The following is a 69,849-nucleotide window of genomic DNA, read 5'->3' on the forward strand; positions in this document are numbered from 1 at the left end:
ATACAAAGCACAGGAGGTAAAGAAGGGGGCTAAATAAACATGAAACATTAATTTATTTTCCCACTGTCCGAATGCGGTGGCTGACCCTCAGACCGTAGCCCCAGACAGACATCAATCAGCTCCATTCTCCTCCTGTTTCAGGAGGAAGCCAGAACTACCCATGCAGGAGTGACATCTGGGGAGCTACAGCAGCCCCCTGAACACAGAAGCCTGTTGGTTTCCCTGTGACAGACACAGCAGAGATGGCAGTCTCTGCCTGCAGCTCAATGCAGAGTACTGTTGCTCTGCTCCTCAAAAGTCATTTTGCCCAGCAGTTGGCTCTCCAGCTCCACATTGCCCACTGGCAGCTGGAAAAAGTTCATTTCAGCTGCCAAAGCTGCCATTGCAGAGGGGTCCTGGCCAAACTGCGCCCGCAGCATCATGTCCATTTTCTCCAGGCGCCGCTTCAACCTCTTGGCCTCACGCTCCCGGATGAGCCGGGCCTGTCGCTTCTCTGGAGTTTCGTTGGCACGTTTCAGTCGCATGGCTTCTCGGTCTCGCTGCAGCCGCCGCGCCCGCTGTTCATCCGTCTCCTGCATGCGCTGCAGGCGCTTTGCCTCTCGATCCCGCATACGTCTCACTTCCCGCTCCTCGGGGGTCTCGTTGTCCCGCCGGCTCTTCTTGGCGGTGCGCTCCCGCTCCAGGCGCTGCAGACGCACTTCCAAGGGCTCGTTCTGCCGACGAAGCGCCCACTTTCGCATGCCAGGTGTCTGTGCCTCCAGCAGCTTACGATAAGCAGCACAGTTGTTGCACACTAGGAGGATGCCTGCAGGATACACAGGGCTGTGAAAGGTAATGTCCTTCCCTCTGACACTGGAGGGGCCCTCGCTCTGTGGCACAGGCAGGCGATCTGCACTGAGCACCTCTGTCAGCTTCTCGCTGGAAAGCAGAAAGAGCGGTGTCAGACTTGGTACTGACAGAAGAGTCCTCATCTCAGACTACAGGGTGGCTCCTACCAGAGCCTATGACAGAGGCCTTTGCCCCAAAATGTGTCTGAATATCTAAAAATCAAGCAACATTGTATACAGGGGTAGGAATGGGATTTGCCCAGAGCAGTATTTGGATTAGAAGAATGCAAATGCAGGGATTAACCAGCAAACTGTTTCCCACTTTCATTTCTGTATTTCTTCTTCCAGCTCTATTTGCCTAGTCAGCGTCCTTCCACCAGGCAGGACGTAAATGAAGAACATTTTTGTTTCTGTATGTAGTCCTGCTTTGGAAAAGAGAAGCTGTCTGGGCAGCACAGACCCAGTGTGATGGATTGCTGGGCAAGGGAAATAATGACTGTTCTCTCCTGTGACTAGTGACCCCAGTGCTCTCTGAACAGTGTTACATTTCATACAGGTAAGAAACACCCTTCAAGCAGCAATGATCACAGAGGTTTTAGCAGGTGATGTGGAGCTGCAGGGATGAAGAGATCAAAGGAATCTCAGCCACTGGGGGTGATCACAAACTGTCGCAAGTCGGGCCGAGATATGATTCCTCTGTCATTTAAGGCAATGCACCTAAGCTTTTCTGTGGGTACCCTCACTCACTCACTCACCAGCCAGGATGACCCTGACCTGTTGAATGTGGCGTGGCTGGTGAAGCGTGCTCCACACACTGCACAGTTTGACAGCTGGTCCTCTGAGTGGATCAGGAGGTGTCGCCCAAGGGAACCTGGTGAGCTGAGGGCTCTTCCACATACAGGACACATGTAGCTCTTGGCGCTCACCACAGCTGCGGTGTGCTGCAAAACAACCACAGAGTTGTTAGTTACAAATTGCCCAGCTTCCTGCCCAGTCTGAGGTGTGCTCAACGAATATGGGAAACTAGCTAACTCAACCTCCTGGAACTGGATCATTTATCCAGTAAATCCTCCAGCTGATGGCTCCTAGACTAGCTCAAGACATTTGGGATGTCACAGATCAAACAGCAAGACCTTTCTACACCTCCACTGCAGTGCAAGAGAAACAAGTAGGGCCAAAAGAGATCATAAGATCTGACTCTTGTTTTCAGAAATGCATCTGAGGAGCTGCTGTTATTAGACAAAGCATGACTGCACTAACAGTAGGCAGCCTCCTGGTGAGGAAAAGTTCACTATGATGGTAGCTAGAAACGATCAGCTTGTACAGTTAAGTTGCCAATTCAGCTCTGCTTCATTCCTTCTTTCACAGACACAGACGTGCTGTGAAGACTACCAACAACAAAACCTGAGTTCCCACCACAGACTTACTGCAATACTGGAATCATTTCAGAAGAAGAACAGCTGTTCCCACAGGTAGGAACTATGATAAAGGGACATAATAAGGAGCTGAATGATCAGCTGATCACACTGAATGGTGTAAGAATTGCTTCCATGTTTAATCTGAAGGAACTGCCTGGTCTCAGTTTGCAATTGCTTGCGTAGATTGCCTTGGGATGGAGCTGTATTCTCCAGATCTGCAGACTGCTGCTTTGCTTATTTTTTTCCCCAGAACTTTCTCTGGACTATCTGCTATAAACTTCAATCACATCCTAGACAGAAGCTCAGTTCTGTGACTGCAAAGATCAGAACAAAGTCAAGCCATGCTCCTTGCCCAGGGTTGTTTCTGACTTTGGGACAGCTGAGGTGCTTAAGGCACAGACATCGCACTACTCAGAACCACCCCCTACCTGGTATACATGAGCAATGAGCTGCTCTCTGCTTTCATACTCCAGCTGGCAGAGGGGACACTTTGACAGTCCCAGAATGGAGTCAGCATTCAAGCTCTCAGGAACCTACAGGAAAGGAAAGCCATTTTGGTGTAAGGCACACTGATCTCCACACAGCCACCCACCCTCCCTTAGCATCTAGTGAGGGACTGCACAATGGCCCAGCCCAGATCGAGTGCAGTGCTCAGTCTTGTTGGGGCTGGTTTGCAGTTCTCACAGTCCAAAACTTCCTTTATTCAGCCTCTTAGCAAAGCTCTTGCTGCCTCAGGAGGAAGAAGCAGAAGCTTCATGCCCTCCACTTGAACCCATGATCTTGCCAGCATGGTGGCTCTAGTGGGCAAGGCCTGCTCTGTAGCAGAAAGGAAAGGTACAAGAACTGAAGGAGGCAAACAGACTTCACAGTCATTTTGTCCAGGCAGGGGAATAGCAGTTTATCCCTGCTATCTCCTGTTCCTGGCAGCCCATGAACATCAAAAACATCTCCCTTAAACAGGAGATGCTGTTTGGAGGAGATGATTATGGGAACAAGGTATGAAATTAAGGTTACAGACAGATGTCTAGACAGTGCCCACCCGTTCTCCCTTGGACACTGATGAGACTGCAGTGCCAGTACACACTTGCCTCATTTTCTCTCATCAGCAGGGTTCCAGCTGCAGGTTGGTCTCCATTCTCCAGTTCTTTCTTCACCTTTAGCATTGAGCCATCCTCCTCTGAAGTATGGGAAGAAACTTCATCATGGGTGGTTTCCTCATCATCACTGCCACCTTGAACATAGAAAGCAGTTACTCCAAGTGTCAGGACCCTGACAGCACTAACAGACCTTAATTGCCCTGACCAGCCTCACCTAGGGCCTCCACTCACACTCAAGATCGGGGCCCCATTTAAACTCAGGAGGTACTTCAATCCCCAAAGAACCACGTTAAGTCCCTGGATCTGGCCTGTTGCCTGGCTTTGCTCCACGATCACTAGATTGTCAACAGAGCCTGGTGCCGTAACCATTCTGCTCCAGTGCTGTGGGACTGCACTCTAGTGGTGAGGTTACTGTTCAACCTGCATTGTGGCCATTGGCTCTGGGCTTGTGTTCCCTTAGTGAGCAGTTCTGCTCTTACTGTTGGCTGATAAAGAGCCGTCAGCACAAGAATCAAGGGCTAACTCAGAAGAAAAGATGGGTAAAATGGTCCTCAGAGAATTCCCACCAGCTCTGTAGCACCTAGCCTCACCCTATCAGTTTCTCCAATCCACTACCTTGCAATTACTGGAAGGGGCAGAACTCACTGCTGCTGAAATCACGGTCTTGCAGTGGATGAATAGCTGGCCTTTGGTCCCCAAGAGCTCCAGGAAAGCTGTTTTTCATCATGGCTTGGCGGGCTTGCTCCTCCAGCCCTGCAAAGACTTGCTCCCCTGGCAGCCACAAGGACAAAAAGTCAGATTGGTGCTGTTCCATTATTTCACAAAAGCTTGCCAGAAATGCAACAAGTGTGGGGTTGCTCACCTGCAATGTGCAGACCCTCTGAAGTCACCTCTCTGAAAGCATTTAAATAACCTCTGTGCTTCCCTGCCCTGTAACTGTATCTGCTACTGTAACTGTAATCTGCTACTGTATCTGTAACTGTATCTGCCCTCCTGTATCTGCTAACACAAGTCTAGTCCCCACCTCTTGCTAGCGGATGTGTATGGTGTCAGGCTGCTCTCTGCACACCCTTTATACACCACTCCAGTTGCATGTAAAAAACCTGCAAGGCTCCACATCTGCCACGTGTGCTCATATGGCTTCCACTTTTACCAGAGGACCAATCTGCCAACAGTGATAGCACAGCTGTAGGTGAGGAAAAGCCACGCAGGGGTGATGACTGTATCCCAAATTGGACGTGTTGCTACATGGCTCTTGTAAATCATTCAGAAGCTATTACAAGCAGCACAACAGTACTGCGACAGGATATTCATACTAATTGCATCAGGGTCAACCAATCACATTAGGGTCTGGAAAGGCACAGACGTCAGTGCTTGCACGATTCCCACATTAGGTTAAAGTAAATTCTACATACAGTCTGTTTTTCTCTTTGTAACTATTTGTATCTCGACTCAACGTGGGAACAGACAACAAAAAACCTATTAGAAGGCAATTATCTGAGTTCCTCTGAAAGAAAACTTCCTACAACAGTCTCTGCAAGGCTTCCAGTTCCAGGGAATAACTACAGAAGTCAACCACCAATTTTCACATTAAAACAAACAAACGACTTTGTTCTACAGGTAGCGAAGACTTGCTTTTAGCAGTGGATGAGTTACGAGCACTTGGGGCAAGGTGCTAGTTCCCAAACAGCTATAGCTTGTGAATCAGCATTTCTAAGTTCACAGGAACTACTCAAAGCGTAAATGCAGAAATACAATTTAAGATGCAGTGCAAAGAAGGTCAGAGTGCAGCTTTCAAAGAAGCATTGCCCCTTCTAGGATAGGGCCACAACTGGCATCAATACAGGGAACTGCACTCATAACCCATGGAGACAGCACCAGTCCTGCCACAGGGACAGGTGCATCTCACATGCTGAACTGCTTCAGCCAGCTTTGCCCCATATTTATACACATACTGCCTTTCTTGTGCTCAGCTCAAAATTCCCAACATTGCTTTAATTTTTGGAAGACTGTAAAGCCCTTCAGAGGCTTCCAAAGTTGTCCAGAGGGGCTGTGGATGCCCCGTCCCTGGAGGAGCTCAAGGCCAGGCTGGATGGGGCCCTGGGCAACCTGATCTAGCGCTTATCTAGCAGCTGGCAGCCCAGCCTGCAGCAGGGGTTGGAACTTGATCATCACTGAGGTCCTTTCCAACCCAAATCATTCTGAGATTGAGTGATTCTACTTCTAACACCAATCACAACAACCAGCAGAGCAATCATGTCTGCCAGAAGCCTTTCATTATAACATACACACAACCACATGAGCACTGATTTAGAGCAGTGTGGAGAACCATCCATCAGCTTACAGCCAGAAATGCAAACCGTTAAGCAAACCACTAGCTTGTATCCAAAAGGAATCACGGGAGTGGAAAAAACTTTCAAAAGCTCTGTATTTTGCTTATACCAAATTTCTTATTCTACTAATAGCGTTTCTGGAAGAACTTGGAAAAGAGTGCTCAGTTCATCTACTGACAGACTAGGTCCTACATCAGTAAGGCTTTGGAATTTTAATGTTTGATAGGTACAGGGTTATGTTTTTATTGTCTACACACATGCTCATGTACAAACACACCCCCACCTCCACCCCATTTTGAATACATTTGCATTTCTGTGGAAAGGGAGTAAGACAGGCAACAGCTTTAGGATCACCACTGTCAGAAAGGACATTATGCTCAATATTGAATTCGCAGACTCTTCTCCAGAAGTTTCTTTATTAAATACAGAAAGGGCTGTAGGCTGACCACAACACCAAAACAAGTCACTGTATTTGTTTCACAAGCAGCTAGAGATGTAGAACAGCGAGAGTCAAACAACTGCCTCTGTTTTGCTTTCCAGTTCTCCTCTCCATAATCTTGCAAATGAGTGGGATGCCAGGAGAGCAGCTGTGGAGGTAGGGGCCAGCCCTGTGGTACTGTGCAACAGGGGCAGTTATGAGTGCTACGATCTGATGGTGTATCAGCTTGGCAGCCAGAAATGATTATTTTCCTTAGCCCTTCCCTTCTTGAACTGTATGAATGCAGGATAACTCTCAGGTGTTCTGGAAAATAAACACATAAACAAACAACCTCACTCCAAAATCCACAAAACAAAAATCAGAATAAACTGCATAATTCCCCTGTCTTCCTTCCTAAACAGAAAAGTCTCTCAGAGATGAGCCACTTTACTCCCTCCTTGTACATCAATTTAACATCCCTGTTCATGTAGGTCTTCTCTGTGCTCCTTTCCTGGACCTGAAATTTGCAAGTCTGTCCACCACTGTGGATCTAATCCACCTGCCCCATCGCTATTCTGGGTTGTCCACACTGCTGTAGCGGTTACTGAAATGAAAAACAACAATTGAAAGTGTTAATAACCGCAGCCCACGGAGCCCTTTAAGAATCGAGGATTTTGATGCAAATAACAATTGTTGCTCAGTTTGATTGCTGGCTGCTATTCTTGAAAGATACTTTCTTTTCAAACTGGAGTATTACAAGCAGCAGAATTCAAGAAATGCTGAAGAGCACAAAGAGAGAGAGAGAGAGAGAGAGAGAGAGAGAGAGAGAGAGAGAGAGAGAAAGTGTGTGTGTATGTGTATACATATACATATCAGAGGGAAAAGGAGAGAAACCAAGGATTAATGGGATACCAGGACAACACAGAATAGAGCTAGGAAGTGGTTATTAATTTGATTAACAAATACTGTTCTCAAGAGGTCTAAGCATCACTTGCAAAAGGTAGAAGCCGTAGAAAGAAAAGCAGCTCATGGGATAGCGGAGAGAGGAAACAAAAGCAAACTCTAATACCTGCAGCAGAATTCCTGGCAAGCTCAAGAACAGTGGAATGACCTATAGCTGATGAGTGACATTGCAGCAAAGGACAGGCTTGAAGCAAGATCAGAAGATTAACTGCTTAGAGAGAAGATACTTTTATACTTTAGAGTCTGGAAGAAAATAAAGACCAAATGAATGAAGATACTTCCACAGGAACAATACAACTGTGTGGCATTTTTCAATTCAGTGAGGAATGGGCAATGCAATAAGTATACTTCAGTATTACAAATATATTTCTTACCATATTGTCAGATGAAAGCATTTTTTATGCAGCACATGACAATACAAAAATCAGTTATTAAAAGCCAATTATGTGCTGCACTCTGCCACATGGAAATGACTACAGTGGAAACTATAAGTGGACTGGCAATCACACACAATGACATGCTTATGATAACAGTATTTTTTACTGTTGTTTCAGTAGAATTATGAGTTTCCTTACACATCAAATTCTGTTTGAAGTGGTCTGACTTGTAACTGCACAATTCTGCATGCCAAAGTACTACTGTGCTAAGTGGAGACAGCAACTGCTGTTGTGAGAGCAAGGTTAAACGGGGGCCATGCTGAGCCTGGAAAGTAACTCTGGAAAGAGGCAGCACTGAACAAGCCAGGGACAGGAGAATGCAGCTGTCGCTTGCAAAAGTGAATCTGAGAAGGAAGATAACATAGAGCAGCAAGCAAGGAAGAAGTAGGCATCATCCTCTCATGAATTTGTCCTGTTAGATATTCACAGTGGCATTTATGCAAATCCACAAAGCACTTCCCAAGCCCCACAGCCTGCAGATCTGATCCCAATTGCAGACGTACCTGCTGTCCCTTTTATTCCTCTCCTCCCAACAATTTCAGTCCCAAGAAGTTTCAGTAACGTGCCTGCTATGTCTCAGCCTGATTCCTCATTCTGCTGGCTCACCCAGATCTTGGAGATGATGCTCTCTCCGATTTTCCTCGTCATTCACCAGTGCACTGCATGGCAATTCTGGGCCCTCCAGATACACAGCAGGCTAGGTAGACAGAGAAGTCCCAACGATTTGGTGGTGTTCATCATAAGACAGACAAGATTTCCATCCCAAGGAGGAGACATCACCATTGCAATTTTTCATGTATCTGTCAGTCCCCCATTTTCTTCCAATCCTATTTTGCTGCTCTTCATGCCTCCTATCAAATAGTTTATCTGCAGCTAAATATTGTGTGTAAAGTGGTGAACAAGTCCCATGCTTCCTTTCTCTATGGCATACCAGATGCCATACCTCAGCCTTGTGCCAGCTGGTAGCATCTTTGTCGGGTACCTTCTCCAGGACCCAAACTGGTGATACAATCACTTGCATTGCAGATAAAAAAGCAATGATGCAAAAATACCTTGACGACCAAACTCCAAAGCATGTATAGTTCATGTATATAACAATACAAGCTTCTATAGAACACAACTGTTTGCAGTGGAGTGGAGAAGAGAAATTAGCCCACCTAAACACCACGAAAACTCGACATGAACTTTTAAAGCTGTTGTACTCTTTGGTGTCCATAGATGAGAGCCCGTAACCCTACACCAGGGCTGACAGAGTAAGTACATGCTTTATATACATCTAATCTAAATAGCAGAAGCAGTATCTGGGTGCTCTCAAAAGCAAATGTGTGTGGAAAGAAGACGTGTTACTGGCATTGCAGGAGAAAACACAGGATGCATCAAGTTTATCTAATAAAGACAATTCCAAGCAGACAAATCTGTACAAAGCTGTATTCCACCAACTGCTGAACTCAGCACACAGGAAGCAGGAGTGGGAAAGCACAAGTCAGAGCAGCTGCCAAAGTCAGCCCTCAATACTCTGACACTGGCCATCAAGGAAAGCTTTGTCTGCTCTCCCATGCCTAGCATTTGCAGGCTATAGGGCTTTCAAATCAGAAAGAGGTAATTCTCACCAGTACACTCACAAAGGGTGCAGAGCATTAGGTTATGTCAGGATGTATTTTCCTCTAACACAGAGAACAGCATGCATAGATTTCTGTTGCCGTATCCATACAAAAAGGCAGCACAGGGAAACACATAGAGACAGGCAAGCCAGCAGCATCAGCAAAGTGAGGCAGTTGCTACGGCCGCAGCAGTCAGCTCTCCATTCCACAGACCTGAAAGTTACCACAGCGGAGCATTTCTTAGGCCTCTCATCTCAATCAGCCTTGCTTTCACATGTCTACAGAAGTGGAGATTTGTTTTTTTTGTTCAAGCCCAGATTTCAAGCATCTATCCATCCACAAAGCTGGATATACATACAAGGGCATAGCTTCGGACTCCCAACTCCCCTCTGTAACCAGCCAAACAAAACCCATGCAGATGCCCCTCTGTAGCTGAACATCCACACAGCTGTCTCCCAGCTACACTAATACCTCACTACAGCCTACCCACAAGAAGCGCTGATGTACAGCACCTTCAGTCCTTTTGCTATCCAACAAATGTTAGGGTCTTGACAATGCTGGAGAAAGACACCTGTCTTCTCAGCTCAGCTCAGAAATGGCCTGACAAATCATATCTGTCCATTATTTGACATAGCCATTGTCCATTCCCTGCCAGGAAAAGGCAAATGGCTTTATTTACATTATCTGGTGGAAAACTGAGGTGCAGTGAGCTTAAGTGACGCATCCAAGCCAGTCTGTTGAGTCTGCTGCAAAGCAAAGATCAGAAGCCAGGGCTCCCAGACTTCAGTTGTACACTCAGACCACCCTACCTCGAACTTTCTTTGCTATCCAAGAACTGGCCAGAACCTAACTTATGCTTGTGACAGTGTGAACACAAAACAGAGCTGCAGGCCCTGTGCACACAAACCTACCTTTACAGAGTTTGTTCAAGCCTATCCCTGTCCTACCTTGTCAGGACACTGCCAGCTCCCCTGGCATACAGAGTTCTTATTACAAGCCCTAGGACAAAACATAGGTAACCATTCCCCCACAAATGGTACCTTTTCATCACTGCCCTCCTCCCCTTCCTCTCCACAACTATCCATCTATGACAAGGATCCCATGGTGCTATGTAACATAATACTCACAGTGAACTTTGTTAGGAGTGGTCTGTTTCCGACGGGACATGTTTCCCTGACCTGGGAGCACAGTGTTCGTTCCCTCAGCAGAGGGCTCACCTGAGAAGAGAAGAGCCTGTCACACACACCACTGGGACCTTCTCAGCCACCAGACAAACGCAGCTGAGCGTCTCAGGGTCACTCCCCATCCTCTTGGTTACAGGGCTAAAGCCAGAGCCACATTCAGAGCCAGCATCCAACGCAATCCGCAATCATTTTACCACGCACGGGCAGCCCCACCCAACTCAAACTAAGTAATAAGCAATTCTGCACCCGTAATACAAAAAGCTCAGAATGCCCCGCTTCACGAGCGGCTGGGCTCAGCCCAAGTACCCTCCTCCCTCCCATTTGCTTCTACGGCGAACAAGGCACCAGCCTAATGACCTCCACCACCGAGCCGACCCACAGAGGGGCAGAGGAGACGCCGGCCCGGGAGGCCGAGCACCGGGAACCGTCAGCCCCATGCCGGGCACACGAGGGAACTGCCGCCCCGGTGTGAGCGGGCCCGAGCAGCACAGGGACGGGGCACGGCCCTGCAGGCAGCGCGTGCGCGCCAGCGAGGCCGCCCGGACCCCCGCCAGCATCGTCCCTCCGGTGCAGCGCCCGGGCGCCGGGGCACACGCCGACACGCCGTCCGGACCCCCCTCGAGCACCACAAAGGGGAAACGTCGGCCCTCACCCTCCGACCGACAGAGGAGAGAATCGATCCCCACGGCTCCCTCGGACGCGGACAAAAAGAGGAACGGAACACATCGGCTGCGGCCGTACAAACGAACGCCGGACACCGCCGGCCTCCCTCGACAATCGGACGCCGGCCCGCGGGCACCCCGGCCGCACAGGGCGCAGGCCCGGCCCCAGGCGCACGGACCCCGCTCCCCGACGGAGAGACGAACGGCGGCGCGCGCCCGCCCGCCCCGCCTCACCCGGTGCCGCCGCCCGCGCCGGGAGCCGCGGACAGACAAAGGGCCGCCGGACAGACAGACGGCAAAATGGCGGCGCCGCCAGAGCGCGCGGCGCGGGCACGGCCCGGCTGAGCCCCCCTCGCCGCCGCCCGGAGCCGCTCACCTGCGTGCCATGGACGCGCGGCAGGTGCGGCCGGCAGAGCCTCGCTCCGCTCCCCGCGCCTCGGGCAGCGGCCGTCTGAGCCCGCCGGGCCTCGCTCCCCTGCAAGGGCAGGAACCGATGTCACGCCGGTCGGAGCGGCGCCGCCCGCGTTCCGAGCTCACGGGGGCGAAGCGCTCCGCAGCGGGGGATCTCAGCCCGCGTCCATTCGCGAAGGCCCCGGGGAACCCCGATCGGCGCGCGGCGGGGCGCGGCCGCGCCGCCCCGGGACGGAGGGATCCGCGGCTGCCAGGGCCTCCCCGATGGCAGTGCGCTGCGCTCCGCCGGGACCGATGTCGGCGGTGCTTCTGCCGAGGGCTCTCCTCTCTCGCGGACGCCCCGCGACTACGGCCGCCTAGCGCGCTGCAGTCGGCGTACGGGGCTCGCGGGGCGGGGCGGGGCGGGGAGGCGGAACGCGACGCTGCCGGAACCTCCGCGCCGGGGCCGGGCGGCGGCGGGAGTTCAGCGAGACGTGCGGCGGAGGGGGAGGGAGAGAGTTCCTCCGCCGTGTAACGTAGTCCCTCGGCGCCGCTCTCTCGCGGCCGCCGCCACGTCGTTTTTCCCGGACGCTGCCGCGTCGGTGCGTCGTTCAGCTCCGTTCGGTCTCGGTGGCGGCTGCCGCAGCCCGGCCGTGCCCCGAGCGGGCAGCGGGTAGCCGTCGGCCCGGCAGATCCCTCCGCGCGCAGTGAGACGGTGCTGCGCGCGCCGCCATTTTAGGTGTCTGCAGCCGGCGGGGCAGGGGTGAGTTGGGATGGGGGCGGCGGAGGGGGTGGTTGGCGGGTCTGGCTGTTCTGGTCCCACCGCCTCACAGCCGGGGGGTGCCGTGCGGGGCCTCCTGTGCTGCTCTGTGTTCCTTCCGGCGGAGCACTTCTCATGGGGCCGCCCCGGCGGTGCTCAGCCCTGCCCAAGGAAGGTTCACGTCGGCGGGGCGAGATGTTCCCTTAGACGGGGCAGGCGGTGGTGGGAACGGTGTTCTCGGGAGCGAGGACTGGTAGGGCAGCGTGCGGCTCGCGCTGAGGCTTTCTTGCAGCTCTGTAAAGTTATATATAGTATTATATATATATATGTATATATATATACTTTATACTATATATATATAGTATGTACTTTATATTATATATAAAGTTATATAAGCTGTATATTCAGGTTATGGAAGGGCAGAACTTTTCATGGTGTCAGGTGAATATATAGCAAATTTTTATGTACTGGTGTTTATTTGACTTTAGTGGGCACTGTACGTTGTTGATAATTGCACTGATGTTTGGACAGATTGGCTCAAAGATCTGTATGTACTCTAAATAGCAGTAAATTTATGCAAACTGCTGTCTGTGTGCTTAAAATTACCATGATCCAAAAGTCTGTTCCCAGTCCATTGGTACAAGCCAGATCTTTCAGTGTTAGTGCTGGGGAAGATTTTTCTTACAAATGTTTCTTGTCATTGTGAAGTACTGTAATTCTGCTTTTTTTTTCTAAGTAAAACAGGGACCAGTGTCTTTCTGGTTACTGGTGCCAATGATCTTCCTCTCTCTTCCCCTAGAAACTTCATCATGTTGGGCTCTGGATTCAAGGCTGAGCGCCTGCGTGTCAACCTACGCCTTGTCATCAATCGCCTCAAACTGCTGGAAAAAAAGAAGAGTGAGTATTTGAGGGGGTAGGTGTGACCCTGGATACTTTTGGGGCCCAGGAAACTTGAGGAGAAGATTTATTTTTTTATTTTTTTCCTCCTGGAGTCAGGGAAGTTTTTTTTGCTGGCCAAGTATGAAATAGCCTTTGCTATTTGTTGCTGGATCCAAGCCTTGCACTGTGCCTGATTATGTTGACCCCAGAGGCGTAGGCTGGCCCTAGTGTGGTCTCCATACAGCTTTCTGGCAGGTGTCAGAATATGGTTGACAAGGTGACTGGTGTCACAGCTATGTGCTATATGTGGAAGGACATCCAAGTTTGCCCAGAAGGTTGTTTCCTGGGCCTTCTGTGCCTACACAGTGAGGAAATTGTGCTGTGGGTGACTCACCTCACTTGGCTGTTCTGCCCTGATTAGACATGGGTAAGACTTACCCCGTGGTTCTGGTTGACTCTACAAGGAAATTGAAGGTGTGGGAGAGTTTCTAGCAGCTAAAAACCTGCTCTCCTTTCTCCTATGAGTTTCCGTGATAGGACTAAGACACAGTTGCTCCACTAAGGTGCTACTCAGCTTGATGGGGAGAGAGAAGTTGGTGATGGGTGTATGTGTGGTAGGGGCAGTAGCTCTTGCCAGCACAGTAACTGGCCTTGGGGATATGTGCTGCAGCTGAATTGGCCCAGAAGGCAAGGAAGGAGATTGCAGATTATCTGGCAGCTGGAAAAGATGAGCGTGCTAGGATTCGTGTGGAGCACATCATCCGTGAAGATTACCTTGTGGAGGCCATGGAGATCCTGGAGCTGTACTGCGATCTACTGCTAGCCCGCTTTGGCTTGATTCAGTCCATGAAGTAAGCGCTGTCCTCAGGGGTATTGTGTGGGAGAGGGTCCAGGCCCCCCTGGGTTGAGGGAGGGGTACTGCTGAGATCAGGCTGGGAATACAGAAGGGCACCTGTTTTTATTTTGGTGTCCTAGGACCTCCAGAGACCTCTCCTTTCCTGGCAGGGAGTAATCTGAAGCCTAACATGAAGGACTGGGGACATTAGGGCTAAATAGCTGGAGGGCTACAAAAGTGAAGTATGTGGTGTGGAGATAGGATTTCCTTCTATTATCCTTAGGGAGCTGGACTCTGGCCTGGCAGAAGCAGTGTCTACACTGATTTGGGCTGCACCACGACTCCAGTCTGAAGTGGCCGAGTTGAAGATTGTGAGTAGGGTTGTATGAGGGTTGTTATGTGTGGAGGGTGGGGGTAGCACTGCCAGCAACCATTGGAAGATTTAGCATTGGACTCTGTCACTGAGGCAGAGGACATTTTAGGGGCTCTGCAGATGGAGACCTCATACCAGGTTTCACTAGTGCAAGGAATCCTGAAGCCTTGGGAGTGGCTAAGGCTGCTCAGCTGAGTGCACTTGGTGGCAGAAATTTGGGCAAATGGAGGTGGAGAGGGCTGTGGGAACTGCAGATAATGTGGGATATGTGGTGGGGGGAAAGCAAGGATGTATATGATCACAGAGTTTTTCTCCTGCTGCAGGTTGCTGACCAGCTGTGCGCCAAATACAGCAAGGAGTATGGGAAGCTGTGCCGCACAAACCAGATTGGAACAGTTAATGACAGGGTAATGAACTGGTAGAATGGCTAAAGCTGGAAGAACAGATAATCTGCCATGGATTTCTGCCCCTTGTTCATGTGGCCGGTGGCTGATGTTCGTGGCTGACTGTGGAGTTGGGTGGGACAGTTGTGGGGACTGGCTTGCCTCTAAATACAGAAATACGGTGTTGATGTCCCTGTCAGGTGGGACCAAGCTGTCTTGCCTGTGGGTGTAGAGGAGCAGAGCACTTAGAACCCTGCCTTGTGGCTGCCAAAAGCCTCTACCGTTGCAGTGCTGTGCTGGGTGGAAAGGGCTCCTGAAGACTGTGCTGTGCTCCCCACAGCAGGTGACCCTGGCTGTGACTGAGCCCTGCCATTCTGCACTACTCTTGATGAGCGTCTCTGCACCCTTGTGTTTCAGCTGATGCACAAGCTGAGTGTGGAGGCACCTCCCAAGATTCTGGTGGAGAGATACCTCATTGAAATTGCCAAGAACTACAATGTTCCCTATGAACCTGACTCGGTGGTGATGGTGAGTGAGATGCACGCAAGTCTGTGGTCCCCTTCTGTGTTACAGTGAAATTTCCTGTTAGTGCTGTGGAGCACAAGATCATGGTGTAGCACCAGAGTTTATGGTAATTTCACTTGGATGTCTTCTAGACAGCCTTAGCATAGCAGGATCCCTTCTACTTCCCAAAGTCCTACAGTTGCTATTGTCTGGTCTCCTTTCTGACTCTCATTAATAAGGTTATTATCTGTTCTGTCCTTCTGTTCCTGTCCCATCTTTTCCAGTGACAAATGTTGCAGCTAATGCTGTTCAGAAGGTTGTGATCTGAAAAGTTTCCTCTTTCCTTCCCAGGCTGAAGCCCCTGCAGGCATTGAGGCAGATCTGATTGATGTGGGGTTCACAGATGATGTGAAGAAAGGTGGCCATGGAGGGGGAGGAGGTGGTGGATTTACAGCCCCGCTGGTTGGTCTTGATGGTTTACTGCCTGTGCCGATGCCTATGCCCATGCCGTCAACAAATCCTCCTTTCTCCTATCCACCTCCAAAGGGACTGGTAAGCGCCTTTGTTTTCAGCAGGCCCTTTTTCTCTGGAGAGCTTTGACTGCGATGCCCCACACCTGCTGATAGGAATGTGTCTGTGCCTCGTAGCTTTATGTGACAGAAGGCCATCTTGTTACTGTGAGACTAAATGGGATAGAAGTTCTTGGCAGCTGAATGTTAAGCTTCTGGCCTGTCACTTATAATGCTGGGAGACGTGAAGTGTTAGTTTTGCTGTTCTTTAGAATAACTAATAGTCCTGTTAGCTGGTTGCAAGTGACTGTGTCTGACTAATGCCTGAGAATCTTCTCTTAGCGAGCATAAACCATACCAAGTTGGATACTTGTCTGCATGTATATCAGACTTCTACTTTCTCTGACTCCTAGCAGCTGTAGGTGTATTGTGTCCTGTGGAGCCTCTCCCAGACGAATTGGCTGGTATTTGACTATTTAATTTCTCTGTGTACAGGACAACTTCAACGGCCTGCCAGTGGGAACCTACCAGCCTTTTACTAACATTCATCCACCACCAATTCCAGCAAACCCACCAACATATGAATCTGTAAGTGCCTGAGGTGAATCACCGCTGTAGGCAGCAGAGGGAAACTCTAGAACAGGGCAGTGGTAGCTACAGAAAATACAAGGGTTAAGCACACTGTTCAACTTCTTTGGAGCTTTTGGGGTGGTGCTTGGTATTGATTTTGGCTGAATAGCTGAGTACATGTGATGAGAGAAACTTATGAAAAGTTCTTTCCTCTGCAATCAAAACTTGTGAAAGCCAAGACTATTTTTTTTAACCGCATTATTAAAATGATAAGCATTTGACAAGCAGAGTCCACACATCCCATTTTTTGTAACGTGATGGGATTATCACCTTCAGTCTTTTTAGGCAGACTTTTCTCAGTCCTTGGGGATAAGAATGGAGATTCTGGAGTGTTGATTATTTTCTGTATTTTTGTTTCCTGCAGTTTGTGATCATGCCTCTCGTTTTGCTGTTGGTGATGCACTTGTTTCTGCAAACCTTGAATAGGAATGAGCATAGCTCAGTATCTGTGTGCACTAGCTGTACAGAAGCCTTTGAGTCCAGAGGATGCAGGCACAGGAGCTGTTAGCTAGGTAGAGATAGGTGGCACTGACAGTCCACCAGGAAGGGAGAGTTCTCCCAGCAAAACCGACCGTGCTTTGGGCCTTTTTCCCACCAATCCAAGACCCAAGATGCCTTTATTTCATCACTGCTGGTCACAAGGGCTTATCTATAGCTTGTGAAAGTAAGCAGTAGCTGTATTATTGTGGGGGAAGAGAACATTCTTCTCTCGCTCTTGTCCTTGAGAAATATTTAAAAATCTGCTATTGGATATAGTCCATTCATCTGGTTCTGGAATATTGCCAGTGAAGCTGCTTTGATTGACAAAGAGGGAGGGAAATGAAAGCACTGCCTCCTTGGAAGGAGAGTCAGATTTTTCTGAGTGTCCTGGAAATCAGGGTTTGTTTTTTTTTTCCTTGGGGGGAGGCTCTCCCAGACGAATATCATTCGTCTCGGGGAGACGAATATATCATCGGGGGGAATATCATATGCATCGCTGTGCATGACTGTAGCTGCTGTTGCCTATGAGCTTTGCTTGTATGATTCTGGCATTCTGTGCCTCTGGATGGGAGAGCTATAGTAACAGAGAGCCTTTTTCAGATTGATGAGCCTAATGCTGACAAGGATGCTGCTTCTGCATCGGTGGCAGGTGAGTATGGCGAGGTGTGGGAAACTGGAGGTGGTTTGGAGCTGTGGTTAGCTTGGGGTCTTAGTGTCCTTGTGAGTAGGCTTTCCCTACTCGTGGAACAATGTGTACAACTTGACATATCTTGAGAGCAGGATTTGAGTTTGGAGAGGGTGCTGGAGGGTGCTGAAGAGTATTTTCTCACACAGGGAGGATCTGAGGAACTTAAGAATTAGAGTTCGACTTTGAAGTTAAACTAGGTTTCTAGCTTAAGCTAACTTGTCAGACCAAATTCAGAAGTCTGCAGAAGAAAATGGGAAAGCAACAGATTTAAATAATACATTTTTGTAGAACATAAGCAATATATTCTTCAGGAGCAGAAAGAAAAAAGCAGGCACTAAGAGGTAGATAAGTTCGTATTAATGCAGTGGAGCATAGCTGGTGAGAGAGTTGTTCTCTCTCTATCCATCTACCTGAATGTTTGTGATGTGCTTCAGGCACTGTAATTGGATCACAGTTAATCTCTCCAGTCTTGCACAGTGCACTTCTTCTCTGTAAGTTTTGAAAGCATCTGTTACCTCTAGCATTTGATCAGGTCAGAGCAGGTTTTGAACTAAGTTGCCACTTGCTATCTCCAGCAAGGACTCCTGACAATCCTTTGGGAAGTGGTGATGGTGTGTGATGGAGATATGGTTGCAGTGGAATTGCTACATCTCTGTTTAACATCTGGGTGATAGGAGCATAAGATACCTTGGTACCTATGTGTCTGTAGGAGGTGGAATTGGAATGGAGTAAATTGGGATGTGCAGTCCAGCTGATACAGGTGTGCAGGAGCTGCAGCTGCGCTGCCCCGCAGCTCACTTGGGGCAGCAGAGTGGAAGTCTGCAGTACGTTGTACGATGGGGTGACCGGCCCCTGGCTGCAGCTCCTTGCAGCCATGTGAACTTTTTCCCCCACTGAGTCTTTAACAGAGATGGAGCTGTGTTAATGCTGATCACTGGTACTGCCTTATTGTAGAGCAGTGTTCTGTGTGCCTCTGTCTTTTGGCCTGATTAATGTGATGGTGAGTGGGGTAAAATTGTTTTTGTTTTTTTTTTCTTTCTTTCTTTCTTATTCTAAACAGGGCCTGGACCTAAGCCTGAAGCTTCTCCAAAACCAAGAGTTGGACCTCCTAATACCATTGATAATTTTGTGTTGCCTGAATTACCTTCTGTGCCAGATACACTACCAACAGCATCTGCTGGTGCCAATTCTTCTGCCTCTGAAGACATTGACTTTGATGATCTTTCTCGGAGATTTGAGGAGCTAAAGAAGAAAACATAAGACTGATTGGGCTATAACTCCAATGAACAGGGCAGGAGCTGTGACTTCTCTCTGAAACACTCTCCCTTCAAATGGTTTCCTGTATTAACCTCAAATGAACACTTCTTTTTGAGCTCTCTTCCTGCTGTACTTAAACCAAATGCTGATGCTTTCCCAGTCCTTTTGCTCCAGGAGTTGAACTGTGGAGACTCTTAAGAGATGAAAGCAGGGAACAGCTCCAACCAATCTAGGTAGCTATAGAGAAAGGCCTTGCTTGATTGACATTCCTGGCTGTTTCTGTGGCAGCTCTGTGCTCTCTTCCACAGAGAAGTGTGATAAAGGTTGAAAGGGCTTTCTCTCATGTTTCTCGTTTCAAAGGGAGTGTTATCTACCAGCTGCCCTGCTCTGCTTTATGGTATGTATGGTCAGGGTGATATATATATATTTCTCTCTGTGGTAAGATTTTTTTAACTAATTGGGGCAGAGGCAGGAATTACTGTTGTGAGTGGACGCAGTATTGCCCTTTAGGCTTTGTGCTACCCTAGTGCCATCCTTCGGCTCCAGCTGGACCTGGTTGCAGTTTGTGTTGGAAACCCCTCCTTCAGACTGGGTGAACACTCAGGGAGCCCACTGCGGCTGTTGCTGCGTTGTGTGCGAGGGGCTGCTCCCCTTTCACACAGGAGCAGCACGGTACTGTCTGCTGCTCCAGCAGTGCGTTCACACAACCTGCTGGAAGTGTATGTGGAGAGAGCAGAGGGTGGACCTGCGGGGTGCTGCAGCGTGGGCTGTATCTGCTCCATTGTTGCAGGGTCTCCCAAAGCTGTGGAGAGCTGGTCTTCGGGCATCCGGCGGTGGCAGAGGAGGGTGGTAGGAAGCCTCTGGCAGGGTACAGGCAGAGCTGTTTGTAGAGCGGTGGTTGGTTTCTGTCAGGCGGTGCTCTTCAGGGGCGGGTGCTGCTGAATGCGGTGTACTCTCTTCTGTACGTATCTGTACATAACACACTACTTTTCTTTGAAGTTTTTTTGGTTGATTTGTATCTTAAGATTAGTTCCTAATAAAGATGGGCTGTGAGCAGCTGTAGCTGCGGGCTCCGGCTGCCTTTGGTTGCTGCGGTGCGGCCCTTCTGAGCGTGTGCGCGTCGGAGGGCCCCGGGGGGGAGGCGGGGGCAGGGATGAGTACGTGCGTGTGCGCGAGAGAAGGGTCGGTACCGGCGCGTTACGTCCCGTGGCCGAAGATCCGCCGTCGGGTTCGTGCCTTCCCGTTCTTTCACCCGCCCGGTCTCACCGCCGCTAAGCCACGCGAGCCGTTCCCGCGGGCCCCGCCCCTCGCTGGCGCCGCTTCCGGTCGCTTTCCGGCCGCCCGCCCGGCGTCCTGCTGTGTTTCCATTGGCCGCACGGGCCGTCCTCCGCCAACCGCACGCTCTGACTGCAGGAAGCGGCTCTGCCGGAGCGGGGTGGCGCCGCGCGCGAGGGGACGCGTGGCGGAGGGCGCGGGTCGGGTGCGGGGCCGTCGAGCTCATGCGGCGGCGCCTGCGGCTGTTGACGGCGGCGCTGGGAGGCTGCGGGCTGCTGCTGCTGGGCTCGGCGCTGGCGGCGGGCGACGAACGGCTCTACGCCGCGGCGGTGATGCCCGCGCTCCGTGCCGTCCCCCCGGAGGCCGCCCACGGCTTGGCCCTGCGCGCCGCCGCTCTCGGGCTTCTGCCGCCCGCCCGTCCCGACAGCCCCACGCTGGTACGGCTCCGCGGCAGGGAGGGCGAGGCGGGGGGGGGAGCGGGCGGCCGGGGGAGGCGGCCGAGTCGTGCCCGACGGCGGAGGGTCCTGGCGGGGCTCGTGGGGTGGCCCCGGGTGGGAGGCAGTGAGGGTATCGCGGGGCCGCTACGTGCGGGAGAAACGTCCGGGGCTGCTGCTGCTGCCGCCGCCGTACCGGCGCTTCCCCGCAGGAGGTGCGCGTCCTCGGGCTCCGGTTCCGCAACCCGCTGGGACTGGCGGCTGGCTTTGACAAACACGGCGAGGCTGTGGACGGGCTGTACAGGATGGGCTTCGGCTTTGTGGAGGTGGGAACGGTCACGCCCGAGCCTCAGGAGGGCAACCCCAAGCCCAGAGTCTTTCGGTTGGTGGAAGATGAGGCAGTCATTAACAGGTGGGTTTTTACAAATCGCTGAGAGGGGCTGCTGGTGGTGCGGGAGGCTGATGGTACCATGGGTGCTCCCGACTGTCACCTGAATGCTGGACTGAGTGTGCTGAGCTCTCCTTGTTGCTCTCTTTTCCTGCCCAGGCCTGCTAAGCGCTGGCCTGGCCCTGAGCCTCATTTTTTCTGGTGCAGATATGGATTCAACAGCCATGGCCATGCTGTGGTGGAGCGTAGGCTGCGGGCCCGCCAGGAGGCACAGCTCAAGCTCACAACTGGTGAGACAAGTTTGTAAGGGTTTGCTCTAGGGATTGGCGGAATGGATTTGGGGGACACCAAGCTAGCTGCAGGCCAAAGGAGGTATGCAAAGCCAATAGGGCTCCAGCTGGGCGGTTTCCAAGGGCAGTCTCTCTGAGTGGTCTGTATGGAGACAGTGGTGCTGGGAAATGCTGACTGGGCCAGCTGCTGCAGCAACGCTCCTGTGGCTGGAGGATGGTCTGAGCTCTAGCTCTAGGAAACTCATCCTCACATGTCGGTTTTTAGCTGGTCTAGGACCTTTCTTTGTCCAGTGCTCTGGCCCCTTGGGTGGTGGTTGGTCCCTCTGTACTGGCTCAGGCATGTCTGCATTCCAGTGGGAATGCCTCTTGGAGTCAACCTGGGCAAGAACAAGAGCTCTACAGACGCTGCAGCTGACTACGTGGCTGGAGTCCAGAAGCTGGGCCCCTTGGCTGACTACTTGGTTGTGAATGTGTCAAGCCCAAATACTCCGGGGCTGCGGGACCTTCAGGGCAAGGCTGAGCTGCGGGACCTGCTGACCAAGGTGGGTGAGGAGCACCTGCAGTGCAGGGAGGAGAGAGGCTTCCTGGGTTGGTGTGCAAAGCCACCAAGATGTCCTCTGGTCAACTACTGAATCTGTGAGCCAGTGTTGTGTGCTAGAGTGCTCTTCTCCAGGAAGAGGCAGGTGAACAGTGACGCACTGCTCTATGTCCTGCTCCTGCAAGCCACCTACATCATGGCATCACAAGTAACCACAGTTCTGCCTGGGTCCTCAACTCGTGTGTGTTGTACACCCCAGGCCCTGTGCTTTTGGGACAAAAGGGCCTGACACTGTGCTGCCTGTGGCCGTGGGTACAGGTGGTGCCCAAAAAACACTGTTCCTTTGTGTCCTGCTGCAGGTGCTGGCAGAGAGGGACATGCTGTCATGTGAGCGTAAGCCAGCCGTGCTGGTGAAGATTGCCCCGGATCTCACAGAGCAGGACAAGCAGGACATAGCTGGTGTTGTGTGTGAGGTGAGGGGATGGGGGCCCAGCACAGTGGTGGTAAGAAGGGGAGGCTGCTGAGAAGCTGGGTGTGTGCACCTCCTGCTCTGCGTGAGCATGGTGCTAGACAGCAGTGGTCCTGGTCGCTCTGAAGGGACAGCAGACCTGCAGTTCTGGCTGGCTGGAGGGACAACATTCTGTTTAGCTGTAAGGCTGAGGGTCTGTGTGCATCCCACCAGACTTCTGGGACTGCAGGTAGTTGAGAGACAACTGCTGGGTATGTTGCTGGGGAACATCCAGCCTGGCTTGTTTGTTGGCCCAGCTGTTCACAGCAGCTGGGACCTTACACTGCTGCCTCCTCCAGGTTGGTGTGGATGGACTGATTGTCAGCAACACCACCATCAGTCGCCCCAGTGGTCTCCAGAGCACACAGCGCCTGGAGTCTGGGGGTCTCAGTGGGAAGCCCCTGCGGGAGCTCTCCACACAGACAGTGCGGGAGATGTATGCCCTCACCCACGGTAGGGGCAGGGCAGGGCTCGGGGTGCATCCTGTCCTCACCCCTACTGTCCTGATTCTGTACTTGCCCACAGGCCAGGTGCCCATCATTGGGGTGGGTGGGGTGAGCAGTGGCCGTGATGCTTTGGAGAAGATCCGTGCTGGAGCTTCGCTTGTACAGATGTACACAGCATTAGTGTACCTTGGACCCCCAGTGGTGGGGGCCGTGAAACAGGAGCTGGAGGAGCTGCTGAGGTGAGCAAGGGGCCCAGGAAAGGCTGTGGCAGCTGGGTGCCTGCACATGAGCACTGGCACTTTGGGGCTGAGCAGCAGTGCTGGGGCTGCTAGGCTGTTATGCACTGTTTCTGACTAGGGAACAGGGGTTCAAGAGCGTCATGGAAGCAGTTGGAGCAGATCACCGGCGCTGACAGATTGCAGGATCGAGGTCTAGCTAAGAGGAGCCATGGCAAACCAGGATTGGCTGTGATGTTTCCAGAGTAGTTAGGTTGGGACCGAGCCAATGCCCTGGTCCTGGCTCTTGAGAAGGGTCAGTAAGAGGAACTGGGGCTGTACTGGTGGGGAGCTGGGGAAGGGGTCTCTGTACTAATGCGACTGCCCAGGGCTGTGCTTTTGGCTTTCCTGTGGGCAGTGTTCCCCAGCAGAAGCAAGTGGTGGTCAGGTTCCACTGGGGCCAAAAAAGGCCCTGGAGGAAGGCCAGCTGTGGAGTGATAGAACAGTCTTGTGCCCGCCTTCCCTACAGTACTGACCAGAGCCCAAGCAATGTGTTGGGTATCCCTTCTGCCCTTCAGTTCTGGAACCTCTTCAGCTCACTCTGGCTAGTGCTGGGTCATGCACTACAGCCTTTGGAGTGGCATCTCTCCTCGCTTGTCCTCATCTGCTGTCTGTACAGTGCTTTAATAAACCTGTGGGTCCTGATCCTGACCTAGAGTTAATAAACATTTCTCTTACCTTGTCTTGTGTGTTGCTCTGCTGTCACCCCTTCAGCTGCCCAGACTCGAGGGAAATGGTTAGCTGTCAGCCAAGGGATCTGTGTGCTGTATTGTATTGTATCCTGGTCAGTGTCTGGCTTCATTGTGATGTTCCCAGCTGTACCTGTACCTGGGGCCCTCACCTCCAGGAGATATCAGGAGCCATTTTTTCCCCTTGCTTAGACAGCTGTGGTTTTGCTCTATCATTTGTTACGGAAAGGCCCCATTTTCTCACTCCTTTGGAAGCTGCTAGTTATGTCTCTGGGGCTTTTTGGCAGCAACTGCTGATTCACCCTGGACCTCCAGCAGTCTCTTGCCTGTCTTTTAGTGAGGCTGTGTGACTTGGATGTAGTGTTCCCTCTGCAGCAGTTCCCCACCATCCTGTGCCATGGGATAGTATGACAGTGCTGAGCTCCACCAAACCTGTTCATGGTCCTGAGAAACAGCCTTTCACAAGAGTGGGTATGAGTGCTGACCCATGGCTGTCTGTAACCTTTGCTCTCTTTGGTGCTGTGTACCCTGAACCATTCCCTTTATTTCTCAGATGCCTTGGTTCTGACACAGTGCTGTCTGCAGTTCTAGCAGGGATATCTTACCATTGGCTTTCATATGCTGGCTCTGGACACAATCCTGGGATGTGCTTGTTCGCCTGAAGTTGGTTCTCTTGACTGTGGGGAAGTTGTGTGTCCTACAGTGCTTTTGCCTGTGCTCTGCTGCTGATCTGTGAGAAATGTTCTATGGCCGTGGAGATGTTCTATGCCTTCCAGCTGTGCATTTACCCTGAGCATGGTGGTGCTTGACTATACCAGGGTGTGGGCTGTGATCTGTGCACCCGCGAGCAGACCAGGGCTGCAGCCCATCCTCCGGCCTGTGCTTTCGGCCAAGCCAGCCTCGAAGCAGCCAGACTGGCTCCAGAGCACGGTCAGAAGTCGCTTTGCACCCAGCCGGGATGGCTGCAGAGGGAAGGTGGGACAGCGCTGTCTATTGCTATAATGAAGTTGCACGGCACCTCTCGAAGTACTGTTGAGGCTCACGGCTCCGAGCCATTAGGCCGCGCCGTGCCCTGCACTGCGCTTGGACCCAGTCAGAAGGTTCTCCTGGAGGCGGCCGTGCCGCCCGTCCCACCTGCCCCGGAAGGACTACGCGAGCCGGGGGCAGCTGGGCGGTGTCCTGGGCTGGGGCCGCGGCGCCGCCTTTACCTCTCCGAGACGCCGAGGGACAAAGCGCTGCCGGCGGCACGACGAACGGCCGCCGCCCGGGGCCCTTTCCGCCCCTTCCGCTCCGGCCCCGCGTTCTTCCGGTCGCGCCCTCGTGGTGTCGTAGGGTTACCGTGCCGGAAGTCCGCCGAGGGAGCCGCGGGCCGCCCCGTGTAGTGGCGGTTGGACTCTATGGTCTCTGGGACGCCTGCAAGTTCTGCCCGTTCTGTCTATGGTGCACGAGGCCTAGAGCGGTTCTCGCGGAGCGCTGTGGGGCGGCCGTGGCGGCGCTCTCGGGGTTGGGTTGCGGTCGCTGAGGCGACTGCTGGCAGGAGGGGGTCGGGTCGGCCCTGCGTGGCGCGCAGCGGCTCCCCGTAGGCCTTATGCGTCCCCGCCGCGGCCCGGCAGCCCGTTCTTCCGCAGCGTGGTAGCGACCGGCGGCGATGGCCGAGGCCGGCGAGGCGTCGCTGCACCGGCTGGCTGGGACCGTCCCCGAAGCCGAGGCGGGCGGGCTGGTCCCGCGGGCGCGCAGCGCCGCCGCCGAGCAGCACATCTTCAAGGCGCCGGCGCCGCGGGCCTCGCTGCTGGGCCTGGACGTATTGGCAGCCCAGAAGCGGCGCGAGCGTGAGGAGGAGGGGACGAGCGGAAAACGGTCCCGGGTGTCCTCCTACAGGGACTGGGAGGAGGGCCGCGACGAGGCGGGCAGCCCCGACGAGGAGGAGGACGAGGAGGATGATCGGAGACGTCGCGGCGCCCGCAAGGACAGGTGGGCTCTCTGCGGGCCGCCGCGTCCTGCTGGTGCCCGGCCGTGAGCGTGGCAGCAGCTGCGTGCCGTGTGCTGTGGGGATCTCTACCCCCGGCCCCGGAGAGGGGCTGTGGGATTCAAGTCTCTGGATTTGAGGATGTCTGGGAACTATCTGATTGGTGCCCATCCTGAGTTGTTGCGCCAGGAATGTTCTGAGATGCTACTGGGCCTGCAAACGCCTGTCGCCCTGTGCACGTCACCTCTGCCTCCTGATCTTTGGAAACAGCAGTTTGCTTAGAAGTGCTTATGTCTGAAAGCCGGGATATTGTGTGAGAGAGAGCAATCTCAACCACATGCTTCTACTGTAGCAGAGATCAGGACTAGAACTGCAGGAGACGAGTTAGAAACCAGCTATTCCTCAGCATTGTGGAATGTTTTTAACTTCTGTTCTACCTCTTCTAGGCATTACCGTTCTGTCCATGTGGAAACACCGTCCTACACAGGTGGTGTTAGTGAGGAGTTTTGGGAACGCAGCCGGCAGCGGGAAAGGGAGCGTCGTGAACACGGTGTCTTTGCCTCCTCAAAGGAGAAGGAACGGAAGAAGGAGCACAGTAGGGATCGAGACCACGATCGTAAACGGGACCGTGGTAACTTCTTGAGGCTTTTGTTACTTTCTGCTTAGGTTTCAGTCTTTATTCTCTCTGTTGCCCTTGACTAATGTTCAGTATATTTTTTAGGGCAGATTTGGGAAGTTTGTTTGTACACAGGGCACCTGAGCTTGTTTTCTGTCCACAGAGGACTGGGACAAAAGTCGTCACAGCAGCAGATCAGAAAGAGATGGCTCATTGGAGCGGAACAGCAGGAGGAGTGAACCAGAGAGTCCCAAGCATCGTCCCAGAGGTAGGAGCAGGACTTGGTAGAGACCTCAGAAGAGATCTAACAAGAAAAGGTTTTTAATTTGAGGGGGGGTTTCTGCTGTTTTTGTTTGTATGAGTGCAAGTGAAGAAATGCATGTTTTTTAAGACTTGTGGTTAGAACACACATAAAACTCCATGCTCTTCTAGGATTTTGGGACTGGGAGTGATCTGCCAGGTGTGTGTGAAAATCTGGCCAGTCCTTGCCCAGCGGGGTCTGTTCCGAGTCTGTGTGATAAGAGATGTGGTCCTCTGGCAATTTTCCTTGGAGTTGATGTGTGCAAACACCTTTAGAAGGAGAGCCGATGGGTACCCTCTCTGTGCTCCTTGTTAGGAGGTGTAAAGTGGCCCTAGGTTCTTAGGATCACTGTGTGAACACTGTGTCAAACTCAATCTCCTCTGCTAGATGCAGCCACGCCATCTCGCTCCAGCTGGGAGGAGGATGATAGCAGCTACAGCAGTTCTCGCCGCTCACAGTGGGAATCTCCTTCACCCACACCTTCCTGTCGAGACTCAGAGCGCAGCCACCGGGCATCGCGGGACACAGATCGGAGAGACCGGGACAGGTATCATAGCCGGGTGTGCAATCTATGATCTGGTGATCTGCAGGAAAGGGAAGGGTACATGTAAGATGAATATCTGCCTTTGTGCACTGATTTTTGTCTCGTGCTGTTTTCTCAGGTCTGTAAGGAGCAGGTATTCAGATAAGACACCATTGCCCACCCCGTCCTACAAATACAATGAGTGGGCCGACGACCGGAAACACCTGGGGTCCACACCACGACTGTCCAGAGGTAGAGGTGAGGAGCCTAGAGTGGGCTGCTGAGGCTGGACAGTGACAGAATCCCTGTGTAACAGAAGGACAGGTTTTGTGAGATTTCCTCCACATGCAACAGCCTGGTGGGGCTGGTGGCCTGTGCTCACCATCTCACCTTCTTTAGGGCGGCGTGAGGATGGAGAGGAGGGCATTGCCTTTGAGACGGAGGAAGAACGCCAGCAGTGGGAGGACGACCAGCGGGTAAGAAGCCCGAACAGGGAGCAGGGTGCTCAGTAGACAGCAGGCTCTTGGCTGCTGCCACTTAGCCCAAAGCATTGGCAGGGCCTGGGTCTGCCGCTGGTGTTGCACCTGGTCACGGGTGGTAGTCAGCTTTCTCCCAGTGGCTGGGTGAGGACCAGAGTCTACCCAGCTGGGCAAGCAACGCAGCTCAGTGCTGCATCTCTCTCCTCCTAGCAAGCGGACCGGGACTGGTATATGATGGATGAAGGTTATGATGAGTTTCACAACCCCTTGGCCTACTCCTCTGATGAGTATGTGAAGAAGCGGGAGCAGCACTTACACAAGCAGAAGCAGAAGCGTATCTCTGCACAGCGGCGGCAGATCAATGAGGTAGGGGCAAGATGTGAAGCTGGCTGCTCTGAAAGTGTGGAGGTTGCTTGTTTTGCTGCCTCGAGTGACCCATTTGTTGATGGGTTTGGCTAAGAGATAGAAAAAGGTTGTTTTTGTCCTGGTCTGTGCCAAATGAGATGCTAAAAAAAAAAAACCATTGTTATTATGTTCCTTTGGAAAGTGCAGTCCTGCATCTCCTGCATGAGTCAGAATTTATAGTTAGAGAGACTGCAGTAGATGGGTGTTCAGGGCTGCAGGAATTTGGAGGGCTATGCTATACAGGGTGCAGGTGCTACGTTATTAGGACTGTCTGCTATTCCAGTGGACTCTGAGAGCTGCTTCCCTCAGCATAAGAGTAGGTCTGTCTCCAGGCTTTCTAGCATATTCAGCGTATGGTAGGGATGTAGATTGTTTGCCTTCCATTTCCTTTGAGACAGTTCTGTTGACTGCGTTGACAGTTCTGTGGCCAGTCTCCATTTCCCATACTTGTCTTTAGTTATTTTGTTATTTTAGTTATGTTTCTTTCCTAATGCTTATTTGTGGGCTTTGTAGCCTAAAACCTTCAATGTTCTCCACGTTCCGGGCTTGCTTATTTTTCTCTTTGGGTGTCCAAGCTCTTTCCCTTTTGGGGAAGGAAGACCAGCAGATGCGGCATTGAATCATTTCAGTGCTTAAAGCTATGTACCGTAACTGCGGTGTGTATTGTAGTCAGTTACAGATTTGCCTTCAGTAGCTAGCCACTTTTAACTTTCTCTTTTAAGAGTAAGTTAAGCCATCCTCAGTTGGTCACGGTCCTGTAGAGCTTTGCAGCTAGCTGTGTTGCTTGATTTATTGCCTCGGAATTAGTCTGGGTAATGTCTGGTTCTTGGGTTTTGGACAACGGAGGTAATAGTTAAAATCTTCTGATACATTCTTTCCTGCAGGATAACGAGCGCTGGGAGACAAACCGCATGCTGACCAGTGGAGTGGTTCATCGGATTGAAGTGGACGAAGATTTTGAAGAGGATAACTCAGCCAAAGTGCATCTGCTGGTGCATAATCTGGTGCCTCCTTTCCTAGATGGGAGGATAGTCTTCACAAAACAGGTAGAAGCTGTGGCTAATGGTGCCGACGATGGGGAGCCTTGCAGATGTGAGCTCTGTGCTGAAGCAGTGCCTCTTTCCTCTAGCCAGAGCCAGTCATCCCGGTAAAGGATGCCACTTCTGACTTGGCCATCATAGCCCGAAAGGGCAGCCAATTGGTGCGCAAGCACAGGGAGCAAAAGGAGCGTAAAAGGGTATGCTGAGACCTCACTATATGTGTTATATAATGCCTCACTGCTTTTGTTTGGGCTTTGTAGAATACAAGCTTTGGTGGTAATAATAAGGTGTTCCCCATATTTGTGTGATCTGATATATGCTGTTAGTCCAGTTCATTCCATTGTCTCACAAGTAGCTGTTGTGACTTCCTTACTCACTGCCTGGGATGTTAATCACTGTGCATTTGCACAGGGGAGTTTGATCCGAAGGGCATTTGGACTGGGGAGAGAAGAGCAAGTGGGAGAATACAGTGTAGCTCAGGCACGGTCAACATTCAGTGTGGTAGCAGGACAGATCTTATCGTGTCTCAGCAAAAGAGTTCTGAGGAAGAATATACAGGAAAGTAGTATATTAGTCTTTGTGGGTGTTTCCCTAGTAGAGGGCTTTTCTCTAAAGCTTACATGATAGTGGTTAGGAAAACATAGATATGTTCATAGTAAACTGAATGTGAAACTGTGAGTGGAAAGGAGGAAGTCCTGATATCAAATGTGAGAGAAAACAGAATGGTGAGAGTACCTGTCAAGAGCAGGAAGATTAGCTCTGGTTCAGATTTTTGTATATTTAAGTGTAAATTTAATGGAAGGGTCAGCAGCTGAAACAATTGTCTTAGAGGGCTGTTGATCATCCTGTGCTTGTTGTGTCTTTATCCAGACCAATGCCTAAAAAAGTTCTGCCCCAGTTTGCTTGGAAGAAGGAGACTTGACATAGGGAATGGAGTGTGTGTTCTCTCCTTTAGAACTAGGGGATTGAGGCAAACATGCTTATCTAGCCTTAGAAGTAGGACAGGAGGAGAATGATTTTTTCAGTCCCCACTGTGGTACTTACACTGCTCTTTGCGCTTCCAGGCTCAGCATAAACACTGGGAGCTGGCAGGCACAAAACTGGGAGACATTATGGGGATCAAGAAGGAGGAGGAGAAGGACGAAATGGTGACAGAAGATGGCAAAGTGGATTACAGGTAGGAGCTTTTGGATGACTTCTGCCTAGCTGGTGGCGTTGTGCCTATACTGTAGGCAAGGTGTGTGAGGAGACAGCTTCAAGACTTCTCATGTTTCCTTAGGACTGAGCAGAAGTTTGCTGAACACATGAAAGAAAAAAGTGAAGCGAGGAGCGAGTTTGCCAAGAAGAAGTCAATTCTGGAGCAAAGACAATATCTGCCCATCTTTGCTGTGCAGCAGGAACTGCTTTCCATCCTCAGGTATGACTGATAGGAGACTGGTCACAGTGCAACCCTGGGGCTTTGGCTTACGTCTCTGGATCCCAAGTGAGAAATTCACCTAGGTATGTGTTCTGTTCGGAAGCTGTACCCTCAGAAAACGGCCTATTGCTTTATGTGATTGATAGCAGCTTTCCTGCCAAAGTAGGACAGCTTTTAGGTGGCCATCCAGAGCTATGAATGAAGAAGTCTGTCTCTGTGGTATATGAATAAATATTGTTTCCCTTTCTTCAGGGACAACAGCATTGTGATCGTGGTAGGGGAAACGGGGAGTGGTAAGACAACTCAGCTGACGCAGTACCTCCATGAGGATGGCTACACAGACTATGGCATGATTGGCTGCACGCAGCCCCGCAGAGTGGCAGCCATGTCAGTTGCCAAGCGGGTCAGTGAGGAGATGGGAGTGCGCCTGGGAGAGGAGGTGAGTCTGGCAGCATGTGGAGGCGTGCAGCCTCTCGGCAGTGCGTGTGCAGGGCTGTTGAAGACTTGCTGATATCTCTGCCCCCCAGGTGGGTTATGCCATCCGCTTTGAAGACTGCACGTCAGAGAACACGATAATCAAATACATGACAGATGGGATCCTCCTTCGTGAGTCGCTACGAGAGGCTGACTTGGACAACTACAGTGCTATCATCATGGATGAGGCACATGAGCGCTCGCTCAATACTGATGTGCTCTTTGGCCTGCTTCGGGAGGTGTGTGTGAGCCTGGACAACAGGAAGACAGCAACATAGGGCATTTGAGCTGGTATTAGGGCAGAATATTGGCAGGGACAGTGCTTTTCTCCCAGGTCAGAGCAGAGATGATGAACAGAGACTGCCACATCTCTGTGCTTGCTGCTTAGACATCTTGTTCTTTGTTTCTTAAATCTCCCCCTTAGTGTGCTGCCAAAGGTTTGCTGGTATAAAGTAGCTCTAGATACAGAGGTGTTTGCAAGTGTAAGACTTTCTCAGCTGGGGACAGCCTGTCTTTTTAACTGAACAGTGTGTGTTGGTGTACCATGGCATTAGTGGTTAGTGTTTCTAGAGTACAGTGGAAGCTCAGCCCTTTGCTGTTTTTTTTTCAGAAGTGATGGAAGAAGCCTAGACCCATGTACAAATACCACTTGCTTATTGTCCTTTTCATCTGTTTTCTAGGTGGTAGCACGACGCTCGGATCTGAAGCTTGTTGTCACCTCTGCCACCATGGATGCTGATAAATTTGCCTCTTTTTTTGGGAATGTTCCCATTTTCCACATTCCTGGCCGCACCTTTCCTGTTGATATTCTTTTCAGCAAGGTGTGGTCAATATAGTAGAGTTTGTGTTGTGAAGGGGTTGTAAGGGTTGTAACTTAGGTATGTCCCGCTCTGCAGTGATCAGAGAGGAAAGACAAGGGATAGCTATGTTATCATGCAGTCCTATACACAAAGTGGGGCAGGTGAGATTACTGGTGTCTAATGTGAACTGTGTCTTTCAGACACCTCAAGAGGATTATGTGGAGGCTGCGGTGAAACAAGCTCTGCAGGTCCATTTGTCTGGTGCACCTGGAGACATCCTTGTCTTCATGCCTGGTCAGGAGGATATTGAGGTGAGTTGTTTGGCCATGAGCAAGCAGTGTGCACTTGTGGCCAAGAAAGCTGATGTTATCCTGGGGCGCCTTTAAAAAAGGGTGGCCAGCAGGTCATGGGAGGTGATCCTCCCTCTCTACTCTGACCTGGTGAGGCCACATTTAGATTACTGTGTCCAGTTCTGGGCTCTCCAGGTCAGAAAAGACAGGGATCTCCTAGAAGTCCAGCAGGGGGCCACAAGGATGATAAAGGGTCTTTGGGGCATCTCATGGATGAGGAAAGGCTGAGTAACCTGGGTCTGTTCAGCCTGTGGAAAAGGGTTGGACTTGATCTCTTGAGGTCCATCCCAACCCCTGCAATTCTGTGATTCTGAGTCCTATATTCTTAATTGTATGTTAACACTCCTCTTTGTGTCTAGGTGACTTCAGAACAAATTGTGGAGCACCTTGAGGAGCTGGAGAAGGCACCTGCACTTGCTGTACTGCCCATCTATTCTCAGCTGCCATCGGACTTACAAGCCAAGATATTCCAGAAGGTGCTGATGTGTACTCTGATGGGACTGGGCAGAGGTGAAACTAGCACAGGGAAGGCTACTGGGCATGAGGGAGAGGTGCAGAGATGTCTTTTGTGTGGTACTTATAGAGCAAGGGAAAGCATGTGCCCACTTTAACTTCCTAAGAAGTCACCCATGTTGTTCTAAGTTCTTTATGACTGCTCTGCAGTCTTCCTCAGTGGTGCCCAAGGAATTTGACTGATGTGTGGTATGTTTGCAGGCTCCAGATGGGGTCAGGAAGTGCATTGTTGCCACTAACATTGCAGAGACCTCACTGACAGTGGATGGTATCATGTTTGTTATTGACTCTGGATACTGCAAGCTGAAGGTAAGCAAAGGTTTCCTATACTGTCCATGGATCTCTGGCATTGGGTTGATTGAGCTCTGTGACAGTGACCCAGCCTTTCTCTTTCTTCAGTCTGCTCTCCTTGCGCCCTCCAGGTTTTCAATCCCCGTATAGGCATGGATGCACTGCAGATCTACCCCATCAGTCAAGCCAATGCCAATCAGAGAGCTGGCCGAGCTGGCCGAACAGGCCCAGGTCACTGCTTCAGGTAGGCTCCTTACTGGTGTTTCTATTCTTATCATAATTCATGTCTGGACATCTGGCTACGTACTTTTTTCCTCACCAAAGAGCTAGCTGTTCACTGTCTTGAGCCTACTGTGGGTATGAGGTTTCTGGACAGGCCTTGAGGCTTTCTGGTTTGGACCCAGCGTCTCTGCAGAGTATGCTCTCATTTCTTCCCTTGCCAGTCTTCACTTGTGACTCTTTCCATCTTTGCTGAACCAGATGCTTTAATGCTCTCAGGTTAATAGCCAAGCCAAAGGCAGCTTTCTCAAGGCTTTTCTTTGAGGCTGGTTTGCACCCAGGGAAAGACTGTGTTTGAGAGAGGTGTACCTTTGCACTGCAGCCCAGGTGCTCTTATGTGCTGGGGAGGCTGCACGGTGGCCTGAGGAAGAACTTCCTTAGGGTCCTGCTTGTCGGCATGGGTGAGTGCAGAGCTGCTGCTTTGTGCTGTGCCTGGCGGAGTTGGGAATGGATGGTCATTCAGTGAGGAACACAGTGGCCTGAAGGGGAGGGGAAGGCTCTTGGCATCTTTCCCCCAGGCTCTACACCCAGAGCGCCTACAAGAATGAGCTGCTGACAACCACGGTGCCTGAGATCCAGCGCACCAACCTCGCCAATGTAGTGCTTCTGCTCAAATCTCTGGGGGTACAAGACCTGCTGCAGTTCCACTTCATGGATCCGCCCCCTGAGGACAACATGCTCAACTCCATGTACCAGTTGTGGATTCTGGGGGCCCTGGATAACACAGGTACTGGCTACAGGGGTGGGCTGTCAGCTCACACACAACTGCTAGGACCTGCCCACCTGCTGATTATTACAGTATTCCTCCAGGTGGTCTGACCTCTACAGGACGTCTGATGGTGGAGTTCCCACTGGATCCTGCACTCTCCAAAATGCTCATTGTTTCATGTGACATGGGTTGCAGCTCTGAGATATTGCTCATTGTTTCCATGTTGTCTGTGCCTGCCATCTTTTATCGGCCTAAGGTACTTGTTTGATCTTTCAGCAGCTTGGCGCCTTCATCTGCACTCTTGACTGACGTGTTCTTTGCTTATTCTTCAGGGCCGAGAGGAAGAGAGCGACCAAGTGCGGGAGAAATTTGCTGTCCCAGAGAGTGATCACTTAACTTACCTGAACGTTTACCTGCAGTGGAAGAACAACAACTACTCTACTCTGTGGTGCAACCAGCACTTCATTCATGCCAAGGCCATGCGGAAAGTGAGGCTGTGGCAATGAGGTTTGGAGAAGGAGCCTTACATGGGAGAGGGACGTGACTGTTGTGTTTCTGTGCAGGTGCGGGAGGTGCGTGCCCAGCTCAAGGACATTATGGTGCAGCAGCGCATGAGCCTTGCATCCTGTGGTACTGACTGGGATGTTGTCAGGAAGTGTATCTGTGCTGCGTATTTCCATCAAGCTGCAAAGCTGAAAGTGAGAGGGGTCTCTGCTCATCTGGGTGATAAGAGACCCTCTCCACTGGGAATGGGTGTGCTAACCTCACTTCTCCTGTGCAGGGCATTGGGGAGTACGTCAATATCCGTACAGGCATGCCTTGCCACCTGCACCCCACCAGCTCCCTCTTTGGAATGGGCTACACGCCAGACTACATTGTATATCATGAGCTGGTCATGACCACCAAGGTAAACTTGAGCTGAGGGCTAGCAGGAAGGGTGAGCTGTGCTCCAAGGGACCTGAGAAGCTTTGCCTTGATAGTAAAATCTAGGAAGGTCCCGTTTTCAGCCTTTCTCATCTCTAGCAACTGGATGTATCTGTGTAGTCTGCAGTGTCTTGTCCCTTTTGTGATATCTTCCTGGCTTATGTGGGATGTCTTTTAGTCTCACTAACTCCAGGTTGTAGCTTTTGAAGTCAGGAGGAATTGTCCGGAAAGGACAACTGCCATCAAGAAGTGGAGGAGGGAGGGAGCTGCCATGGCTCTGTCAGTGATGCCCAGGCCCTTGTCATCTTGCTAACTGGATCTTCTGTTACCGCAGGAATACATGCAGTGTGTCACTGCTGTGGATGGAGAGTGGCTGGCAGAGTTGGGCCCCATGTTCTACAGTATCAAACATGCTGGCAAGTCACGTCAGGTGAATTCTCCTTTCCAGGACCTAATGGGAGACAAACAGCGGGCTGCTACACTGGAAGGGAGAGTGTGTGCCTGGGTGGAGTTCCTGCTGCATACAGCCCCGCTGCACACCTGTTACGGTGGAGGAAGCTGGAGCTAGTTTTTTGTTTTTACATAGAGAGATCAGGGTTGTGGGCCTGTGGAAAGTCTGCTGCTGTGCGGGTCTCTACCTGTTCCTGATTTGCTGCTCCTTTACTGCAGGAAAACCGCCGACGTGCAAAGGAGGAAGCATCTGCCATGGAGGAGGAGATGGCTCTGGCTGAGGAGCAGCTGCGTGCCCGCCGGGAGGAGCAGGAGCGCCGTAACCCATTAGGCAGCGCAAGGTGAGTGCTGACACTGTGGGTTTTCTGCTTAAGAGCTGCATGGAAGATCCCAACTTGCCCACAGGTGTTCCTGGTGCAAGAGTTGTTTTCATCTTACACTGATCACCATTGTCCTTTCCTGGCAGATGTACTAAAATCTATACGCCTGGACGGAAGGAGCAGGGGGAGCCCCTGACGCCACGACGCACCCCAGCCCGCTTTGGCCTCTGAGAAGGGAGTGCTCATTGCTTCCCAGGCGCTGCTGAGTTTTAGGGCTCAGTTCCTCTGACTGCTGTGAGACTCTCTACAGCCCGTGGCCCAAGAAGGCTTTGATGCTGTGTATTATTTTTGCTACAGAAGAGAAATAATTTTATTTGTTTAAAGGTTGTCAGTCTTTAACCCTTCTGTTGTTTTGTGTCACTTCTCATCCTGGAGGTGAATTCCAGGCAGAGACAGCCCTGCCAAGTTCTGCAGGGCTCGTGCAGTCAGGTCGTTGCCCTGTAGAGCCTGGGACAAGGCAAAGAATTACATTGACATGAAGGACAAAAACAACCTGTGCCTGACCCAGCTCTGGCCTGGACTACTGCAAAGGCAAGTCTTCCATGACCTGTATCCTGGGCAGGCAGCTAGTGCCTAGCTGTCCCTGTACACAAAAGAGCATCAGCTTAGCACTGTTTTGGGCCAGGTTGACTGTTACTCTCCTCACCTTCATCTGCTCATGATTGTGGTACTGTACGTGTGTTCTAGCCCTGAAGTATGTGTTTTCCACATGCAAGCTGTCCGGTGTGTCTTGAAGATGTCTGGAGGACAGACAGAGGAAATGAGATAAGGTGAGGTGAGGTACTGGTGCAGAGAGACAGCCTTGCTCTGCTGGCCTTGCAGGAACTTGGGTAATCCAGCAGTTCATCTGTCCCATGTACCCCTGTGGGTGGCAGTAAGTGCTCAGACCCACTCCCCGTGTTCATTACTTACTGGTTTTTGCCTGTGAACTCTGCAGTCTGTTTGACTTGCTGCTGGATCTTGTGGTGTTGTTTCTCATTTGACTGCCTGAAAATGAGATGTAGGCTGAATTAGTTGTGAGAAGGCAGCCATCGGCTCCTCTCTACTTGTGTAAGGCTTCTTAGATCTGCTCTTTCACACTCTGGCTGTTATTGATCAGCATCAGATTCCTGTCCTGGTGCAGCCTACTGCTATTAGAACAGTCTGGGGTGTGGGAAGCATGCAGGGCTTTTACCTAAAAAAAACAATACTCTGTGCTGTGTGTGAACTCGTGTGCTCTACTCAGCCTCTACATGCCCAGGGTAGAAGGAAGGTGCATGAACAGAGCTGTGTGGAGGCAGCAGCCTTTGGGGCTGAGCTGTGTCTGCAGTTGCCTGTGTCTTGGTATAGCTGTTCTGGAATGAAGGAACCATTACCTCAGCAGTCTGGACAGAAACTTAATGTCATACTGAGGGCACCTTTCTAGCAACAGAGGAAAGTGGACTACTTAAAGAACAAGATGTTGGCATGCTGCTGCTTACAGACCCACTGCCACCGCCTCCTCCCTTGGTGTTGGCTCTGCAGTCAGCCCACTCGTGGCCTGGCCTTTCCACCTCTGCCCTGCCTGTAGGCCAGGATCTGTCCTTCAGCGGTGCCTGGGCCTCAGGTTGCAATCCTCCTGCCCTTGGGCCGTGGTTCCGTCTGTTCTTGGCCTGAGCCTGTCTCATGGCCTTGATGAATTCTTCCTTGAAATCCATCTCTGCGTTGCAGACAGACAGTTCATCTTCCCGTCTAGCCAGAGTTTGCTGAGTGTCCTGGTGTAACTCCTGCCAGTACTGAACTTGGCTGCTCAGCTTTTGCAGCTGCTCCTGGAAGGAGCGGGCCTGCAGTGGCACAGAGGGGTGACGAGACATGCAGGCTTAGCACAGGTGCCTAGTGGGAAGGCTCGGGTCATGCTTACCTCCTGCTGGCTCTGCGCCTGGGCCCTCTGTTGCTTCTTGAGTTCCCTGTGGAGCTGTTGCCTCTCTTCCTCATAACGACCAAGGAGTGGAAGATTGTGGCCTATCTTTCTCTGGGCTTGGGCCAGCTCTGCCTTCAGGGATGCCACTTCCTCCACCTGCATGAAAAAGGGCGGGTCTGGGAGTGGCCAGACAGGAAGATGGAGCTGCACCCCGGGCCAGCGCTCGGGGCTCTGTCCTGCAGCTGAGGCAGAGGGAGCTGCATGGCAGCCGGCTGCATCGTGTGGTTGCCCTGTTCCTGCCATCACCTGCTCTAGCAGCTCTGCCATCTTCTTTCTGCTCGAGGCTGCTTTCTGCTGTAGGTCGTGGATTGTCTGCTTGTGTCTAATGAGCTGCTGCAAGCTTTGCATCTCCCTGGCCTTGGTGGCTGTCAGCACCTCTTGCTGCTTTTCCAGGCTCTGCTGCAGGGTCCGGTTCTGCTCCTTCTGAGCCTTCAGCTGCAGAAAGGTTCCACATGGGTGGAAGCCACAGTGCTGTGTCACTGCTGCTTCCTGTGCCCTCTCCCTGTGGATTCCAGCTCTGTGCTGCATGGGCTTTGTTGCAGATGCTGGGGTGCCTGGTGCACCAGGCTGAGCCCCCTAGTGCCCGAAACTTGGCTTGCTGCCCTACCTGCTTCTTCAGGGCTTGGAGTTGTTCTCGGCTCTTCTGTAGTTCCTGTTTGGCATGGGCAGCAGCATGCATGTGTTGCAGTGACTGCTCCAGAGTCATCTGCTGCTTCTGCTGCCACCGGCTCAGCTCCATCTGGAGCCACACTGCCATCTCCCTGCAAGCACGGCCACAACTGGAGCAGCCCTGGGTCCCCTCCCTCTACAGCGAGGATGCAGGGCAGGGCTCTGCCTGTGCTGGAGCATGGGATCAGGGCCCACATACCTGCTTTCTGCTACCTCCTGCGGCGCTCGCAGCTCCACTATGCTGCTGTCAGCTGTGTGCTGCATGCTACTCCTTGCACAAGAGCATGGCTGTTCCTCTGTGCACTGCATGGTGCTCCCTGCACTCGCCTGCAGCTGTTCCTCCTCGTGCTGTAGGTGGCTTTGGGCTGCCAGTGACTGTGCTGGGACCTGGGCTGCTTGAGACAGGGCTGCTCGCTGGCACAGCCTCCTTCTGCCCTGAGCTTCTGAGAGAAGAGGAGCAGGACTCAACCCAGCAGCGCAGATCAGGGACACTGAATATCCTCAGAGCTCCTGGGCTGCTTCCTGCAGTGCTCAGGGCCCTGTGTGCCATGGGCCATGCCATGGGCTACCTGCTCACCACTCCAGAACTGCCTGGGGTAACATTGCCCTGTAAGTGCAACCAGTGATGCCTCAAATGCACATAGACCCTTCTTACCCTTTCCCCTACATTGCACCAGGATATGCAGAGTGCTGCTATAGTGTATGAGCATGGCAGCCCTGGGCTCCGTGCTGAAGCTGCCAGAGCAGCAGGCTGCAGGCCTCACTTGTCCTGGCCTCATTAACATAGATGTCTCTCTCCATGCCCTCCTACCTTCCTTAGCAGTACTGTGCCCTGTTGATGTTGTGTCCCGTGCCCAGCACTGATGCTCCTGGGCTTCCCACCTCTGTCTGCAGTGCTCTGTGCCTGCTTGCATGGCCACCTGTGGGAGCAGCACAGTGTTGGGGCATTGCCTGCCAGCTCCTGGCAGTCCGCACGCTGGCACTGTGCCCGAGGCACAGACCTGCTCGAGTTGCTCTGTGTACTTCTCCAGGAGATCCTCACTTGCACTGGAACTACTACAGGAATCTGCAGAAGTGGCCTCTATCTGAGCTGTGTCCTTCTGGTCCTGTGGAGAGGTGCAGAGCTGTTTGTGGGCCCCCAGCAGAGTGCACTGCGCCATGCTCTGCCCATGGAGGGGCTGGGACTCGAGATGGAGAAAGCTAAGCTGGGACAGCTTGATGGTAGTGGGCTTTAGAACGGGTTTTTGGTAAAGGGACACGGCCAGCCCCATGGGGCTGCAGCTCCTGGCCCCTGGTCCCTGCCACAGTGCCCTTCCCATGGTGGTAGTATCTCCTGTCTCCCCGCAGCCCTGTACAGCAGCCTCTAACCCGTGTTGGGGTGCAGAGGAGAGCTGCGAGCCCAGCTCCATGGATCCCAAGCTGCAGGTACCACATAGGGGCTGCAATCACCCAGCTCTGCCCTGTTGAGCAGACAGGCCCACTACAATTGTGCCTGCTTGGAGTGGGAGTGTGGTGCTGCGTTCTCACCCTGCGCATGGCAGCTAGAATGTGCCCTGTGCTCTGTGGGCTGGTCACTGCCCTCTGCAGTGCTGTTGGGCAGCAGTGGTGCCTCACTAGGTCTGAGATGGCTGCAGGGGACCCGTGGCTGAGGGTGGGGAATTTACACAGCCCAGCCTGTGGCCTTTGCACTGGGCAGCGGTACCTGCTCCATTATTGCCCGGTAATGATGCTTCTGAGAGATCAAGTCCTGGTGCTTCTGCTCCACCACGTGCTGCTGCAGATGCAGCTGGGCCAGCCGTATGTTGTTCAGGTCCCTGCAGATGTCCAAGTCCACCTGCAGCATCTGTAGGAAGGCTCGTGTGTCCTGCTGCTGTGAGTCCTGGTGTGTCTGTGCCCCTCCATACTGTGGCTCCAGCACTACTGCTTCTCTCTGGCCCTAGGACACAGCGTGAGCAGCAGCTTGTCTGTCTCATGTCTGTGAGTGGTACCCAGTGTCAGCCCACTCTGTAGCCCCTGACAGACACTGGGGGCTGGACAGACATGCTGCGGGGCCAGGTTTTGGTCAGTAAGCAGCACCAGACTGCTGGGTGCAGACCTCTCCCCAAGTGTGTGTTCAGCCATCTCTTAGAGGTCTCAGGCACTATTGCTGCCCAGCTCTGCAGCATGCTGGTGTAACCTGTGGCAACTGTGAAAAATGGTGGCAGTTGCACCAGTGCAGCTGCTGCAGAGCCGGATGCTCCTCCCCAAGCCCTCGCACTGTTCCCGAGCCCCGGGGGTGGGCTCTCTGTTGGCACAGGTGATGGCTGCCAGGGCCTCCCCACTGCCTGCCCACCAACCTGCAAATGCACACCCACTGCCTGACACTGCTTACCTGTGACTGAGAGGACTCCATCTCCTGCTGCTGCTGCTGGATGTGGCTGCTCTGCTCTGCCATGGTCACCGCTGCCCCTCGCAGTACTCCCTGGGTCTCCTTAGACTGGCATCTCACTTCAGGAACCTCCCTGCATGTGCCATATTCTGGTCACATTCTCTCTGCTGCAGAGACCAGAGCATGGAATAAGACAACACAGACAGCCCTGGGTCCCGTGGAAGGGGGCAGCCAGGGACATCACCCAGGCCTGCTCACACCATTGGTGCTGCAGCTTCCAGGAGCACCTGCTGCCTGTGAAGGGAAGGCACACGGGGCTCACCCAACCCCAGCAGGATCAGTCCCTGCTCTCCAGGGTGTAGGGCCCCAGAGGTGCCTGCAGCTCTCACCTCCCCGCACCACTCTCCTTCCCCTTGCCCATGCTGCATCCCAGCCATGGCATGGCACTCTTCCCACTACAGCCCAGCCCTGGTCTTGTTCTGAGGACAATGCCTGGAACCAGAACCCGGTGACACTGTGCCTGGCCCAGGTTGTTGCACAGCAAACCATCACTGTGCCCAGTGCTGGCAGGGGCTGAACCTTCTGGCAGCCTTGTACCAATCTCAAGTATTCACACCCTCACGTCTCTGTGCCATCCTTGTGCCGCACTCCAGCCACGCTGCTGAAGTGCAGAGTGGAGCTGTGCTTGGTGCCATAGGTGCTGTACCCTGGGATGGCTGCATCCCGGCGGGGCTCACAGAGCTGCACAGTGCTGCCAGAGGAGGGATTGACTGCATCGATGGCGGCTGCTGCTCCGTGCTTCTGTCCAAAAAGGTAAAAGTAACAGGAACAAGTTGTCGGAAATTAAATTTCAATTTCTCCACGCCCTTCCCTGTCTGTGCGGCTTCCCGGCATGGATCAATAGTGTTTAGACAGCCAGGAAGATTTTTTTCCCCTTTTAAAGCACCAGATCAATAGTGGGAAAAAACACAGCACTGATCCCTCTGCTGTACGAGCTGTGGTACCCAAACAGCTTGGGCCTGGCAGCCCCGGCAGCACAATGCCCACAGCACGGGGGTTTGGCACAGCTGCTGGAGAAAATGAGGTCCAAGGGTGCTGAGCGCAGCCCTAACACTACTTGGAGGCTCAGGGGTAGGTGCTGTAGCCATGGGTGTGGGAAGGCCTGGAGGAGCTGACCTGATACAGATGAGCTCCCAGCTCCATCTGCCATGCCCTCACCACACTCCGCAGTTCCATGAGTGCTGTTTTAGCTAGGAATTGGCACTGCTGTGCAGAACTGCTGTGCTGAATTTAGCCTTAGTTTCTGCCAGTGCAAGAGAACAGCATTTCCCAGCAGCACCGTACTGTGCCGAGCCATGCCAAACTGTGCCAGGCTGCTTGCCCTCCCTGCCTGCTGCTGGGAGAACGTGGGGTTGAAGCAGTTGCTCCGTTGGGTGAGCCGGCACCACATGCCGAGCAGCACTGGGGTTGGAGCCGTCTCTCTTTAATTACTGCCGCAATGTTATTCTTTTCAGTGCCACGTTAATTGAAATTAAACAGCTGCCACATTCTGGCTGGGACAAAAGTGAATCCATTTTCATTCCTCTCTGGTGTAATGAAGACTGACATGCTGTGAGGAAACAAAGGCGATCCAGCTGCTGCCTCCAGCCACACACACACGACAATTACCAGGGTGCCGTGCAGCCCAGCCTGCGCCACTGATGGGCACAGCAGGGAATGCAGTGCCCATGTTCTGGGGGAACCACAGGAACACCGCAGTGAGCCCAGATGCTGAGCCCAGGCCCTGGTTCCGTTTGTTGAGTTCCAGCCACAGGGCCATGTGTGGCACTGCCCTTCTGCTTGCCCTTGCTGTCGGGTTCACCATCTCTGCAGGGTTACCCGTCTCGGTGGGCTCACTGCTGGCAGCCCCACATGGCCCCAAAGCCTGAACAAGGTAGGAGCTGAGCAAGGTGTCTCTTTTTTAGGACCAAGTGTGTGTTCGTGATGCCATTCAGTACTTTAAGATATGCAAAATGAGGCACTGGTGCAAACCTCATTAACACTCGCCTCCAACATCATTAAGATGTTTCCAAGAAAATTAATTGAGAGACTCATTAAAAATAAATTAAGAAAAATGCGTTGCAGAGCGCCTGCTCCGAGCTCGTAAATCACGGCCCAAAGCTCCCGGCTGCAGCGCAGGCAATTAACGGCGGCCGATTTGTTTTATCCTGACTGCGAAAATTAGAAAGCAGACGTGGAGATTAGATTAGGGACGTCTGTCAAGCGGAACTCGGAGTGAATATTTTAGGATACTAAATAGAAATCGGTAAAACAAAGCCAAGACTCCGTTCATAGCAGGCAGGCAGAGGTGCAGAAGGAGGAAGGAGTGCAGCACAGCATCCCAGGAGTGGCACTGCGGTGCTTCAATGTGCACACACTGCTGTGTGTAGCCACAGCCTGGAGAGCAGCACCCACTGCTCCTCTGTGCCAGCATGCACAGCCTGCTCTGGAGCTGCTACACTGCACAGCCGGAACCAATGCGGCGCCTCTGCGCACACAGCCGTCCCCAAAGCCTGGACCTGCGGGTCCCACAGCACTGCTGGACGGTGTGGGGCTGAACGTGGTTCCTCACAGCCATCCTGAGAGAGCGATGTTTAGAACAGTGTCCCTGTTTTTGCTGCACTCTGAAAATCAGGAAAAATCTCTGGATACAGAGGGCATTAAATCATTACATCCTTTGTTGTCTGGTCCCCTTTGTTCAGCCAGGCACAGCGCCCGTGTCCTGAGGTGCAGGTCCAGCTCCCTGCGCACCCTGCGGCTCCAGGCAGTGCTTTAGAAGGATGTCTGTCCATGTATGCAGGACATTTCAGAGCTTAGAAGTCCCCTGCACTTTAACTGCCTTTCTGTGGCAGCTCCTTCCTTGCTGCACCTGCCCCAGCATGGAGGGAGTGCTGCCTCTGAGCCATCGCTACTTGTGATTTCAGTTAAATTTCAGTATTTATTGCCTATGCTAATAATGTAATGTCCTGAGAACCCTGTCTGGTTGGGTAACCAACTTACTGGCACCAGCGCAGCACACGCACACTGCTGGAAGCACCTTTCCCAGCTGCTGCCTTCCCACCCCTGATCATTGGTACACGGTGCCTTTCCCAGCCCATCCCAGTGCTGCTGCTGGCTCTGCTGGCTCTGTTCTCTCCAGAACGTCTGTTTTGCAGCTAAAATTTTCCAAGCTGAGCCTTTGCCTGAAGATGCACTTAATTCAAATGTTTGATTAACCTCCTTTCAACTATTTCTGAGTTATGGAATGAGTGGAAAAATACTCGCATGTAAGAACTTACTGGTGTTAAAAATAACTCTGACCGCAGGAAAAATAGCTGCATTTTTTTCAGCTTAACCAGGCTTCATCCCCACAGGGCTTCACGCTTCCCCCGGAAACAAACACAGCAGCAACGCCTTTGGGTGTGCTCAGATGGCAAAGCCTCGGCCTGGAAGGGGATGGAGAGAAAAAGGGAAATGGGAAGGGGAAGAGGAAGGCTTGCGAGAAGGGGAAAGGAGAAAGGAAGGGGAAAAGGGAGGGAAGGACTCCCACTTTTTCTCATCCTCCGTCCCATTTTTTTGGCTCCACTTCATTGCTTGCCTTTCCACCTGTTTTACACCTTCCCATCCTTTTTCAGTCTCCACTTTCAAGCTGGTGAAAAAGGGTGGGGCCAAACTAAAAAGTGGAGGCCAAAATTGGTGGAAGTCCACAGAAGCGCAGACGCCGTAAAAGGGCGAGCAGGTGGCAAGAGGCTGGAAGTCAGGAAAAGGAGGGAGGATGAACGCGTGGGAGGCCCGAGGCCAGGAGAGGTCTGGGTGAGAGGCGAATGCCAAACAGGACCGGGAGGCCGGAGGGCTTAAGGGCAACCGAAAGGAGCCGACGGGGCGCGGTCAGATCCCGCCGCCCGTCTGTCTGTCTGTCTGTTCGGCAGCGCCCGGCAGGGGTCGCCCTCGCCCCGCGCTCCCCGCGTTGGACGCGGTGGCGGCGGCGGCTCCTCCCGCCGGGGCGCGGCGCTGCGGAGAGGAGCGCGGAACCTTTGTTCTCCGGAGCCCTCCGGCAGCCCCGCCCCGCGCTCCGCCCGCGCCGCAGCGCCCCCTCCTGGGCCCGGCGGGAGTTGCCGTCTCGATTCGCCGCTCGCGGAGACGGGGCGCTGCCTCGGTCACGGCAAATGCCCGGCGGGAGCGCGGCGCGGCTCAGAGGCGGCTCGCGGCCCGAGCTCGCGGCGGGGCTGCACGCTGCGGTAGAGCCGACGGCGCAGATTCCGTCAACGTTCCCCGACCGTATGCGGCTCCGAGCCGGACTCCGTCCTTCGGATCCACGGGGCGCCTGGTGGGGCCCCGGCCCCCTCACCGGCACACGGCCCGGGCGGGAGCGGTGGTCGCGCGGAGATGTCACATCACATCCCGGGCCGAAGCCGACGGGTGGATGGGAAGGGAATCCCGTTCCACCCGCAGTGCCCGTTGGGTTCGGAAGGGAAAAGAGAGCAGAGTCTCTGGAATCTTAATGAACTGTAAAGGTTATTCCTTGCCGCTGTAGTGATAATTTGCAATTCTCTGTTAGCAGAAGAGGGTATCGGCTCCAATCACATCTGGGTACCGTCTGGAGCACACTGTGTGTTCGGCTGCTGAGGAATATCAACAAATACAAATTATCAGCAGCGTGGCCAGAGTCTGCAGGGGAGAAATAACAAACGGGGAAGGCTTGCATGGATTTGCATTCTGCAATGAAAATGATCTCATTATTCTTTCCAGAGACTCAGCCAGCTACTTGAAAAATAGGAAAAAAACACCGCAACTCTGGGGAATGAGCCCCTCCAGAGCAGGGAGAGAAAACTGAGCAGGAGGAAACAACATCAGTGGCAGAAATAGGTGGGAGGCTGGCCTGCAGCATGCCCAGCACCTGCTGGCAGCTAGCACCACTGTGGGAGCAGGCAGAAGCACTGAGAGGCATAGGAGTGTGAGAGCAGATCCTGGTCAGCCCCAGCCCTGCACAACTGGAGGTGCTCGGCAGCTCAGCCCGGAGCTCCCTGGCAGTGCCCGTGTCCCAGCAGTGCCTCTCACAGCTGTATGCCATCACAGCGACCACCCCCACTGCTGTTACTGCACTGAGCTTCCGTCTGCCTGTAGGCAGAGAACATAGATAGCCGCACAGGAGCTGCCATGTGTTTCTATAAGATCTGCATGCTGGAGATAAGCAGAAAGCAGAAATACTGTAGGAAGGGAAAGGAGCAAAGAAAAAGCAGCACTGCTTAGGTCTGGTCACAGAATGCGATGCTTCCTGCAGCTGTAGCCCACAGAGAGAGGAATGATGCTCCTGGACAGCTACTTCAGTGTCAGCTTTGGGGATTTCCTCCTGCATCAGCAGCAACGAAACAAAAGAGGAACAGGGGTTGAGGGGGACTGCATAAATGGAAAAGACTCCTGTGACGGGGACCAGAGGGAGAGCTCAAACATGAAAGGGGGAGGCAGGTACAGGACTGTAAAAAGAGCCAGAGAGGGATCCTCATGCCTTTCCTTTCTGTAAGGTTAAGTTTCACTCTGACCCTATAGCAGAAATGCTGAGTCACAGCCTGTGATTGAGCACCTGGTGGGAAGGCAGAGCCAGCCCAGGGGAGCTCAGGTGCATGCAATGTACCTGAGTGATGGAAGAGGTGGGGCCAGGATCCTCCCTTGCCCAGACCTCATTTAAGGGTTGGCAGTGGGAGTAAGGTTATTTCTCTGCTGATTTCTGGCTACTGATGGCTTTTCAAAGGTAAGCTGTCTGTAGTTGCTGTAGTTGCGCTTGTTCTTGTTTGCTGTAGCATAAGACTGTGCTACTCTGCTATTAATGTTGTACTTTCTATTGTATTATAGCATTGCACTTGCTGGCCCAGGCAGGTGCTTATTCACAGTGGGTTACCTTAAAAAAAGAATTATGTATTGGATAGTCACTGAGACCCTGAGTACACTGAAAGGAGGAACTTCTGGGGAAAACCCTGGGGTTCCTTGGTTTCTCCTGGCTCAGCACTGCTTGGGTTATTAAAGAATGGGGACCTATAAGAGACAATGGTTCTGTTATAACTGGTAACTGCTCAGCTACTTGTGTGGCAGGGGATGCTGGCCCCTCTGTAGTAAGGGTCTCCAGACAGGACCTAGGGCCCTGTGTTAGACAGTTTTTTTGGTCCTGAAAGAATATACAGTGAGTTATGGCAGTAGTTGAGAGGGGTGCAGAAACATCAATTATTTGTGGTGATCCAACCACGTTCCGGGGAGACAGGGTGGTGATTGGTGGGTTTGGGTGACAGACCATAGAATCATAGAATCGCCAAGGTTGGAAAAGACCTGAAAGATCATCCAGTCCAACTGTTCACCTATTGCCAATAGCTCCCACTAAACCATGTCCCTCAACACAACATCCAGCCTTTCCTTGAACACCCCCAGGCTCGGTGACTCCACCACCTCCCTGGGCATCCATTCCAGTGCCTGACCACCCTTTCTGAAAAGTAATACTTCCTCATGTCCAGCCTGAATCTCCCCTGCCGTAGCTTGAAGCCATTCCCTCTGCTCCTATCACTAATGACACGAGAGAAGAGGCCGACCCCCAGCTCACTACAGCCTCCCTTCAGGAAGCTATAGAGAGCAATGAGGTCTCCCCTGAGCCTCCTCTTCTCCAGGCTGAACATTCCCAGCTCCTTCAGCCTCTCCTCATATGGCCTGTGTTCCAGACCCCTCACCAGCTTTGTTGCCCTCCTTTGAACATGTTCCAGGGCCTCAATATCTTTCTTGTAGTGAGGGGCCCAAAACTGGACACAGCACTGGAGGTGCAGCCTCAAGTACCATCCTTCTAACCCAGATATGGTTGAGGTTGGGTGTCCCCCCAGCCTGGGAGTATAAGGTGTCTATTGCCCCAGTCCTGGAGTACTGGGCATAGACATCCTGTAGGGTCTGACTCTCCAGATGACTGTAGGAGAGCTCAGAAAGAGAGATGTGTTAGTATCCTGGCACTGCAGGTGATATTAAGAGGCTGTGCAAAACATGAGCCTATTTGCTTGCCCACTCTGTGCTGGGTTACTAACCAGTATAGACTTCCAGGGAACCAAGGGGAAATCTCTAGAACAGTGCAGGAACTAGGAAAAGTAGGAATCACAAGATCTGCACGTAGCCTGTATAATTTCCCTGTATGGCCAGTATGGAAGTCAGATGGCACATGGGGAATGATAGTGAATTACAGAGAATTAAATAAGGTCACACCACCCATTTGTATGCTATACTCAATATTGCCTTCCTGATGGACACAATGAGTAGGGAGATAGAAATCTACCATTCTGTCCTAGACTTGATAAATGCATTCTTCAGTGGTCCCGTTCAGGAAGAATCACAAGTTTGCATTTATGTAAGGAAGCAGGCAGTGGACCTTTCAGGTCCGGCAGTAAGGGTATGTGCGTTCACCACCCTACTGTCATAACTTAGTGGCACATGACCCAGCAGAGTGTAATAATCCTAATAACATCAAACTGTACCATTAGATTGATGATGTCATGTTGATATCTGACTCTGTAGTTTGGTCATGGGAAATTATGAAGCTGACACAGTGGCCTGAGTCCGATGGATTGAGAATTCACCACCTGAAAATGCTGCCTGTGGGTTTTATCAGAAGCTGCAGCATGGAGGACAAAAGGCAATGTGGGCAGCTGCTAAAGCATGGGGACTGCCCTGCCCATACAGCTACCTGACATCGTCCAGGTATGCTGAGAATGCAGTGCTTGCTCCAGGAGGAGACCAAGACTTGCCTGAAACAACAGCCCATCTTGCTAGAGGACACAGTCCCTTTACAGTGGGCCCTTCCCTCAGTCTGAGGGAGTGAGATATGCTCTGACTTCACTGACACCTGAAGTGGGCTAGTGCAATCCTATCCAGTGCTGAGAGTGAGCCAGGCATATACCATCAAGGCCAAACTTACCAAATTGATGGCTGCCTATGGAACACCTCAAGTCATCGAGAGCGATCAAGGCACTTGTTGCGTGAGCACAATGGTACAGTGCTGGGCAAAGGGAAACAACATTGATTGGAGATACTACCTGCTGTATAATCTGACAGGGGCAGGCCTTACTGAATGCTGTAATGGTATTCTTAAGGCTATCCTGAGGACACTACAGACAATGTGGGCGTCCCTGCTTAGGAGCCGAATTATGGGCACTGATAATTGGGTAAGACCCCAGATTGGCGATGAAAATAATCTGCTCCCTGCTCCTGAAGACCTAGAACCTGTTACCCATAGAATAAAATGGCACAAAGGAAGGACTGCAAGAACATGTCATGATTGCGTTCACCAACAGTGACTTAACTGCAGCATTCATCTGCAGTCACTGTTGGGTGTGCTTGTGCTGAATGGTAAAAGGTGGGTAAGAGCCACCAGGCTGAGGTCTGCAGGGATGAATCAGCCTCTCAGCGCTGTGGTCATCTGAAGCACATGGAGCAGCCTTTGTGCCACATGGAGCTGTGAGCGGCCCTGTGGCCTGTATAACGGCAGCACTGGTATCTCCCAGAGGAAGGGAAACTGCATCTCAGAAGGAATCCCTGCAGTAAGGGTGACTACAGGAGATGCAGGCGGAGCTGTTTTAGGAGGCTCACTGCCCAAATGCAGGACTGATGTGTGCAGCTCCCCTGCCTGATCTGCACCTGAGCTTTGCTTCAGCAAAGAGAAGGCTCCCGTGCTCCCCTGCAGTGCTGTGTGGCCTCCAGGGTACAGTGGGTACTAGAGAGCAGATATGCCTGGCAGGGGATGGGGCTGCAGCATTGTGAGGCTGATCTTAATTCATAATGCCTTGTTTTTCAGATATTTAGTAGTTGTCCTGGATTTTGAAGACATGCGACGCTGCCAGGTGGTCTTAACCCTGCAAAAGTTCTGGGACATTTGCACTTTCTTTCTTGTGAGGTTTTGCTTGCAGCTCCAGGTACTGTAGCTGTTCCCTCTTCAGGACGAAGTGACTGGGGATAAAGGAAATAAAACCAGATAGAGACTGACAGGGACAGTTCTATGGAAATATTTTCTCAGTGTCCAGGAGCATTCCAAAAGGCAAACTGACTGTTAAAAATTATTAGGAAAATAACGGAGAGCAGATCAGATAGATGCCACTGAACAGAGCCATAGTGGAGACTGCATTGTGATTACCATATGGAACTCTGGTTGGCCTCTCTCAAGAAAAACAGAGTTGGAAGGGTTTCAGAGAAGAGTAACAAGGCAGATCAAATACAAAGAATATCTTCCATATGAGGAAAAGTAGAAAGTCTCTTTAGCCCAGAGAAGAGATGGCTGAAGTGTGACAGGATTATAAAATCAAGTTTGGCATACAGAGTTTGACTGCAATATGATTTCTCATTGTCCCTTTGATATAAGAACCATCAGTGCCTCCATAAATAAGCGGGTAGTGACTACGAAACAAAAAGCAGGTATTTTTTTTAATAAATATGCCCTATGCTGTGTCAAACTGCTTAGCAGAGGATGCGGTGGGTCATCGAGGTTTACGTGCATTCAAAAAGAGGTTAAGTATCATCATGGGAGAAAAACATCCACCTGCAGTACTTAGATAGAAGACCCTGTTTTTGCTTCTGAGGCCTCTGAGCTGCACGTCGCAGTATTGTGGGTGGTGTGCAGAAGCTGTGTCTTCTCGCACCGTCCGAGCTGATAGCTCTTGGCCACTGTTGGAGATGAGGTGGGGAGCAATGCATGCTTGCAGCTAATTGCAAACACTTGTTCATACTTCAGTACTCCAGGATCATGTGCAAGGACTGATCCTGACGCATCCTGCACTGTCTCTGTATCAGTTTGCTCTCTGCTTCCAAGCGTCTGTATCCAAAAAGTCAGGATGGCAGTGTTGTGCTACTGACCCCTCTGCACCGCCACATCAGGATTCAGTTCAGCCATAGTGCTAGTCCTTTTTCAGAGGGCACAATCAGCAGTGGCTGAACTGTCTGCAGCGACAACAGTGTGCCGGGCGGACATAAGGCAGGAGAAACCATGCTGGACTGCATGGTTCCCTGGAGAGAAGGCGGGGACCAGAGGCACCGTGTTCTGCACAGCTAAGGGGGTTGTGCAGCACGCGCTGCACTGAGCGAGGGCCATCTGAGCCAGCACGCTCCTGAGTTCTGCCCATTGGAGCAGCTCAGAGCAAGGCACAATGCTTAAGCAAGGGTGAGGAAGGCTGAAGTGTAAAGAAACATACAGCAATGGGAAAGCTGCAGTGGCTCTCCATAGCCATTCCCACTCCTGGGCTGGTGGCTTCAATGGACTCTTACGCCCAGTCCTATTCTGACAGCATCGTTTGTCAAGTCCTATTATGACACTAGAAACTGCTCTGTTTTTTTCTGCAGCACTCTGATTTCTGTCACATTTCCCATCTTCATAGGGAATTTGTCTGGGCAGCTACCATTCCCACAAGGGAAGTTCAAATGAATGACTGCTTTTCATATTCCATAATCTGATTCCAAATACTCCAGTGCAAATATGCATACTCCAAGAATGAATTACCAAATTGCTCTGTCTCATTCTGGAGCAATCCACCATAGGAGAAACTGAAAACAAGATTTTTTTGTAGTTGTACTGAAGCTTCACAGTCAATTTTAAGCCTCTTAGACAGTATAATATTGAATGCAAGTTCCTGCTGAGGGCTATCAACTGCAGTATGTGCCAGGCAGCAGGGACCACCCTGTGCCATGCCTGCATGTGTCAGAGACTTCCCTCTGCCAGCAGCATGACTTAGATCAGAGAGCAGCTTCCTGGGATTTCCCATCAGCATCCTCTAAGATTGCCATCCAGCAGAAGGGATCTGTGCAGTCACAAGGTGAAAGGCAATAGGAAACACATCATCTTCAAAACACACGATGGGATTAGCACAGTCTGAAAACAGCACCATGCTGTCTTCTGCTCAGGTGCAGAGACATGCCACCTGCTGGGACCATGGGGAGGGAGCAGGCTAGGCCTTCAGATGTCACTGTTCCAGGTCAGGTGTGCTTCTAAGTGCGCCCTGGGTAAATCTAAGCGCACATCCTTGCAGCTTCAGTCATTACGTGCCTTCTCACACAGCACCTTCTCTGATGCTGCCGTGGTGCTTCAGAACATCTGCATGACAGAATGGAAGGATATACCTTAACTACTTGCAATTAAAGAAAAGCAGTGGTGTTTTTGTACTCCAAGACTGCAACAAGCCAGGAGTTATTCACAATCTGTTTGGTGCTGCGGCCGTGTTTTGGCAACATGCCTGATGCATGCCATGCAATGTCTGAATAAAAAGAATAATTTCCATCCTCATCCTGACCTGTGCTTTTGTCTCATCTCCTACTTGTCTTCCACAACTGCTTGCCTCGTGTCAGAGTTGTGGGAAACCTCGCAGTGTATGAATGGATGGTTGCACCATAGGTCTTAAGGCATCCAGATGAGTACCCCTTCCCTCAGTACAGCTCTTTCTTAAGCTTACCCATCTGCCAACACAAGGCATAGGAGAGCCCAAGCTGATTTGCCCTGGCACCATGCAGAAGAGCTGATCAGCTGGGAGTACAATGGGGTAAACTTTTGGTGCTGTCCCTTTTGTCAACTAGAGCAGTACCTCTGCTTGGCCACACACTTCCTACTCTGCTGCATACAGTTCTCTGCAGGGGTCTTACACTCACAAATCCTCCATCTTCTTTGCGTGCAGTGATACCCTGACACATTTTTCTATCTTGTGCTGAAAAAAAAAGGCCAATAATGAGCTTCAGTGAACATTTATCCAGCATTTTCTGCTTCTTCCTCTGTTAGATTGTCTTGTTTAATGGCAGAGCCTAGTGATCATTCAAATGTCATATTAGGAGCATGATTTTAACAAGGGCAGCTCTGTCCAGGCCTCTTGCACATGGTAACCTCAGACTCAGCAAGTGGAAAGTGGGGGGAGCATCTCCACTCTAGCTTGGAAACGCTCCCTTATTTCCAGTTTGTTAGTACAACATCAGAATTATGGACTATAACACTTCCTATTTCTTTCCCTCTGATTTGAAGACCGTCTACTGAAAACTCTCACTTAAAAAAACAAACAAACAAACCAGGAACTTTAATATCAAGCAAAAGGCCCAAAGAATGAATTGCTTGTATCAGAAATAAAGCATTTTAGTTCTGTCACAAGCAGGATGTCTCTCCAAAGGCAGCTCTGCGACTCCATCGTTCCTGCTTTCCTCTCATTTTCTTTTAATACACAAAAACTGCATGCTGCAGTGATGTGATTGGATTCCCCTTTGGAGCAGTGTAATTGTAAATATTCATTGGAATCCAAGCTAGTTTCCCCAAGTCTCTCTTAAAGGCTCTGCAGCTATACAAACAGCCGTGGCTCTGTATTAACCTCATAGCCGGGGGCTGCCCATTTCTCCACAGCCCCAAAGACTTCTCCTTCTCCTGGAGAGAAACCAGCCTTGCAGACCACTTTAGTTGATCCTCTGTCATTTCCTTTATTCCCTCTAACATCTGTGTTGTGGAGCCGGCTCTCAGGCCCAGGTGCCTGGTGGGGATCCTCCTCAGTGTCTGCACACATTATACATTTCATCTTGCCATGTCACTTTCAGATCCCACTGGCTGTTGTGACTGTGTTTCTAGCCCCATAGAAGCTACTGGCAGTGCCGGGGTGTCTGTGGGAGCTGCTTTGTGTCCTGGTATGGTATGGTATGCATGCATCAATTCCTCCCTCCTGCTGAGGACCCATGATCCAAGTGGCTGCTGCCCCACAGATGGGTGTAGGGCTCCGTGAGCGAGCAGCATCTGAGAAAACTGCGCCACTTTTGGTTACTGAGACCAGGTAGGTCAACTGTTGATAGCCAGGCAATTCTACTTCCCCAGCACCACAACTGCACTCAAACACCAAGCAGGCAAAGAGCAGTAGGTTCATACAGCCATCAAGGAGCGTAGATGAGACCTTTCCACGGGTCCGACCCACACCTTCACCTTGCCTGGATTCACCACTGCGCAGCAGAACTAAGTGGCATCAAGCTGACCTTGTTTCTAGGTGGTCTTTGATAGCTATTGTGCAACTCATTTGCAAAACAGCACATATAGGAAATTGCACGCAGCTAAGAATGGAAATTAAATCCAAAGTTTCTGATAGCAAATCTCTACTCCCATCTCTGCTTCATCTACTCATATGTTTATTACCAAGGGTGGAACTGCAATGCTCAGACCAAAGCCCGAGGCACAGCAGCACATGTCTTACAGATGTATGTATCAGAGATTTTGTCATCCATCAACATCCTCCAGGCTCTGCTTGCTCTCTTCAGCATGTGTTAAGGCATGCATTCTGACTACTGGGTAACCTATGGCCAGATAAGGAGGTAGTAAAAAGAAGAAAATCCAGCTTTCTTTCCACGTGCAAGTTCCTGAGAGCGACTCAAGGAACAAGGCACCCACCAGCCCCAGCTAAAGTGTCACAGATAGCTAGATGTATTGCTAACGAGCAGCTCAGAGACTGTCAGCTGTGCAGTTTTGTTGAGCAGCACAATTGCCTGATCCTTGCTTAGTTCAGTTAAGGCCCTGGCACTAAGTCTCAAGCCCACTGCACTGAGGCCCCTGCTCACCCTATGAAACATACATCTACCTTGGACCATCCCAGGCAGCGGCATGTTTTGGAACACAGGAAGGAGCACCAAGTCATCAACCCAGTATACGTAGGTGAGTGCTAAGGCTTCTGGACAAGGAATCAGGCAGCCCTGTTTGTCCTTCCAGAGAGCCAGAAGAGGACAGACTCTGCATTCCTCCAACCCATGGCATCAGTACAAAGAGAACCCTGTACCCTGAGGAGAGAGCTGAACGAACACCAGTAGTGAGGAAGACAAGCAAGGCTGAATTTACCTGGGAAAACAGCAGTGAGCGTGCTCCTCAGCCAGTCTCCTATGAACAAGCCTGCAGAAGCATAAGAATGAGGTTCCAAGAAAGAGGGAAGAATACTCCCACAGATCAATGTTACTATCCAGCACAGGAACATGGGCAATGCATCTCAAGATGGGACACCATTTACAACACAAAGCAGGCATTGAGTCTCATGGAGGTCAGGTGAACCACAGTAGAAAGCAAGCATCCATCCAAGACTCAAGCGCAGTCACTTTCCTAGAAAGAACAATCACCCTGGCAAGTGATATGTTGATAGCACATAAGTGCTAAAGGAGACTATGGTGGGGCTTTGAAGAAGACAGATGAGTATCAGGGTATGAACAAAGCTGGGTTTAGAAAATGAGCAAGGCTGGCATGAATCTCAAGAGCTTGATGGCCCATCTTGCAGTTCTATGACAAGGGAACCTATAGGTGCCTTTTCTTCTGTTTGTCTGTCCTTGAAGATCCCCTGTGATGCAGAATCCTTGGGCCCCTGGCAGTCTGTTTGCCTGCTTTGTTCTCCTCTCCATTAGAAGCTGTTTCTAACCTGAATCTTTCTCAATGTAGGATACACCCATTAGTTCTTGGGCATGCCTTCGTGGACATGGAGAACAGTTGGCTTTGTTCTTCTTTCCAGGAGTTTCTTATGTGCAGCTGGTGTTGTGATTTTTCACAGTCACGCTGGAGAGAAAAAGAAAATTCAGCCAGATTAGAAACAAGAGAAAACCTGTCTGGTGGAACTCACCGCCACACAATGAAACAGCAGCTATGAGTGCCCTCTGAGATAAAGTAATGAGGCCTCTGCACAGATAACAGCTCCCAGAGTCAAAACAGCTCTTTGCAGAGAGAAGCGCCTTGTGCTGAGAATGAGCCAATCTCCAAATCAGCCTTTGGAGCGAGCTGCTCTGAACCACCTGCTGTAAATTTCCTGCACCTTTCTCTACAGCTGCTGATGTTGGCTCTGATAAAGACACATTGGCCTAGACAGACACTGTAGCAGATCTTCTTAACCCTTCACAAGAACCTGGCATTGCTTTGGCAAGGAGAAACTTGGACCACAGTTTAAGCAGTCAGTGTGACACATGAAAGCAGGGTGTTCTTCTGAGAGCAGCATGTGATGTGGTGCTCCTGCTGCACAAAACTGCCCCAGAGCATGTGATGGCCCAGAACAGCACTGTCTCCTCTTGGAGAAACTGTCCTTTCTGTATCCTTCTCCACCACAGAAGAAGGACAGCTCAGAGGTAGAGACTGCTCGGGAGAAAGCCCAGCCTTCAACTAAAAAGAATGTACCTGGAAGCCTGGTGCTGCACCAGTGCCCACATGGTCACAAGCTGGGGCTAGATGATGAGACATCCCAGTGGCTTCTTGGAAACTCACCCACTCCCAGGTACAGCAGATTGCCTCTCTACAAGCCACAATACAATCCATAACTCCTTTAATGGCTCTCAGGGAAGGGAATGGACCTCTCTAAGACCTGATGCCCAGCCTGGAGCACCAGCAGGGCTCTTGGCATGCTCTAATGCAATGGAAAGCACAGCAGCAACACCAGGGTAGCAAAAATCCTAGACTGCAACAAATGAGGGAAAGCCCAAACATAGCAGCCGTGGACACACAAAGGAAGAAAAAGCTGCTTACCCGTGGAAGGCCTCAGATAGACAGGAATCTTCAGTAAGACACCCTCACTGCCAACCCTTAAATGAGGTCTGGGAAGGGGTGGAGGCTGGCTCCAGCCCTTCCTTCAATCAGGTACATTGCATGCACCTGAGCTCCCCTGGGCTGCCCTGCTCCCCACCAGGTGCTCAATCACTGCTTCAAGCCATGACTTAGCATTTCTGCTACATATGGCAATACACCAGTCTTTTGCTGTACAATCCTGGGAAGGAAGGCAGGGAACCCTTCCTTGCACCTATAAACTGAAATCACAGTCCTTTCCCTGCAGCTCCATGTTCCAGAGCAATGAGAGCCATGTTCTTTGGAGGTCTGCTATGATGATTTATCCAGGTCACGGTGAGGACAACTGGCTAACTGAGGTTAACAGCCCTCTCAGTTTCACTTCAAAAAGACATTAGCATGGGGGCTGTTTTAAACAATGACATGCCAAATCCTGATTCATTCACCAGGAGAGCTCATGACCAGGTGAGTGTCTCAGCTGACAGGCAGAGCTGCACTGCCAGCCTTTCCTTAAAGAGCAGGGCTATAATTCACGTTCCTAGTGCTGAATTACAGGTTGCAGACTCCTGGTATGTTTGCCCTGCTACAGGCATCCTGGGACTGCCAGCCCTGGAGCACAGAGTTCCCCATGTGAACAGATCAATCAGCAGCCGTGTTTGGCTCAAACCAGCACATGCAGAAGGGCAGGCCAGGCACATCCTGAGGAGTGAGTTCTGAGAAATATAATTAGTGAGGACAGGAAATGGATTTACACACGAGCAGAAGCATGCTGGTGGGCCAAAGCTATCTTGGATCATCAGGAATGTGCAGTTAGAAAAGTTCTCCTGGAGAGGGCTACTGGCTCTTGGTACAAGTTGTGAGGGAAATGGAGAAACGTGGGAAAAATTGGCACTACTGGAGGAGATGGGAGAAGAGATCATGCACAGCCAGGTGAGTCTGGAGATGTTTCAGACGCCTAGCATAGCCAGACAAGGATGGGGATTGGATGTGATAGTGGGATAAGATGGGATGAAGAGCTCCCCAGGCAGCTATAGGAACTGGAGTGTCCATCAGCTGGATGGGGTCAGAGGCTGGAGAAGCTTGCAACGTATGGGGATGGAGATGGGTGGATTGATGGAAATCTTCGGGAGAATCAGAAAGTGCTTAAGACGGCTCCTGGCACAGCAGGTTGGGGCTGGGTTTGGCAGTGCTTCCTGTACAGCCAGATGGAGACAGAGATGGGACAAGAGCTTTAAGCAGAACTGGATAGAGGCAGAGCAAGATGTAAGCTGGTGTGGTGGGAAGGACTGCCCTGTTTCTAGTCAAAATCTAGCACTCCCTGAAACTACATAAATAATACAACTGAAAGCAACAGGACAAATGAAAGTATGGTAAAGGCTGACAGAGATGATTTAATGATGGGATTGTTTCCCTAATTAAAAAAAAAAAAAAAAAGACAAAAAAGACTGGAGCCCTTCTGTGCAGAAGGAGGACAATGGAAAGAAAGCATAAAATTGCAGGTGCCACATAAAAGGTGATTAAAGAATGATTGGTCACAGTCTTTCAATAAAATAACAGTAAACAAAAAGAAATGACTCTGCATCCCGTGTATGGCTAAACAGTGGAACTTGCTGCTGTGAGACACGGCAGAAGCCACATAATGTCTGGGTTACAAAAATAGTTTGACAAATTATTGATGAGAATTCCTCGAGGGCTGTTAAACACAAAGATTCCAGCTTGGAATCAGGAATCCCTGTAACCACGGAGATAGGAGAGCATCTTTGGGCAACAGGACAGCTTCTCCTTTTTTTCCTCTTTCCAAGGCATGGACATAAGCTGCTGTCACAGAGCACTGCAGGGCACCGTTCTGACCCAGAAGAATGTTAGACTTTTATGTAACAGAGCTGGATGTGCTTTGATTAGGAATTTTGTAGGAGAAAGGTTAGAACTGTGTTGTTGTATCTGTCACTTTCACACCAAAAGCAAGCAGTTAGACTCACCTGACATCAGCATCAACGCATGGAAGGGATAGGACGGGAAGGGAGTAAGACAGAGTAACTGTAAGAAGAAACAGAAGCATGATTCTTCCCTGCTGTGCTCTCACTGCACAAATCAGTGTATGGATACCCGTATACATATGGAGAAAAAATGTAGGCACACAATGACACACTCACAGATTCATTCATCCTTCACCATTCATGCACACAAGCAGACAAAAGCATGCAAACTGCCAGCAGCAGCCTTCTCCAGCGGACAATCTGAAAACAGGCTTGCAACATGCAGTTCTGCCCACACGCTGTGCTGTCTCTTCACACACACATACACACAGTGAGAACAAAGGATGACATGGCAGTAAAAGGAACAATACCTAGCTACGTTCCTTCCCATGAAGTGAACGTACCTCACTATCACCAAATCGAGTGAAACAAGCCATTTCCACTTTGAGTAACAAGGAGAAAAGTACCACTCAGATTCTACAATGCTGCTCTCCCTGTGGACAAGCCAGCTGTGCGGAGCTCATTCCGCTGCCCAGCACACAGACCTGATACTCCAGCACCAGTAGCACGTGGCTGATTTAGTCTTCCAGTACACCGAGAATATTGTGCTATCAAGTTTTAAAAATAGACATAATTCTTCTGGTTTAAGGGGTGCTGAAAGAGATTAGAAGCAGGTGTTGTGGAGGAACAATGCAGACTAAGCAAGTAATCCTGCACAGATTTTTAGGATCCACTCTCTTCATGTCCCAGAATCTGTTTGCCATCTGGATCTGATCACAGACTGCGGTCAAAATCCATGAACGACTAAAGGTGCCTGAATGGACATCAGGCAGACAAACACACGGCTGAGCCGACATGTGAGTAGCATGCTCTCCCAAGCCAGATTTGCATGCAGAAGGAATGTGCAGTCCGAGCAGTGTGACTCCTGGCAGCTCTGAAATACAGGGGTTGGAGGAGAGGAGCTGTATGAGGGCAGGGGACCAAGCAGACAATGGCACAGAGATGACAGACACAAACACTGCCCTGCAGGCCTTCTGTCAGGTCTGCAGAGCAGCTCCCATTGTAAATGTCTGCTCGTCCTGGAGCAAACTCAGGATTTCAGCTACCCAAGCCTCTGTCCTGGCTCACACACATCACTGTTACATAGCTGGGCAGCATGTCCTGCGAGGTGTGGTCTTCCTCCAGCTTCCTACCAGCTGCCCTCTCCCCTTCTCTCTCAGGAGGTGAGCAGCAGGATTAGCATGCAGGACATCCGTGCATTACAGCAGTCACATCTTCAGTCAAGTGCAGCCCAAGCACCTATTCACAGACAGCAGAGCTGCAGCCGTCTCCCCAGTTCCCGGGACTTTCCCTCCTCACTGTGAGTTGACAGACTCCACTTTTGCATCTTTAGCCCTTTGTTATGCTGTCATTTAGACAGGAGCAGCAGATTATTACCACTGCTGTGAATGTATTAAATAGAGTTCCAATACTGGCCTGCCGAGCCAGACCATGCTGGCATCTTCTCCTACCTGCATCCAAGCTTCCTCCTGCAGCTGGTGGTGGCCTCCAGCTCCTGGCTGAGCTGCTGGATCTGGCTGCATTACTGCTCCGGTTCTGCCTGCCTCTGCCTCTGCCTCTGCTTGGTCTGCAGTTGATAGATCCTCTGCTCTTGAGCATCCAGCTATTGACCCGCCCAGGGAAAGAAAGAAAAAATGGAAAAAAAATCAATTAATACTAAACGGCTTAACAAAACCCTGAACAGCACAGGCCTGATGCTGCTGGGGGTGGGGATTGTTGGGAGGAGACACCCCCCCGCACACCAGCTGCAAAAACCTGATGTTCTGGGGACAGGAAGCCAATATGGTAGTTATGATCCGGGTGCACGCCTGTGGCAGCAGGGATATGCCCCAGGAAGGCTGGGAGACAGCTACACAGGGTGCCTCCTCCTTGGACGTGGGGGGTTGTGTCCGGTGCTCTGGGCCAGGAAGGCACAGAGCAACTGAGCACACCCAAAGTTATAACTGATGGCTTAATAACCAGTGCCTGGTCCAGCCCTGTGCTTCGACTCCAGGCTCTGCCCTGTGCTGAAGGCCCCTCCAGGCATTTCCTGTGTGATCAAAGAAGAAGGGAGTGCAGTGCCTGTGGCTGGCCTGGCCCTCCTGTCCTGCTGCAATAGCAGTGGGCTCGGAGGGCTTGGTGTTCTCATTTCTTGGCATTCCCAATTCTCGGCATTCTAGCTGCAGAGAGTTCACACCAGGAGGGAGAGGGAAAGAATCAGGAGTGTCAAGCAAAATGCAATTAGCATGACAAGATGCAGATATTGATCCTCCAGAGCTGGCGGTGCTGCTGTGGACCTGTGGCAGAGCAGCTCCCCCGACACTGACCGCTGCCTCCGAGGCACTGCTCCTCTCCACACATGGTGGTGCACGGAGCACAGCAAGGGCACCGCATGGCTCCTGCCCTGCTCACAGCAGGGAGGCAAGAGAAAACAGTGCCCACATGGCCTGAGAACTGGTTTGCTTGGTGCTGCTGGCGGAGGCTATGCCATGCCTGGCCACGAAAAAGGGCCCCAACATGCTGCAGAGCTGTTGCTGCAGGTGAAAAGCACGCTGCTTTCACTTCTCATGGGCTGCAGGAAGCAGCTGAGCTTTCTGGGGAAAAAGACACTGCATCTACAGGATCACGAGGATGAGGTAATGTGCGAGGCACAGCACCACATCTTCTTGCCAAGCCTGGTCTGCAAGCAGCCTGGGCAGGAGGAGCACCCCGAGCTCTGCGGGCCCATTGTACTGCACTGAGCCGTGCTGCCTCAGCAATCCGTGCCTTCTGCTGGCCCTGCTGCCTGTGCCCTCATTGCTGCCGGGCAAGGGGGGCTCTGCCAGAACCGAGGGTACCCCACAACAGACACAGCCACTGAGGGCCCTAATTATTGTTCACTAAGCCTAGAAAGAATTTCAATATTAATTAAATGCTAACTGATCAGTAAAATATATTTATTGAAGACTGTCACGTAGCTGTCAGCATTCAGTAAATACATTAATAATCAGTTTGCATGTAATTAACATTAAATGATTTTAATGTCTACATTAAAGTCATACTGGAGACTGTTATCAGCGCAGTCGCCCGCATTCCTCCAAGCCATACTTTGTATGCGTGTAAACCACTCAGCCCCACAGTGAGAAAGGTTACAGCTGTCCAGCATGATGCGCACCAACAAAACAAAGGAAGCATTTAAATTCTGAGTGGATTTAAGTGTGTGCACATGTGTTTCTGTGCCTGTACTCTGCAACAGTAAAGGACACCTTTGTGTTGAACATAGGATGCTTTCCATAGCTGCTCACAGGCCTAAAGCTTTACCCACACAGCCAATGTTAGATGGGCTGGAGACGGAGAGGAGCTGACAAGTACTGGGGCCTGACCTGAGGAGTCCTTGACTCCTCATTCTGTTCTCACTTTTGTTTATTGCATGCACTTCTGCATGAGCACCAGCAAAGCCAGGGGACATTTTAACGTACAGCATAGCATGCAGGAGAAACAGCCCCTGCCAGCTGCAAGGCAGGTGAGCGTGTTCAGGAGGCAGAATAATTCCTGGATGCTCAATGTCATGAGGCTCTCTATCAGCCTTCAAGGAGCAGAAATGACTGCAACAACAGATGTCACACAGCTACATGAAGCAGCATCCGCCTATGGGTCTGAGGTAACTGAAGGGATGCATCCAGCTCAAAGCAATGCTGCCTGTTGGAGCTCACCTCCCTCACCCACACCCCTTGGAGCCAAGCTCACCCTTCCTTCGGCCCCACACAGACCCACAGAGGGCTGTGCTTGCAGCAGGCAGGAGGTGGCATGGGTAGGGAGAACGTCTCCCGCCCCCACTCCTTCTCCTCTCATTTAAGTGGAATCAGTTGTGCCATTTCTGCTTTGCTTTTCAAAAGCAATTACTTTCATGTCATTTCTACAGACATTCACAGAGAGCAAGAGAGTGAGGGCTTGATTATCCCCCCTCCCATCCCCGTCCTGTGGCTTCCGCAGTGGCGGTGAAGTATTAAATTAAATGAGGTGTCTATGGAGCAGCGATGGTTTCAGGTCAGAGGCACTATGGAAAGCTGTATGCTGCACTGCTCCTGTATATGTAAATGGATATATTAAAACCACTGATGTCAACTTGCAGCACTCATCTCCCCTGCTCTCGGGTGATCAAAGCTGATTGCAGAGGCAATTACTGCAAAGGAAAAGAAAATCACGGCCTCCTGCTCATCCCTGAGCTACCGGAGTTTAATTGCTTAGCGTAGCTGAAGCTGCCTCTCCATCTCCCTGGTGTGCACACACACATGTGGGAGCAGCGCGTGCCTTGAAACACAGACAGGAATGGACGTTTTTGGGGATGGGCGATGAGAGGCACCCCAAGCAAGGGGAGACCACAACATGAAAAATAATGATGCTTAAAAATGAATTAAACCACTACAGCAGGCAAGGCTGTATCTTAGCAAGATGCTCGATCGATAACACCAAAAGAAAGTCAGAGCAGCATAATACATGCCCATAAGCCAGCCTCCCATTTTCTCTGCTCTCTGGTCCTAGATTCACGGTAAGACTTCTTCAGCCTTTTACAAATGGTAGCTAATCAGGCTGCCAAAGCCTTGGGACACTGACCAGCATCAAGTCCCCTGTATTATGGATAGGATGACCCAAGCAACAGGCATTGGGGCCTGACCTGAAGAGTCCTTGACCCCTCATTCTGTTCTCACTTTTGTTTTTTGCATGCACTTCTGCATGAACAGCAGCAAAGCCAGAGGACATTTTAATGTATGGCACAGCGCTCGACCAACTCACAGCCCACACGGTTTTGGGAGCCAGCCCAAGCAATCCGGGTGTACCTCAGGTGTCAGTGCTGGTCAGATGTCAGCTCTGGGGGCTGATCTCCTCTGCATTCATCTAAAGGGGTTTTGTAGTGTGGAGAGCGGGGTCAGCTGGCTGTCTCCCTCCATGTGCCCTCCCTGCTGCTGCATACCAGCACCCATCTGTATGCTGGTCCACCACTGAGCAGTGTGCGCAGCTGCCCCAGCACCAGCAGACCTATTGCTACCTCCCGTTATTGCCACAGACCAGTTCCTGACATTGTGCTGTATTCCTGTGGGACTCCCAGGCAGGTATTCGTGCACCCCACGCAGCAGAGGCTCGCAGTGGGTGAGGTGAAGCTAACAAAGGCTGCATCGCACTGACCTGCAGCGAGTTGTGGCTCACGAGCACATAGAATCATAGAATCATAGAATCACCAAGGTTGGAAAAGACCTGAAAGATCATCCAGTCCAACCGTTCACCTATTGCCAATAGCTCCCACTAAACCATGTCCCTCAACAAAACATCCAGCCTTTCCTTGAACACCCCCAGGCTCGGTGACTCCACCACCTCCCTGGGCATCCATTCCAGTGCCTGACCACCCTTTCTGAAAAGTAATACTTGCTCATGTCCAGCCTGAATCTCCCCTGCCGTAGCTTGAAGCCATTCCCTCTGCTCCTATCACTAATGACACGAGAGAAGAGGCCGACCCCCAGCTCACTACAGCCTCCCTTCAGGAAGTTATAGAGAGCAATGAGGTCTCCCCTGAGCCTCCTCTTCTCCAGGCTGAACATTCCCAGCTCCTTCAGCCTTTCCTCATATGGCCTGTGTTCCAGACCCCTCACCATGAGGGGTCTGGAACCCCTCATGGAACCCCTCACATGAGGCCCCTGGAACCCCTCACATGAGGCCATTCAGGACTGTCATCTTGCTCACATGCCATGTCCACAGCTGGTAACAGGAGAGCTTAGGACACGTTAGTAAGAACATACTAGTAAACACGTGTTAAAGCTCTGCCTTGTGCCTGAATAGGTACTGACAGCTGTGCTGCTGCTGTGTAAGCATTTATAAAACCGCCGTGCTGGCCTGGCCAGATGGAGGTTTTCTGTATATTGGATTAAATCACTGCAGCACCTGATGAAACAAAAAGGCAGCACCCTCACAGAAGCCTTGCTCCCCATATAGCTAACATGACGCTTACTGGAGGATGGGAGTGACAGCCAGAGCTGGCTGCTTTGGAGTGCCTGGCTTGTACCTGCAGAGCCTAGCAGGCTGTCTGGGTGGAGCAGGATGCCTGAGCAGGGAAAAAAACCACCAAAGAGACCTTGCTGAGAAGGAGCACAAACTGAAACAAAGCCTGGGCAGTGCGGAGAAGCACGGCTGGTCCTCCCCTGCTGTGGAGCAGCCCTTCCCTCCCAGCTGGGCAGCTGGAGGCATGCAGCTGGTGCAAGGGCTGTGTCTGGCAGCAAAACCACATCTCTGCCTGAGGGGCACGCATCCCTGCAGCTGGGAGACATCTGGAAAGCTGCAGCAAAGAGGGGTGCAGCCAGCAGTGGGCTGTGCTGCCAGCAGAGCATCACAGTTCAATGCCACTGATATTGAGAGGCAAGTTTACAGAGCAGCCCAGAGACACTGCTGCTTCCTTGTGAATTAAGAAATTGGAATCAGCACCATTAAAGCAGCGTAATCATACTCGCACAAGGCAGACCCCCCAGCAGCTGATTTTTTGCTGTATTTTTATTCTTCCAAATATATGCACACTGCTCCCAGCCTCACTGGGTTCAGTGGCTGTGTGAAATAGCCCTCAACTGAGCCTGGGGAAGGACAGGCAGACCCAGAGAAACAAATGCTGCGATGCATGCCCAGAAATGAAAGCCAGCCACAGCTCCCTTTGCAAAGGCAATGAACTGGAATACCTAATGCTGAGGGCAGAGCAGTCAGCCAATGGCATCATTTGGGAACTCTCAGTAGCTCCTAAAACATCAGTGTAAGTGCTATGTTACTTTGTCTTTTGAATTTTAACCCTTTTCAGGTTTTCACTTTCACAATTTTCTCCTGCAGCACTACAAGGTGAGTTAGATTTTATTTACCTTTTGAACAACAAATGAACCCTCTTCTTCCTGCTCGATTCCACGGCTAGAGCTTCCAGACTCTCTCAGAAAATCCCCAAATCCAGGAGTAAATCCCGCGAGCTGCTCAGGAACAGTGGGAGTTGCCCGCAGTGCCAGCCCAGGGCCTTCCCTGTCTGCCCAGTGGGCTCTGCCACGTGTCTTCCTCCCTTCCTTCCTTCCTTGTGGACCTGTGTTTTCAGCCCAAGGATGCAATTCTGTTTTTGTTTTTTTTTTTTTACGAGCTGTCTCTTTTTGTTTAGCTGGGAGTGCTCAGAGCCCTTCCCCCACCTCCTCTTCCACTGCTGTTGCTGGTTTTATTCAATTCAACACTTGAGGGAACTGCAGATGAAATGTCTCTGAATCTAAATTGCCCGCAATAGATCTAACAGCCTTTTTCCCACTCCCCCCACCCAAACTCTCCTCAGACAGAACGCTTGAGCTCATTGTCTCTGCCTTACAGCTCTTACTGCTGCAAAACACCAGCACCAGCAGAGGAACTGTATGACAGGAGCTCAGCACCCACAATCCTTCCTCGTCCAAGCAAAAACCAGTGTGCACCAAGAGCACTGCCCTACCGGGAAAAGCACAGTAACAAATGGGGCAGAGGTGAACAGTTTCCAAAAAAGCAGCTTGAGTCCAGAAGATCCCTGCGTGTGCCTGTTCTATCCTGCTCACAGCCATGTGTGCAGGGCACTGTTGACAGTGCATTTTGCTGAGCACAGGAACTTGAAACGGCCTCTGGGGTCTTCTGCATGTAGACAACTGACACTCCAAGTTAAGCACAGGCTACTACTGGCTGTCTCAACACTGCACACAGACATCCAAAATAAACCTGTGCCCACTGTGTCTGGGGGCCGCAGGCAGGTAGCACACATTTCTGTAGAAGGCACCACCCAAAGCGTGGAGCAGCAAATCCTGGTTGTACCTCTGCAGTCACAGGCAAGGGAGTGCTGTGGCAGCAGCCGAAGGGCAAGGAGGTCATCCAGGCTTAGCAGATAATAGCTCTGGTATCTGCCTGATGAGACAGAAAACATGCTTCTTTAAAATGGAGGAGAACTCTCTTGCTATTGGTTGTACCTTTATGCCAAGCATTGATGTGCTTTGAGCAGGGCAAATGATGCCATGCAGCCAAATGGCATGTGAAAGGACAGGAAGTACACACACTCTTTGTTATGGAGGAATTTAGTACAGTTCTTGCAAAAGAACTATACCGTCTCTGCAGCAAACAGAGCACATCTGCCCCAGCCTTCCGTGAGCTCCTGCAACCTCTGGACGTGTCACAAACTGTGCTGGTATTGAAAAGCAACCGCTGCTTGCTTCTGCTGTTGCCCCACTGCTGTCCACCTCCCAGGCTTCACCCTCAACCTCTGCAGTAATGAGTGTGGCACGTGGGATGGTGGAAATGGCACCAGATCCTTTGTTAAGGGAGTTCTGTGGGCCCCTTCCATTCCCATCTGAATGGCCTTTCATTTTCTCCAGTTCGATGTTTGCTGATTGTTCATGCTGTCTGGAGAAGCTTTGATTAAACCTCTTAATTTTCAGCTAAGCTTTTTCTTTCCAAAGGGCAAACCCTTGACCTAAGAGCATAGAAAAGTGGTCAAAAGGAAAAATAACAAGGCAAAGAGGAAGGAGGAGTAAAAGCTGAGAAATGCAGAGGCATTACAAGCTTGTCACTACACACAGAGAGATTCCTGCAGCGGTTCTGGCAAGCAGCAGCCTCTGCAGAGCTCTGGCCACCGCAGGACCAAACACTGCAGCTGCCCACACTGCTGGCGCTGCTCTGCTTGGTTTCCAGGTGCCCCTAAGTCTGCCCCATAGCAGAGAGCTGGTGGATAGCAGTTTCCTTGAAAGGGTGCAGAGGCACTGAGTTCTACCACCGTGTGCTATCAGTGGACACTTTAGGGCTTGCTTCTGACACACTCGGCAGTAAAATGCACACAGGATGCTTTGTTGTTTCAAACCATGCCAAGAGGTCAGGCAGTGCAAAGCAAAGACCAGAGAGAGTAACAGCCCTTCAGTCAAGGGCAGATCTGGGTAACTGTGACAGCCACGCTTTGACAAGTTCCTTTCTTGTTTCCTTGACATCCACAAAGCTCTGCCTGGTGATACCTAATCCATTCCCTTAGACTTGAACATAGACTGAATGCAGAACTGCAGTTACAGTCACACGCACAAATGCCATCACCTTCAGTGCTGGGAAAATTAGATGTTTTTTGCCCTTTGGCTGCAGAGAGAAAAATTGAGATATAGGCAGAATATTACTGAACAATAAATATTTTCTGCGTGTAAAAACAGAAAATGCAATGATAACTAAACAAGTATGAAATGCTTCACTAATCTCAAAAGCCTGTTAATCCTGAAACCTAAAGACAACAGTTAAAAAGTGTCAACTTTGCAATTTCAGTGTTATTTGAAAAAAAAGTTTAGACTCTGTTCATTCCACATCTGTGGATGACACCCATTTGCATGCAGATATTAAAAAACACAACTGACCTCTGTCCTGCTCCCCACATCCTCCAGTTTTAACTGAAATTCATTCATAATGCACAGATGGTCAGTATAAAAGTCTCCCTCATGATGAAAGCATATGTTGAGAACAAAAGCAAATAAATGGGGTATAAATATAAACAAGAGGCACCATGCTGACTGCATTATAGATTTTCATATTTAATTAAAAGAAAATCTGCCTTTGGGTATCTGTCATAAGAACAGAGTCCTGCTTTGGAAGCCACAGCCTATCTCAGATCTGCAGCAGAGCTTGTCACTGCGGCATCTGCACCCCCAGACGGGCCTGGGTCACTCGGCCAGTCAAGATGTCACTGCTGTTTGGCCTCTGTGGAGACCTGTGCCTCTCCCCCATGGCAGAGGGGCTGTGGCAGTGTGCAGTCAGTCCACGCGTTGGGGACTCTGAAGCATGACTTCCTACACAAAGTCATGTCATGTAGGAAGACACAACATGAGGTTCAACCAACAGAGGAAATGAAGTAGCGTGGATGTGTTCACCGGAAAGACTAAGAAAAGCGTTGGCTTTCCCCTCAACAGAAGGGGACAGCTATTGAAATGTGATGCCAAGAAGACAGGTCCTTCATAGCGTTTTGTTCCTGTTGATCTTTTAAGGTTAACAGCATGCAGAGGGCTATCATAGTTGCTACCAAGTACAGAGATGCAGGATTTCAGACTCAAACAGGAGCAGAATACAGTTTGATACTTTCGAAGTATCTGGATCTAAGGAGTCCCAGTACAGAGTATGTAAAGAATTGCCTAAAGCAGTTTCAATGCATTTAAGACCTCATGAGCTATTGGAAGACTGACAAACAGCAAACAGTGTCTGGCTATGATAAAGAAGTAGAGGAAAACAAGTCAGAAAATTATAGATCAGCCAGCTAAGTTCCAACTTTTGGAAAACCAGTAACTAAACAATTTCTAAGTACCTGTAAACAACAGGGAGACAGGTAACAACTAACATACTCTCCTGACTTTCTACAGGCTGCAAGCACAAATAGCTATGGTCTTAAATTACATTAGGTAGGAGGTTAAGAAAAACTTTTTAGTGGAAAGGATAGTTAGAACTAGAATTCATCGTCTCAGGCTGCAGATCTGTGAGGCCTCCATCCTTGGATGCCCTCACTATGACCGCACCTGTCAGGAATGGCATACCTGAGACAGCAGGATCGAGAGCTAACAGGTTCTCATGTGCCTCTTCTAGCCATGCTTTTCTGTCACCCAATAGCCATTTAAAAATGCTCAGAACAGTTTTGCTGAGGATTGCTGAGGGTTATTCTTCCATGAGAGCTTTCAGACTGGAAAGAGGAGCTGCAAGATAAGAAATACAATTGTAGCTCTCTATAAGGAGCCTGCTATGGGACAGTTATATCACAGGTAATATTTGCAATATCTTTGTCTACACTGTCTGCTGCAAGCTCAAGAAATGCATGCAAACTTAACCAATAATGCAAAAGCAAAGCTAGCGTGCTGCAGTGGAAACTATAGCACAGGGATGGACAAAGAGCTGGGATTCGTACCTGGACAGCAAGTTTGAGTGCAAAACAGCTTCTAGGGCTTCCTTCTGCATTTCAGAAGGATGCCCTGGGCTGTTTCAAACCTGGATGATGCAATTATAGAATTTGTCTTGCTCAAAGATTTGCAGAAATTTAGATGTCTCACTTTGCAGGTCTTTAGGATCTTGCAGCTTGGTGTTTGTTACTCAGGAAGGCTAGGAAATGTGTCCAGCAGTAAGCTCTCAGTTTGAAACAGAAGCTTTAGATTTTGAAGACAGAAAACTTCTTGGCCTTTTTTTCTTCTCCTCCAACAACAACAACAAAAACAACAACAAACTAGTATTTATTTCATCTTTTAGATAAAGGTTTGGAAAAAGCAGTCAACAGGAAACTGATGCAAATCAGAAAGGAATGCCTGATTTTAGTAGGCTGAGATGCCTATCACACATCAGTCAGTCTAGCTTTGGCAAAGAACTTAGGAAATTTGGGTTTATGAAGTCTATATATTTTGCACTGAAATGCTGTATCATTTCCCTTTCACTTCAAGCAAAGACCTGAGGAAAAGTACTGCCATTGTCCTGGCAGCTATGGCCATGTCACTATTGAGCTCTAAGCCAGCATGATTTCTGCTGGAAAACAAAAAGATTGACTAAAATCAACTCATTTTGCTAAGTGTCTTGGTTAAGAACACCAGTGAAAAAGATCTCCATAAAAGATCTCCATAAACCAGCTGCTTTTCATATCATTACCAGTGCCATAAGACAATCCTGATTATACAACTGTATCTCCGCAGAAGCAGCTGTGAACCCGTCTGCTGCACTGAGTGGCTGTGACTGCAGGCAAGTCGTTCTGTAACCCTGTGCTGAGAGAATGAATAACAAGCAGAAACATCAGTGGAAAACCTTCAAGAAAATTGTTATCAGTCTATCTTGAGATTTCCTGAGGAAACAAATTCCCATCTCTTCTCCAAGGAAGCATTTGAGACACAAACATGAGGGAAGGGGAAGATTTGATACACATGGTTGTATCATCCAC

The 69,849-nt window shown here is 51.1% G+C and overlaps 4 protein-coding genes across 6 annotated transcripts; 3 read left to right on the forward strand and 1 right to left on the reverse strand.

The window, feature by feature from the left end:
* Nucleotides 1-263: 263 nt before the first annotated feature.
* ZNF821 (zinc finger protein 821) lies at nt 264-10,261 on the reverse strand (the record flags this gene model as incomplete). 3 transcript variants are annotated; one of them, XM_079541491.1, is made up of 6 exons in its annotated part: nt 264-918; nt 1,602-1,768; nt 2,674-2,778; nt 3,334-3,476; nt 3,988-4,113; nt 10,222-10,261. In XM_079541491.1, 6 exons carry the CDS (start codon nt 10,259-10,261, stop codon nt 264-266), a joined length of 1,236 nt encoding a protein of 411 aa, XP_079397617.1. The 3 variants fall into 3 exon arrangements, with proteins under 3 accessions (XP_079397617.1, XP_079397615.1, XP_079397616.1); XM_079541489.1 differs by having other exon boundaries at nt 3,328-3,469; nt 3,969-4,113; XM_079541490.1 differs by lacking the exon at nt 10,222-10,261 and having other exon boundaries at nt 3,988-4,156.
* A 2,638-nt stretch (nt 10,262-12,899) lies between these two features.
* IST1 (IST1 factor associated with ESCRT-III) lies at nt 12,900-18,631 on the forward strand (the record flags this gene model as incomplete). Its single annotated transcript, XM_079541306.1, has 9 exons — nt 12,900-12,987; nt 13,640-13,820; nt 14,088-14,175; nt 14,501-14,584; nt 14,978-15,088; nt 15,416-15,616; nt 16,069-16,161; nt 17,284-17,332; nt 18,432-18,631. The coding sequence occupies 9 exons, from the start codon at nt 12,900-12,902 to the stop codon at nt 18,629-18,631; spliced, it is 1,095 nt and encodes a 364-aa protein (XP_079397432.1).
* A 1,496-nt stretch (nt 18,632-20,127) lies between these two features.
* On the forward strand, nt 20,128-22,919 carry DHODH (dihydroorotate dehydrogenase (quinone); the record flags this gene model as incomplete). The annotated part of the gene is made up of 8 exons (XM_079541281.1): nt 20,128-20,340; nt 20,550-20,749; nt 20,933-21,015; nt 21,370-21,557; nt 21,913-22,026; nt 22,361-22,514; nt 22,587-22,746; nt 22,865-22,919. The coding sequence occupies 8 exons, from the start codon at nt 20,128-20,130 to the stop codon at nt 22,917-22,919; spliced, it is 1,167 nt and encodes a 388-aa protein (XP_079397407.1).
* Nucleotides 22,920-25,119: 2,200 nt separating this feature from the next.
* Nucleotides 25,120-35,632, forward strand: DHX38 (DEAH-box helicase 38; the record flags this gene model as incomplete). Its single annotated transcript, XM_079541223.1, has 26 exons — nt 25,120-25,442; nt 25,884-26,068; nt 26,217-26,321; nt 26,742-26,901; nt 27,017-27,135; nt 27,277-27,353; nt 27,567-27,722; nt 28,646-28,807; nt 28,891-28,998; nt 29,866-29,978; nt 30,081-30,218; nt 30,471-30,657; nt 30,746-30,931; nt 31,373-31,513; nt 31,693-31,803; nt 32,202-32,318; nt 32,557-32,664; nt 32,778-32,890; nt 33,444-33,652; nt 33,736-33,890; nt 33,967-34,122; nt 34,198-34,332; nt 34,416-34,541; nt 34,893-34,988; nt 35,228-35,349; nt 35,475-35,632. The coding sequence occupies 26 exons, from the start codon at nt 25,120-25,122 to the stop codon at nt 35,557-35,559; spliced, it is 3,693 nt and encodes a 1,230-aa protein (XP_079397349.1). The 3' UTR covers nt 35,560-35,632.
* Nucleotides 35,633-69,849: the final 34,217 nt, after the last annotated feature.

Source organism: Tetrao urogallus (genome assembly GCF_951394365.1).
Source record: "Tetrao urogallus genome assembly, chromosome: 12".
Classification (NCBI taxonomy): Eukaryota; Metazoa; Chordata; class Aves; order Galliformes; family Phasianidae; genus Tetrao; species Tetrao urogallus.